The sequence below is a fragment of the Ceratotherium simum genome, chromosome 2 (assembly GCF_057802395.1).
Source record: "Ceratotherium simum simum isolate JZ-2026a chromosome 2, ASM5780239v1, whole genome shotgun sequence".
Classification (NCBI taxonomy): domain Eukaryota; kingdom Metazoa; phylum Chordata; class Mammalia; order Perissodactyla; family Rhinocerotidae; genus Ceratotherium; species Ceratotherium simum.
The window spans coordinates 77,080,969-77,153,057 of record NC_141901.1 but is presented as its reverse complement, the minus strand read 5'-3'; the positions used below and the strand labels follow the sequence as shown (position 1 = coordinate 77,153,057).

General features: G+C 36.4%; 1 protein-coding gene across 4 annotated transcripts; it reads left to right on the top strand.

Moving 5' to 3' along the window:
• The first annotated feature begins 27,474 nt into the window (after positions 1 to 27,474).
• Positions 27,475 to 64,347, top strand: SH3GLB1 (SH3 domain containing GRB2 like, endophilin B1). 4 transcript variants are annotated; one of them, XM_087448106.1, is made up of 11 exons: positions 27,475 to 27,883; positions 38,976 to 39,117; positions 42,148 to 42,276; positions 44,633 to 44,766; positions 46,750 to 46,842; positions 50,508 to 50,594; positions 52,240 to 52,263; positions 56,214 to 56,303; positions 56,692 to 56,795; positions 63,263 to 63,491; positions 63,879 to 64,347. In XM_087448106.1, the coding sequence occupies exons 1-11, from the start codon at positions 27,812 to 27,814 to the stop codon at positions 63,984 to 63,986; spliced, it is 1,212 nt and encodes a 403-aa protein (XP_087304232.1). In that variant the 5' UTR covers positions 27,475 to 27,811; the 3' UTR covers positions 63,987 to 64,347. The 4 variants fall into 4 exon arrangements, with proteins under 4 accessions (XP_087304232.1, XP_087304241.1, XP_087304218.1 ...); XM_087448115.1 differs by lacking the exon at positions 52,240 to 52,263 and having other exon boundaries at positions 27,478 to 27,883; positions 56,692 to 56,792; XM_087448092.1 differs by lacking the exons at positions 50,508 to 50,594; positions 52,240 to 52,263 and having other exon boundaries at positions 27,479 to 27,883.
• Positions 64,348 to 72,089: the final 7,742 nt, after the last annotated feature.

Below are 72,089 nucleotides of genomic sequence, written 5' to 3'. Positions count from 1 at the left end.
ATTAAAACCAATAAGAGAGTTCTGCAAAGTTACCAGACACAAGATCAATTTATAAAAATCAATAGTGCCGTTCTGACGTGCAAAGAGCTTAGAGGTCATCACTCCCATCCTCACAACGAGAAAAAAGCTGAATAACTGAAAATCAACAATTCTTCTTAGATCCATCAGAGAATTAAGGTCACACCACAACCTGCTGCCCCAAAAATTGGAGAGACAGGCAAATACAGAGAATCACAGCTTACCAGGAGCAGAAGCCCAGGATCAGACACCTGTCACTGAAGCTAGTGCCAGTAGGAATATTTAAACTATAAATGATGAACTGCCAGAGGCTCAGTGTGGTTGAGCTTGAGAGTTAAAAACTCCATGGGGCATTGGAGGAGCCTCCACACTTTCCTGAGCTTTTCCTCCAGGAGTCCCACCAGGTTCTCAGAATGAGGAATGGAGAAAAAATATCCTTCAGACTTTTAGCAGGGGAAGGGGGAAAGGTAATCATTTGAAATATGGCCAGAGCATTTTGTTCTCCTTAATAAAAGACTGTCTCAATTGAAGCTATTTTACCAGAGCCTAACCAACTTGAGTTTTACAAGAGCCGAACCAACTTTGAGGAAGAGAAATACCTAAATCCAGTCTCCCCTAGTCTTCCATGTGGAAAGAGAAAAATACTCAACTCCAGCCCCCAGTAGCCTTCCACCTGAGGGAAGGGACATACCCAGCTCCAGAGCCCTCTAGTGTTCCTGTGTTGTCAAAGGAGAAAAAAATCTGTAAAACACTTGCGAAAGTCACAGCCCAGGGTAACAATTACGCTAAAAGACTAAGACCTATCATAGGACTATAAGATGCTTCCCCTCCCCCGATGCCTTACCACCACATTAATAAGGCTGCTGTATCATAATAGGGGATTATAGATGAAAGAACTGGAAGCCTCAGACCCAATTTAAAAAGGAGTCTCTAGGGAAGCCTAAAGACAGCCAAGAAGAAAAAACAAAAGAAGAAACAAAGACGCTAGAGGAAATTTTGCCTCTGACCCCCAAAGCTATAGCAAACAGTAAATATACTCTAACTGCTAGCCAGATAACATAAAACCTCGGACTAAAGGTCTATTTACTCCAGATCCTTATACCTAATACATCATGTCTGGCTTTGAACCAAAAATTACAAGGCATGCTAAAAGCGAAAAAAAAACACAGTCTGAAGAGACAAAAAAAAGCATCAGGACTAGACTAAGATATTGCAGAATTTTTGGAATTATCAGGACAAAACTTTAAAGTAACTATGATTAATATCCTAAGGGCTCTAATATAAAAAGTGAACAAGATGCAAGAGCAGGTGGGTAATTTAAGCAGAGACATGGACATCCTAAAAAAGAATCAAAATGAAATGGTAAAAATCAAAAACACTGTAACAGAAGTGAATAATGCCTTTGATGGACTCATCAGAAGACTGGACATTGCCGAGAAAAGAATCAGTAAGCTTGAAGATATGTCAGTAAAAACTTCCCAAACTGAAAAACAAAGAGAAAAAAGAAGGAAGAGATAGAATATCCAAGAAACGTGGGACAATTATAAAAAGTGTAATATACATTCAATGGGAGTAGCAGGAGGAGAAAGAGAAAGGAAAAAAAAGAAATATTTGAATAATGGCTGAGAATTTTCCAAAATCAATAACAGACATCAGCCACAGATCCAGGAAGTTCAAAGAACACCAAGCATAATAAATTCCAAGAAATATATACCTAGGTATATCATATTCAAACTGCAGAAAATAAAGACAAAAACTCTCGGGGCTGGCCCCATGGCATAGCAATTAAGTTTGCGTGCTACACTTTGGCAGCCTGGGGTTTGCCAGTTCTGATCCTGGGCACAGACTGATACACTGCTTGTCAAGCCATGCTGTGGCAGTGTCCCATATAAAGTAGAGGAAGATGGGCACGGATGTTAGCCCAGGGCCCATCTTCCTCAGCAAAAAAAAGAGGAGGATTGGCAACGGATGTTAGGTCAGGGCTAATCTTCCTCGCACAAAAAAAAAAAAGACAAAAATTCTCAAAAGAAGCCAGAAATTTACAAAACCTTAGCTATGGAGAAACAAGGATAAGAATTACATCAGAGTCCTCTTCAGAAACTATGCAAGCCAGAAGAGGGTGGAGTGACACATTTAAAGTGTTGAAAGAACAACCATTAACCTAGAATTCTGTACCCAGAAAAATTATCCTTCAAAAGTGAAGGAGAAATACTTCCTCAGACAAATAAAAACTGAAAGAATTTTCCCCCAATAGACCTGCCTTTCAAAAATGTTAAATGAAATTTTGTGGTAGCCATCCTTTAAGATTGGCCCCCAATGATTCTTGCCTCCTGGTATACATGGCATCGAGTGGCCCCCTCTCTTAAGTCCATAGGTCTTCAGATCAAAAGAAACTGTACTCAAAGAACTGTACTTAAGAAACTATATCCAAGGACCCTCATCCAGCCCTGGACCTAATTTAGATGAGATTCTGAACTCCAAACTGACGCTGTAGTGGGATGAGATTTGAGGTAACTTTGTGAGAAGGGTGAGTGTATTTTGCATGTGGGAGGGACATTAATTATTGGCAGCCAGAGGGTGGACTGAGGTAGTTAGTCTCCAAGATGACCTTCAATGATACTCACTTCCTGGTGTAGTCCCCTCCCACACTGAGGAAAGCTGACTTGTGCAATCAAAAGGATATTGCAGGAATGTTGGAGTGTGACTCCTAAGATTAGGTCATAAATAACATTGCAGCTTCTGCCTTGCAGTCTCCTGGATCACTTGCTCTAGCAGATACCAGCCTCCATGTTGTGAGGATATTCAAGAATCTCTACCATGCGATTCATATGGCAGGAGCTGATGCTGCCAAATGCTAGCATCAACTTGCTAGCCATGTGAGTGAACCACGTCAGAGAAAAATTCCCCAGCCCTAGTTAAACCTTTAGATGACTGTGACACCAGCTGACATCTTGACTACAACATCATGAGAGACCCCAATCCAGAACCACTCAACTAAGCTGCTTCTGAATTCCTGATCCACAGAAGCTGAGGGATAATAAATGTTTACTGTTGTTTTAAGCCATTAAGTTATGGACTAATTAGTTATACAGCAATAGATAACTAATTCAGATTTCAATAAAAACTCCAGAAAATTTAACAAGCATATCATCCACATTATATTACATAAAGATTCATGAAAAACTAATCTAATTTAGAAAAAGATAAGTAAAGTGGAAGAACTTCCTTCCCAGATATTAATACAATCTACAAAGCTATAGTAAGAAATGTAGTGTGCAATTGCACATAAACAAATACACAATACAACAGAATACAAAGCTCAGAAACAGAAATTGCTGTCTGACAAAGGTAGCACCATAAATCAATAGAGAAAAGATAGACTACTTTCCAGATCATGTTAGGAAAACTAGCTCAATACATCCAGAAGAATAAAATAGTATTCCCTTGTTCACACCACATACATAAGGGAATTCCATCGGAATAAAGTCTCAAATGTAAAAGGAAAATTTTAAAAGCTAATAGAAGAAAATGGATGAAAATATCTGGGTAACCTTAGGGTTGGAAGGACTTCTTAAGCAAGACCTAAAAGCACAAAACATTAAGAAAAAATATATATATGGGTTTATATACATTAAAATTGAGAACTTCTGTTCACAAAGGACATCATAGGCAAAAACAGTTGACAGATCAGAGAAGATATTTGCAATGTAAAACCTGCTAAGGAATTAAAATATGGCATGTATAAGGAACAGCTGCAAATGAATAAGAAAAAGACAGGAAACCTCAATAGAAAAATAGGCAAATAATGTAAGTAGGCAAATCATTTAAAGGGAAGCCCAGTGGCAAATAAGGCTAGAAATCAGAGAAATGCACTAGAATCAGAGAAACGCCAATTGCAATAACATTGAGATGGAGCTTACCATCCATCAGATGAATAAAAATTAAAAATCAGATAACACCAACTGTAGGTAAGAAAGTAGAGAAATAAGATTTCTCATTCTTTACTGGCAAGAGCCTAACTGAAGCAGTATTATGGAAAATAATCTGATAGTACATAATGAATTCAACATACACATTATCTGACCCTCCAACAATCACACACCTGGGTATAAACATCAAAGAAACTGGCACACAAATCAAAATGCAATTTACATGAGGATATTTATGACAGTGTTATTTTGTAGTTGCAGAAAGTTGAAAGTTACTTTAGGTATCTATCCTTTAAAGATAAGTAAATGCAGTGGGTACATAACCTGAAATACTATACCACACTTAGAAACAATACAGTAGATACATGTACAGCAACAAAATAGATCTTTAACATATAGTGTTGAGTGAAAAAAGTTGAAACAAAGTAAGACCTATAAGACAATGCCATTTATATAAATTAACACAAAGACACACACACAAAAATAACACTTTATTTTACTGGGATATATAACAAATACATTAAAGTACAAGCCTTTGGGGGTAGGAGAAATGGAATATGGTTGTGGATAGTGAACATAAAAATAAGTAAAATGAGACAAACAATAGAGGAGCCATGGACCAATGATGATAGTGTATTACCAATTGAGGAAAATTACTAATTGAATTCTATACCTGAGTTCCAAGTGAAATGAACAAACTAATAATAATAAACTAAAATAAAAAGAAACTATCGATGCAATTCCTCATTTTAACAGATTAAAGGAAAAAAATCACGAGTATCTCAATAGATACAGAAAAGGCATTTGACATATTCAACTACCTATTCATGATTTTTTAAAAAGAAAAACTTGGAGAACTGGAATTTGAAAGGAACTTTAACGAGTATGTAGACAATTGTATACAAAGCATCATAATTTATAGGAAACATTAGAAGCATTCCCATTATAGTCAGGAATGCACCAAGATACCTGCTAGCATTGCTACTAGTCAATATTATGCTGGAGGCCCTAACCAATGCAAAAAGACAAAATAATGAATAAGTATGAGTATTATAAAGTGACAAAATTGTCATTATCTGAAAACCATAATCATTTTATAGAAAATCCTAAGAGATGCAACCACAACTATATGAATATGAAAATTCAATGTGTGAAATTCAATAATGTTCCTATTTATAAACAAATCAATTAGAAATTGTAATTTTTTAAATTCTTATTCACAATAGGAATAAAACCATAAAATATCTGAGAAAAAAATCTAACCCAAAATGCAGAACTTTATGCAGAAAACTGTAAACTATTACTGAACAACATCTTAAAAGATCCGAATAAATGAAGAAAATACATGACATTCATGTATTAAAATACTCCATATTAAGATTTCAATTCTTTGAATTTGGATTACATATAAATTTAAGATAGCTTAATGAAAAAAACAATTTAAAGACACTAAAAGTTTATGACAAATTGGAAGCAGATATTTTCAGACAATAAAAAAGATGGGGAAAAAAGAAAGAAAAATATCAACAACTCAACAGAAAAAAATGGGCAAAAGTCATGAACAGTCAATTTACAGGGAAGGACAATTAAAAGGCCAATCACCTTAGGAAAAGAGTTCAATCTCAAAGGTAACCAGAAAAATGCACGTTTAAAACAAAAACCAAAAAGATACTATTTCCACTCAATAATAATATCCATCAAGTTTTGGGGAAAATGGGAGAAATTGAGACTTTCTGTTGAAGGCAGTTTGGTTGTATTTAGTAAAATAAAAAATATGCACACACTGATAGGTAGATCCCTTATAGAAACTCTCATATTTGATATTTGTGTTCCAGAATACATGAAGACATTCACTACAGCATGGTTTTTAAGAGTGAAAACAGGAATCAATCTCAGTGTCCAGCAGTAGGGGACTAGACAAATAAAATGTGGTGTATTCATGATATGAGCCTATACAACAGCTAAAAGAAATAGATTATATCTATCTATCTCTAATCTATATTAAACAGATTTCAAATATATAATATTAAGGAAAACTAGAGAATGATAGGTACAGTATGATATCATGTACATAAATTAAAACCACCCAAAACATACTAATTTGTTTGTAAGCATAGATAAGCAAAAGTATTTTAAAAATTGTTTGGGCAAGAGACACTTTTCATAGAGGAAGCTTCAGCAGGGCTAGAAAGATAAATGGGACTAGGGGTGTTGGTTTAGTTCCCTAGGGCTTAAGCATAAACAGTAAGGTTTTAGCCCTTTAAAAATAAATCTAAGATATGATAAAAAATTTAACAATGGTTAATTCTATATCAGAGGAATAAGAGTGTTGTTATACTATTCTTTGTATTTTTCTGAATTTTAAAAATTTCTTAAAGTATAAAAGAAAAATCAATTTCACTCCAGCCCCATTAAACAAATTTACAAATATTTTTAATACATAAACTTGCATTAGGGACATTAGTTTGTGTACCTACATATCTTGATCCAGCTCTGGATGCATACAGGGGCATACCATATAGTAAAAATAGGGAAAATAGTCTACAACATGACTCTAATCAAGATCAGTATACTTACTTTGGTAGGCAATGGAAAGTGAAGATGCTTGAGCAAGTTGTGATACGGTTTGAGCTGTACTTTTAGCAGTATTCATCTTTCAAACTGGTGTAAAGGAGACTGAAATGGGGAGACGATTTTGGAGGCTATTAAAGGAATCTAAGCAAGAGGCAATAATGTGTTAGTATGTGTTAGTATTAACACATTATTGGTAAGTAGTAATAAACATCGAAAGAAGATAGTGAATCTTATTTCTCTATCCCCTTTATTATCACACCCAAGCACCAAAGGTACTTGAAAAATGTTGACTGAGTATAAAATATATGATCTTAATTCTTAAATCCTCAATGGAAATATTCTTAATAATTTTGAAAGTTAAATAATTAATCTTTGTATGTAAGCTGTCCACAGATCAATTTTAAGTCATTCAGGTATGAACTTGACATTGCAATTCTGCATATTCATCTACCATGACCAAAATATGAGGGTTTTTTTTTTTTTTACCCACAGTATCCACAAAATTAATATCTGTTGGTCTCAGATTGAGACATTTCTAACAAAAGTAATAAAAACTGTGATTTATTGAACTATAACTTATTACATGCCAGTCACCGGGGTAAGCAGTTTCCATATATTTTCCTATTTAACCTTTACTTCAGCACTGTAAGGCAGGCATTATATTGTATCCCCACTTAACTGATAAGGGACCTGAGGCTCAAAGATATGAAATAATTTGCCCAAAATCAGACTAAAGCTAGTAAATGGTGATACTGAGATGCAAACCAAGGTATGTCTAATTCTAAATCTATGCTCTTTCCACTAGTATCCTAATTTCTTCCACTAAACAGCATCATTTATTTAGCTGTCACATAAACAAAATCCTGAGTTCCAAGTGGCAATGAATTTTGATAAGTACCCCGTTAATAAAACATCTTTAACTTATTTTTTATAAATAAGTAATTATGATATGTTATGCTATCTCTTTCAGAGTTTTTAAGAACAACTATTTAACTTCTTTAAACTACAGTTTTTGAAATGGGGTTAGTAACACTATTTATCTCACAGAATTATTTTATTAATTGAGATGCTTCTAGTTACTGTCCTAATTCATTAATTAATTGAGATTAAATGAGATAAAACACTTAGTAAAGTGTCTGGCATGTAGTTAGTGCTAAAAAATATTAGCAGCTATTATCTTATTATTATATCTCATAAATATTCTATTATTGATTGAGTTCAATTCTTCTAAAAAGAACCCAAAATCTCTATAACCTTTTACAGCACAAGAGAATTATATCCTTGGTACTCAATATACAATCATGGACCATCCACAATCATAATTTCAAAGGTATCTACAAAATCATTATCTCTTCATTAAATTAAAAATATGAGAATCATCTAACAGCTCAGCTGGACAGTGAAATCATACACTACTTTAATTTTATAGCAGTTAATTTTTTAGGTTAGTCTGACATCTAGTGGAATGACCGTAGCCATCCAAAAGATTTCAAATACATACTTTTTTTTTAAAACCTAATAACATTCCATTAAATAAAAGACCAATATCTAATGTAAATGTTTAAAATAAAAAAGGAAAATCAACTTGAGTACTGTCTATGTTTCAGGCGCTGTATGAAATGCTTCCACATACCTTGTATCACTCATTCATTTGTTCAAAATAAGTATTTAGTGCCTGCTATGCGCTAGGCACTTATTATACAGCATTTTTAAAAAGCAGATATGATCCCTGTCCTTTGGGAGTTCATAAGTTAGTTGAGAATAAGTTATTAAACAAATCATTATATAAATTAATAAAATTATAAATTGTGTTTAAAGCAATGAAGGACTTTAGAAGAGAATCCTTAATTTAATAGGGAGTTCAGAAAGGGCCTTTCTGAGGAAGTGGTGTGTAAGCCAACTTCTAAATAAGTAGCAATGGGAATTTAAGACAGAGGGAATAGCATGTGTGAAGGTCCTGGACTGGGAAAAGGTTTGCTGCCAAAAGAATTGAAAGAAGGGCAGTGTGGCTATAGTTGTAAGGAAGACAGTAGTACCAGACGAGCTCAGAAAAGTTAATGGGGGTCAGATCATGCAGGGCCTTGTGAAAGAGTAGGCCATGTTAAGGATTCAGGATTTATCATTTTATCATAGGTACAATGGAAGCCATTTGAAGTATTTAAACAGGGACAGATATATAATGAAATATATGATTTTAAAAGAACACTCTGGCTACTAGTGGGAAATGAAATGGAAGGAGATGAATGTGAATGTAGGAAGAACAATTAGGACCAATTGGGAGAGTATTTCAATAGTCCAAACAATAAATGGTTCTGGCTCAGATTATAGTGGTTGCTGTTAAGACATATTTTGAAAGTAGATTCAGATCTTGGTGATGAATTGGATATTGGAAGCGAGCTAGGGGTGAGGGACAAGAAAGCACTGAAAATACTCCCAGATTTCCATCTTCAACAACTGAGCAGGTGGAGGTATTAAGGTGAGAAAGAGTGGAGAAAGAACAGATTGGAGCGTAAGACCAAGCTTTTATTATCAAAGAATAACTCAGAGACATTTAGTTATTTATCTGCAAACAATATGTTTCGCTCATAGGGAAACAGTCATTAGACTGTTGTCAGGGAACAAGGGCAAAAACTGCACTTATGAGAAAAAGAAAACTGCAGGTAGTCTGGGAAGACTGAGTCTTGGTTGCATATCTTTAGAGGTAAACTAATGAGCTGACAGCAAAAAGATCAGTCTAGGCGGTCTATCCTTGTCAAGGTTGTCCAGGAATAACAAAGAAAACAATTTCAATTGTATTGGATTATCCGCAAACCTGAGAGTTTGCTGTAGAGCATTCATCTGGGGCTGACCAAGGGTAATGTCTTTCAAGACTCTTCCATTAGCACCTCCTCCTTAGCTGAGCCAGGCCTACACCATTTTCTTCATCATTATTTCTCACTCCCTCCTTCTGGTCAAAACAAACTCCAAAAGATGCAAATTTCACCATGAGGGTTTCAGTTCCTTTTTTGATTTATTATCAGTTCGATGTCAATTCAAGATAATGGATGTGAAACATTTTAGATCTCTATATTTGATTCTATTGATCTGGTTGACTAGATAAGCCAGGACAAATCTTGCAAAGTCTGTAGGACAGGTTACAGAATTTGTTCTTTATTCTAAGACTAGTGAGAAACCACTAAAGGTTTGAAACCAAGAGAGTAACTTGATTAGAATCTGAATTTTTAAAATTTAGAAAATTTTGTGATATTTACAAGACAATTCAAAAGTTACTCACTGACTAGATATTTGCCAATATTAAGGAATTATTGTTAATTTTGTTTTAGGTGTGAGAATGGTATTGTGATTATGTTTAACCAAAAAAAGAGTTCTTATCTTTTAAAGATTTACACGCTGAAATACTAATGGATGAAATGAAAATAACATTGGGAGTCTCTGTGTATAGATAGATGTATATGAATGAAGGCAATTATCTGTGGTATAAAGTGAGATGGGTAGAGGAATAAGGATTATGCCTTGAGGAACTTCATCTACTAAAGGCCAGAGACACGAGGAAGAGCAAAGAAACCAAAGAGTATCTACTTGAGAAGTAGCAGGAAAATCAGAGGAGTGTTATGTCATGGAAGCCAAAGGAAGAGAGGTTTCAAGAAGGAAATAATGCTCATAAAGTACTTAACACAGTGCCTGGCATACAGTAAATGTTCAATAAATAGTGCATTTATTATGACTTATTAGGATGAGAAGGAAGTGGTGCTGAATACCAAGTAATGGTAAGAGGTCAAGACAGAGAAATCACTGGTGACCTTAAGGAGGATAATTTTTCTGGAGTCAGGGGGAAGGAGCTACGTTAGAGTGGTTTCAGAGGTAAATGGGAGGTATAGACATTGAGACTGTAATTGGAGATAATCCTTTTAAGATGTTTGACTGACACGAGAAGGAGAGAAATAAGGCATAATAAGGTTGTGAGAATGAATAGAGGCAGTATTTGGTTTTTTAGCAATTGGGGAAGAGGAGTTTAAAAATAGGAGAGACTTAAGCATGTTTAAATGACAGTAAGGAACTTGTAGAAAGGAAGAAAATGAAAATATAGGATATAAAAGGGATATAAATATATAGGTCCTAAAAAGGTGGGAGAGGTAGGATCCAGAACACAAGGGGAAAGGACTGATCTTTGATAGGCAGAAAGACATCTCTTTTATTGTAACATGAGAGAAGGAGAAATGATAGGAACAGTTGTAGGCAAGCTGGAAAGGATGTTTCTACTCTCCCTTCTCTAGGAAAACAATTCTCTGGAATATATTCAGTGGCCTTTTAGTATCCAAATCTGTGGAATTTCTTGTTCTCATTTTCTGGTGCAATATTTGATATTGCAGATCAATCTTTTCTTAAAACTGTCTCCTCCCTTTTTAAATATATTTCAAGTAGACAAAAAAGTCTAAAAAACAATATATGAATGCCCTTGTACACTAGCTTAAGAAATACAAAGAAAGCTGCAGTTTCATTCTCTTCCCTTCTCCCACAGATTATCACCATTTTGAATTTGGTGTTTCTCAATCCCATGCTTGTTTTTATACTTTTTTTTTTAATTTTTTTTCTGAGGCACTAGCAGGACTTTATTATTTCCAGTTCTCACACTGCAATAGTTACATGATGGAAATATGTACTTCCCTTAATAATGCCAGACAATATTTCACTGAGATTGCACTTTTAAAACCCTTGATTTGCTAGAGGGTTCTAAATATCTGATCCATGGTATGGAAAAATTGTTCTGTCTTTTCTTTTTTTTTTTTTTTTTTTAATTTTTTGTTTATTGCAGTAACATACCAGCTCAATACACGGCTGACATAAGGAAAGCCATATTGTAGAGGGGAAACCATATTGTGACTTGGAATGACATCCAACTAACTCTGGACTTTGTGGCCCCTCCCAGCCACGATAAGTTGATAACTTTGTTCTTGTGAGACCCTTAGGAACGTGATGACCCCCAGGCAGAGAGTCTATGCTGATAGCCATCATTAAAAACAACTGAAAGATCAGGGTATAGGGCAGTTGCTCCAGTCTCTGATGCATATCAAGTAAAACAAAAGACTGCCAGGAACTAAAACCAGATGGATGCCCCCACCCTGAGACCAGATGCCTCCACCCAGTAATCAGATGGATGCCTTCCCCACTTGGAGACCAGCCCCCCCAATATAACTGTCCTGTGATCTTTGTTCTGTAAGATGGTTTTTTTCAGACATTAGTCAGTCATCTTCCCTCTTGCCAGCAAGCTGTAATAAAAAGTCCTTTTTCTCCTACCACCTTGCCTCTTGACTATTGGCATGTCTTGCAGCAGGCAGATAAACCCCCTTTTTGGGCAGTAACAATTTTACCACTTACATTTACCACATATGTATCATATGTATATAATATATATGAATACACGCATAATACACATGAATATATCTTTAAACAATGTATAGATAATATTGATGTGAATATTTTAGTCTTTCAGTGACAGTCTGTGAGAGGTAAACTTTCTCAGTCTTTGTCTGAAAAGTGTCATTATTTGGCACTCTTGGTAGTTTAGTTGCATATTAAATTCTAATTTGATGGTTTTTCCTCAGCTTTTTGAAGATATTGTTTAATTAACTTCTGGCTTCTACTATTGTTCTTGAGAAATCTTTTGCTGCTCTGTTGCTGATCTAATAGTCTAATCTGTCTTTTATGTCTGATTCCTTTCTAGATTTTATCTTTGTCTTTGCAGTACTTCAATTTCACTGTGATATGCCTAGGGTGTACTTTTTATTTGTTCTGCTTTAGACTCCTGATTATTGACTTTGACACATTATTTCATCAATTCTGGGAAATTATCATCTATTATCTCATCAAATTTTTCTCTCTTTCTTATCTTGCTTTCTGGATAATATATTGTTGGATATTACTGAACTATTGCCCAACTCTTGTTGGATAATATATTGAACTTTCTCACTCTATCCTCATTTTTCTTAATTCATACTTTTCATTGTCTATTTCTTCATGCTGCCTTCCATATAATTTCCTCAGAACTATTATCCATTTACTAATATCTCTTCATCTGTAGCTAATAAGCTATTAATCAGTCCATTAGATTTTTATTTTAATGACTATATTTTAAATTGTGGATGTTCTTTTTTATTTATTTATTTATTTTTTTTTGGTCTGTTATTTTCACAGTGTCTTACTATTTTCTTCAAGATTTAATCTTCTTTTCCTTCTCACTCTGTATATCTGCTAATGGAAATCTTATCTATTGCATCTATGCAAATGACTCCAAAGTCTGTATCTTTAACCCAGTGTTCTCTCCCAAGTCTTAATTGCCTATTTCTACTTGCCTTCTACACATTATTAAGTGCCTCATATCTCACACTGTGAGGTTTACCTGACTACCTGTGTAGTGGAGTAATAACGTGTCCTTTCTGTGACTTTCTATAGCACTTATCTGTTCTGCTCAATTAATACTTGGCAATACACAGCCTCACAGTGTAGGCTTTCTTTGCATGTGAATAAAACTAGATATGCCCTCAGAGCACAAGGATCATGTTTTGTGCTTCTTAGCAAGAATTCTGGATACCCTTAACTCCACCACAACCACTTGACTTCAAAACTAGACTTTCTTAGATTTGTCTTTTCACTATATCTTGTGTGACTGTCCTTTGACAGAAAAGGACAATCTTATATAGGTTGGTGGCCTCCATCGAGTTTATCATAGGGATTGCTTATCATAGGTGTTTGTTAGTTGCTCTGATTGGTAACCAATAAATAAGTGAGTCCTTGTGAAATTTTCCTTGAGAACATAAGAGTATAAACTTATACCACTTTGATGATATTGTCTCCTTACTCCCATCCCTCAAAGTATCAGTAAATAACTGATATGTACCTTTGAGTATAGAAGGCTTATTGCTAGTATGAATCATATTAACCTAAATTACAACAATGTAGGCCAACCCATTCTTTTACTCTTCCTTTTAGTCTTCATCTCAAGTCACAAAGTAATATCACTAACTAAAGTATAAAGCTCTGAAAAGGGAAAAAAAAAATGGCCTCCCAAGAGAATTTGTAATCGTGATTTGTGCTCCTGCTGACTATGGTTTCAAATTTACAATACCTGAATGATCTTGGTACTTCCAAGCCCAGAAAGAAATTCACATAAAAATTGGTCACTGGTCAGTGATAACCTTACAGATCTCTGATAGAAGCAACATTCTTTTAAAATCACTAAAACTGAGTTCATTTAAAAAAAAAAAAAAGCTACAAAATACAAAATGAATCAATCCACAATGAGAGAGGAGACACAACAAACAAAAGCATTAGACTCCTAACCACAAAAGGATACATTGTACAATACCCTCTATGTAGTTTAAAAATATAAAATAGTGTCATTTATAGATACATATATAATCAGTGAAAGTACAAAAATATATTAGAAATTGATCATACCAACTTAAGAATAGTGGTTAACTCTCAGAAAGCAAGAGAAAGGAATAGAGTGTCAAAAAAGAATGAAGAACTGATCCTGATTCAAGGAGGACTGCGCAACATGACAATTGGGTGCAACATTTGATCTTGGCTTTGTTACTTTCGCTATAAAGAGATTATTGAAATAATCGGCACAGCTTGAATGAAGTTTCTAGGCAAAGGATATACAGAAGTTGTGTAATATTCTTGCAATTTTTTGTTAGTTTGAAATTGTTTCAATATAAAAATATTGTTTTTAAAAAGAAGAGGATGGGGGCCAGCCCGGTGGCGCAAGTGGTTAAGTGCGCACGCTCCGCTGCTGCGGCCCGGGGTTCACCAGTTCGGATCCCAGGCGCACACCTTACTGCTTGGCAAGCCATGCTGTGGCGGCGTCCCATATAAAGTGGAGGAAGATGGACACAGATATTAGCCCAGGGCCAGTCTTCCTCAGCAGAAAAAGAGGAGGATTGGCTGATGTTAGCACAGGGCTGATCTCCTCACAAAAAAAAATAAAAAATAAATAAATAAATAAAAAGAAGAGGATGGATTTTGGTTCAAGATGGTGACATAGGAAGATCTTAACCTTACCTCCTCCCCGAGACACACCAAGTCTACAGCTACAGATGGAAAAACTACCTCTGAAAAAAACCTAAACGCTGGCTGAGCAACAACTATACATCGAGCAAACAAGAAGAAAACCACATCAAAGAGGGTAGGAGAGGCTTGACACAATCTCACTATAAACCCCACCCCCAGGGCAGTGACCCGCAATCAAGAAGGAACTCAAAACCTTGAGCTTCACCCTGAGGAGCAAAGGTTGAACCCCACATTGGGCATCCCAACTTTTAAGACCTGCACCTGAGAGACAAGCCCCCAAAATATCTAGCTTTGGAAACCAACAGGCTCATGTCCACAAGACCCACAACACTGTAGCAATCTGAGAAATAGCTCTTAAAGGGCTCACGTACTTGGACTCGCCCACCCCAGGGCCCAGCTCAGAGGCAGCCCATAGCACTCAGAGACTTTAAGTGAAAGAAGCTCATTTGTGTATATTAAAGCATTGGACTGATGGGCAGACATCTAATTTAACACACACATCTAAGAGCCTGCTGGAACACTCTCTGGGGACAGAGACCGGTGGGCACCATCGTCACACTCTCTCTCTGTCTTGCTCTAGCCAGCAGGTACCTTCTTTTATTTTCCTATGGGAGCCATCTTTACACTCCAACTCTGCCTCACTTGAGCTGGCAGGTGCCACCTTCACGCTCTCCTTCTGCCTTGCTCTAGTCAGCAGGTGCAATCTGTTTTTTTTTTTTTCTTTTCCCACTGGGCACCATCTTTATCCTCCCCCTCTGCCTCACTACAGCCAGCAGGCACCATCTACATGCTGTCCCTCTGCCACACTCCAGAGCACCAGTATCTCCTGGAAGGGAGTTTCTACACATGTCTGGTGCCCTGATTTGTGCAGCTACCACCCAGGGAACACCCCTTGATTGTCTGGCTCTGCAGGCCAGGGAAGCTTGCATTCCTGGGTCCCATGGGACAGTAACAATTGGAGATACAGTTCTTAGCAGGCTACCACCCCCAGGGCACTGCACAGACAGCAGACTGAAACACACCCCCAGTCTATCTGCGAAAGAGGCCTATTTGCTGGCCCAGGAGCTTTGGTCTGAGGGACAGGCTTTTGGTTTAGCACATTTATAGGGGCCTATGGAGGTGCTCTCAGGGAAAAAAGGGCCAGTGGATGCCATCTTTGCACTCTCCCTCTGCCTCATTCCAGCTTGCCAGTATCTTCCAAAAAGGAGCTTAACCTGTCTGGTGCCTTGATTTTTGTGGCTGCCACCAGGGGACACCTCTACATGGCCTGATTCTGGTGGCCAGTGGGGCTTACACTCAGAGGTCCCACAAGACTATAACCAACAAAGAAAAAGTTCTTAAACAGCTACCACTCCCAGCACACAGCAAGAGGCAATAGACTCAGGAGCTCAGTCTCTCTGTGAAATAGGCCATTACCTTATCATCACAGATGTAGTCCAAGAGGCAGGCTTCTAATTAAACACACATCTGAGGCTAACTGTAAACCTTTCCACAGATCTCAGAGGGCAGGTGCTATCTTAGCTCTCCAGACTGCCAGTATCTCCTGGAGGGAAACTCTTACACACGTATGGTGCCCTGGTTTTTACATCTGATACCCTGGTTTTTGCAGCTGCTGTCTAGGGGACACCTCTTGACCACCTGGCTCTGGTGGCCAGGGGGGCTTGCATTCCTGGGTCCCACAGAACTATAACAACCAGAGAGACAGTTCTTGGCAGGCTACCACCCCCAAGGCACTGCACAGACAACAGACTGAAACACTCCCCCAGCCCTTCTGTGAAAGAGGCCTATTTGCTTATTCCAGAGCTTCAGCCGGAGGGGCAGGCTTCAGGTTTGGCACATACCTAAAGGGCCTATGGAGTTCCTCTCAGGGCACATAGGCCAGTGGAAGCCATCTTTATGCTCTCCCTCTGCCTTGCTACAGCTTGCTGGTATCTCCCAGAAAAGAACTTATACACTTGTCTGAAGCCCCAATTTTTGTGACTGCCACCCAGGGGACACCTCCAGATCACCTGGCTCTGATGCCAACAGGGCTGATGCTTGCAGTCTCACAGAACTGTACATATTTGCCTGCTTTAAAAGTTTCTGCCTGGAAGTCTAGCTTTCAATCAGCCCAAATCCAGCTGCTGATGAGATCCTCCTCTTTGGGACACTGACAGGTGTTGGCACACCCTCAACTACTAGGAGGTATTAAAAATATAATAGGCTGCTTGGACAATCACAAAGGTTTGAGAGACACCCAAGAGCTAGGACAGGGTTGAATGACAAGGTTCATCTCCTACACAAGGCAACTACTTCAAGACTAGGAGAGATGGTTGTTTCATTGAATACACAGAAACCAACACATAGAGTCAAGCAAAATGAAAAAACAAAGAAGTATGTTCCAAATGAAAGAACAAGATAAAACCTCAGAAAAAAAAACTTTAATGAAACAGAAATAAGTAATTTACCTGATAAGGAGTTCAAAGTAATGGTCATAAAGATGCTCACCAAACTTAGGAGAAGAATGGATGAACACAGGGAGAACTTCAACAAACAGATAGAAAATATAAGAAAGCACCAAACAGACGTCACAGAGGTGAAAAATACAATAACTAAACTGAAAAAAATACACCAAAGGGATTCAACAGCAGACTAGATGAAGCAGAAGAAAGGATCAGTGAACTCAAAGACAAGGCAGTGAACTCACCCAATCAGAGCAGCAAAAAGAAAAAAGAATTTGAAAAAGTAAAGATAGCTTGAGGGACTTATGGGAAAACAGCAAGCAGGCTAAATTTGCATTATAGGGGCCTCAAAAAAAGAAAAGAGAGATAAAAAGGCAGAAAAATTATTTGAAGAAATAATGGCTGAAAATTTCCCTAACCTGGGGAAGGAGACAGACATCAAGATGCAGGAATCCCAGAGAGTTCCAAATAAGGTGAACCCAAAGAGACCCATACCAAGATACATTATAATTAAAATGTTAAAAGTTAAAGATAAGGAGAGAATCTTAAAAGCAGCAGGAGAAAAACAACTTGTTACATACAAGGAAATCCCCATAAGACCATCAGCAGATTTTTCAATAGAAACTTTGCAGGCTAGAAGAGAGTGGCATGATCTATTCAAAGTGCTCAAAGAAAAAACTTCCAACCAAGAACACTTGACACAGCAAAGTTATCATTCAGAATTGAAGGAGAGATAAAAGAATTTTCCAGACAAGCAAAAGCTAAAGGACTTCATCATCACTAAACCAGCTTTACATGAAATGTTAAAGGGACTTCTTTAAGCTGAAAAGAAAGGGCACTAATTAGTGACTAGAAAATATATTCTTTTATAAAAGGATAAATCTCACTGGAAAGGTAAACATATAGCAAAGGTAGTGGATTAATCACTTATAACACTAGTATGAAGGTTAAAGACAAAAGTAGTAAATATAACTATAACTATAATAATTACTTAAGGGATACACAAAATAAAAAGATGCAACATGTGACATCAAAAACATAAAACTTTGGGAGGGGGAGTGAAAATGTAGAGCTTTAGAATGTGATCAAATTTAAGTTGTTATTGACTTAAAATAGACAGTTATAGACATAAGTTGTTATATGTAAACCTCATGGTAACCACAAAGCAAAATCCTATAGTAGGTACACAAAAGAGAAAAAGAAAGGAATCTAAGCATACTAATAAAGAAAGTCATCAAACCACAACAGAAGAGAGCCAGAGAAGAAGAAAGAAACAGAGAGGAACTACAAAACAGCCAGAAAACAATTAACAAAATGGCAATAAGTATATACATATCAATAATCACTTTAAATGTAAATGGACTAAATTCTCCAATCAAAAGACAGAGTGGCTAAATTGATTTAAAAAAAACACAAGACCTATCTATATGCTGCCTACAAGAGACTCATTTCTGATGTAAGGAAACACAGACTAAAAGTGAAGGGATGGAAAAATATATTCTATGCAAACGGAAAACAAAAGAAAGCTGGGGTAGCTAGACTTATATCAGAGAAAATAGACTTTAAAACAAAGATGATAATAAGAGACAAAGAAGGAAATTACATAACGATAAAGGGGTGAATCCAATAAGAGGATATAACATTCCTAAATATTTATGCACCCACCACAGGAGCACCTAAATATATAAAGAAAATGTTAATGGACCAACAGGGGAAAATAGACAGCAATACAATAATAGCAGGGGACTTTAATACCCTACTTACATCAATGGATAGATCATTTACACAGAAAATCAATAAGGAAACATTGGCCTTAAACAACACATTAAACCAGATGGACTTAACAGATATATACAGAACATTCCATTCAGAAGCAACAGAATACACATTCTTCTCAGGTGCACATGGAGCATTCTCCAGGACAGATCATATGTTAGGCCACAAAACAAGTCTTAGTAAATTTAGGGGGACTGATATCATATCAAGCATCTTTTCCGACCACAATGGTATGAAACTAGAAATCAATTACAACAAGAAAATTGGAAAATTCACAAATATGTGGAGACTAAACAACATGGTACTGAACAACAAATGGGTCAAAGAAGAAATAAAAAGAGAAATAAAAAATACTTTGAGACAAACAAAAATGGAAATACAACATGCCAAAATTTATGGGACGCATCAAAAGCAGTCCTAAGAGGGAAGTTTATAGCAATAAATACCTACCTCAAGAAACAAGAAACATCTCAAATAGACAATCTAACTTTATACCTCTAGGAACTAGAAAAAGAAGAACAAGTGAAGCCCAAAGTCAGTAGAAGGAAAAACAAAGATAAGAGCAGAAAGAAATGAAATAGAAACTAAAATGATAACAGAAAAGATCAATGAAACTAAGAGCTGGTTCTTTCAAAAGATAAACAAAATAGACAAACCTTTAGCTAGACTCACCAAGAAAAAAAGAGAACATTCAAATAACAAAAATCAGAAATGAAAGAGGAGACATTATAGCTGATACCACAGAAATACAAAAGATCATAAGAGACTACTATGAACAATTATACACCAAAAAATTGGACAAATTAGAAGAAATGATAAATTCCTAGAAACATACAACCTACCAAGACCTAATCATGAAGAAACAGAAAATCTAAACAGATAGATTACTAGTAAGGAGATTGAATCAGTAATCAAAAACTTCCCAACAAACAAAAGTCCAGGATGAGATGGCTTCCCTAGTGAATTCTACCAAATATTCAACGAAGAATTAATATCAATCCTTCTCAAATTCTTCCAAAAAATAGAAGAGGGAACACTTCCAAATTCATTTTACAAGGACAGCATTACCCTGATACCAAAACCAGACAAGAATGCCAAAGAAAAGAAAACTGCAGTCCAAAATCCCTAATGAACATAGATGAAAAATCCTCAACAAAATACTAGCAAACCAAAAGGATCATACACCACAATCAAGTGGGATTCATTCCAGGGATGCAAAGATGGTTCAACATCTGCAAATCAATCAACATGATACATCAAATTAACAAAATGAAGGATAAAAATCATATGATCATCTCAACAGATGCAGAAAAAGCATTTGACAAAATTCAACATCCATTTATGATAAAAACTCTCAACAAAGTGGGTATAGAGAAACTGTACATAATAAAGCTCATTTATGACAAGTGCACAGCAAACATCATACTCAATAGTGAAAAGCTGAAAGCTTTTCCTTTAAGATTACGAACAAGACAAGAATGCCCAATCTTGCCACTTTTATTCAACATAGTATTAGAAGTCCTAGCCAGAGCGATTAAGCAAGAAAAAGAAATAAAAATCATCCAAATTGGAAAGAAAGACGTAAAACTGTCACTATTTGCAGATGACATGATATTTTATATAGAAAACCCTGAAGACCACACAAAAAACTATTAGAACTAATAAAAGAATTCAGTAAAGTTGCAGGATCCAAAATCAATACACAAAAATCTGTTGCATTCCTATACACTAATAACAAACTATCAGAAAGAGAAATTAAGGAAACAATCCCATTTATAATTGCATCAAAAAGAACAAAATACTTAGGAATAAATTTAACCAAGGAGGTGAAAGACCTATACACTGAAAACTACAAGACATCAATGAAAGAAACTGAAGACGACACAAATAAATGTAAAGATATTCTGTGCTCATAGATTGAAAGAATTAATATTTTTAAAATGTCCATACTACCCAAAGAAATCTACAGATTCAATGCAATCCCTGTCAAAATTCCAATGGCATTTTTCACAGAAATAGAACAAACAATTCTAAAATCTATATAGAAACACAAAAGACCCTGAACAGACAAAGCAACTTTGAGAAAGAAGAACAAAGCTGGAGGTATCACGTTTGCTGATTTCAAACTATGGTAATCAAAACAGTATGGTATTGGAATAAAAACAGACACATAGATCAATAGAACAAAATAGAGACCAGAAATAAACCCACACATATATGATCAATTACTTTATGACAAAGAAGCCAAGAATATACAATGGGGAAAAGATAATCTCTTCAACAAATGATGTTGAGAAAACTGGACAACCACATGCAAAAGAATGAAACTGAATCACTATCTTGCACCAAACAGAAAAATTAACTCAAAATGGATTAAAGACTTGAACATGAGACCTGAAACCATAAAACTCCCAGAAGAAAACATAAACATAAGCTCCTTGACACAGGTCTTGGCGATGACTTTTTGAATCTGACACCAAGAACAAAAGCAACAAAAGCAAAAATAAACAAGTGAGACTACACCAAACTAAAAAGCTTCTGCACAGCAAAGGAAACCATCAGCAAAATGAAAAGGCAACCTACTGAATGGGAGACATTTGCAAGTCATATATCCGATAAGCAGTTAATATCCAAAACACATAAAGGACTCATGCAACTCAATAGCAAAAAAAGAAAACCCTGATTTAAAAAATGGGAATAAGATCTGAATGGACATTTTTTCCAAAGAAAACATACAGGTACATGAAAAGATGCTCAACATCACTAATCATCAGAGAAATACAAGTCAAAACCACAATGAGAAATTACCTCACACCTGTTAGAATGACTATTGTCCAAAAGACAAGAAATAAGCAGTGTTGGAGAGGATGTGGAAAAAAGGGAACACTTGTGCACTGTTGGTGGGTGTGTAAATTGGTGTAGCCACTATGGAAAACAGGATGGAGATTCCTCAAAAAATTAAAAACAGAACTACCGTATGATCCAGCAATTCCACTTTTGGGTATTTATCTGAAAAAACGAAAACACTAACTCAAAAAGATATATGCACTCCCCCGTGTTCATTGCAGCACTATTTACAATAGCCAAGATATGGAAACAACTTAAGTGTCCATCAATGGATGAATGGATAAAGAAAATGTGATATATATACACAATGGAATATCATTCAGCCATAAAAAGAATGAAATCTTGCCATTTGTGCAACATGGATGGACCTTAAGGACATTATGCTAAATGAAATAAATCAGACAGAGAAAGACAAATGCCATACAATCTCACTTACATGTGAAATCTAAAACAAACAAACAAAACCAAGGTCATAGATACAGAGAACCAACTGGTGGTTGCCAGAGGTGAGGGGGGATAGTGGAAGAAATGGTGAAGGGAGTCAAAAGGTATAAACTTCCAGTTATAAAATAAATAAGTCATGGGGATGCAGGATACAACATGGTAACTATAGTTAATAATACTGTATTGCATATTTGAAAGTTGCTAAGAAAGTAGATCTTAAAATCATCACAACGAAAAAACATTTTTTGTAACTATTTAAGGTGATGGATGTTAACTAGACTTATTGTGGTGATCATTTCGCAATGTATACAAATAGCGAATCACTATGTTGTATGCTTGAAACTAATGTTATATGTCAGATATACCTCAATTTTTTAAAAAAGAGGATGAAGGTGAGAAACAGTTCAGAGAAAAAAACTGCCAGGACTTGATCAATTAACATGGAAAATAAGAGGACATAATCAAAGGATTCAGATTTGTAGCTTAGGTGACTTTTTGCATATAATTAAATTAACCATTACAGGAAACACAAGAAGAAAAGCAACTTTCAGGAAAAGCAAACTACAACAGGCTTAGCATTGGAAATACTGAATCTGTAGTTGGAAATTTAGATTGGGAGGAAGGGTCACAAAAGAACTGTACATATCTTGATTTGATTATTTTATTCATTTAGCAAATTATTTGAGGATCCACTATGTTGCCAGGAACGTAGACCACAAAAATATAAAAATGAATAAGAAACGGTGCTGCCCCTGAGGGTCTCAATCCAGTAAAAGAAATGGAATCTATATGTGGGCAGAGCATAGAGACTAGTGGAGCAAGTTCTCAGAGGATGATGGGTTCACTCTCAACCTTGGCCACATATTAGAATCATCCGGGGGCGCTCCTAAACATCCCAATGCCCAATCCACACTCTGGGGGTGGGGTCTAGGCATCAGCGGTTGCTTAAACTCTCCAGGTGATGCCTATGTGCAGCCAAGATTAAGAAAGCAGTAGCTTGACTCAGAAGAGAACAGCTGGGACACTTGTTCCTTTAAAATATTTGGCAATAATGGGGGTAGGAGTGTGGAGAAAGATAAGAAGTAGAAATAAGGGAATTTGATTGAAGGAGTTCCTGCCAAATAGCTTGATGATTTATAGTTTATCTGTAAAGAAAAAGTATCAAAGGCTAAGAATAAGGGTATATAAGAATAAGGTAGGCATCTTAAGTAGAGTAGCAAAGTTTTGCAGAAGACTCTGCAGAGAGTGTGAAAAAGAGTAGATTAAGAAGAAGTAAAAGTATTTCTAGGCAGTTATAAGGCTCCAATGTGAAGTAGGCGATCACGCATTGGTAGCAGCATCCATTTACAAAGTTCTTCAATTTTCCCTAACAATGCTTGGCAGTTCAAGAGCGTGAATAGAGAAAACATTCATCCCAGAATGTAGATTGATAGGTCAGAAGGATGGAGGGAACTGAGCGCTGGTGAGAGTTAAAAATAGGGAGAATAAGAATGAGGCATGGGTTTGCAGGCCTTGATGATGATGAGAACACACTAAATGCATAAAGGAGTCAGAGAGATCAGAGGAGAGGGGATTTCGGTCAAAATGCGATTTCCAAATTTAAGATTTCAAGATAGCAGAATACACGGTGAGTTATGGCAACAGACTCCTAATTGGTCTTCCTAATCTGTTTTTGCCCTTCTCCAATCCATTAACCACACTGCCCAAAACGTGGTCTTTCTAAATTAAAAGTCTGACCATCTCTCCTCACTCTCAAACCTCAATCTGCCAGATGAATTCAATCAAAAGCCAGCTCAAGAAGCCTTAATTATCACTTTCCCAATCCTGAAAGTTAACACCCTGTTCCTCTACACTCTGTCACTCTCCCCCAATCTTATACAAGCCTTTCTACTTATAGTTCTCATACTGTGTTTACTTTACGAGTCTGTTTACTCCACTAGATTCTGAGTTCCTTGAAGGCTAGAACCAAGTTCTAATCATCTTTTAACCCATATTTCAACCATCTTCCTGAAAATTCAACAAGTAGAAATATCAGCTCCGGCATTTCTTGCTCTCTTATGCTTGTATTACCACCTTTAATGATGATTTCTTTGGGGGAAACTCTTTAGGCCACTTGTCCATTTTTGTGAAGGTGTATTTAGTTAAAACTAGATAGAAAATATAATCTACAAATACACTCAACCAGTCACTGTATTATGTGACCACATGCTGAAGCAAATAATCAAAGGAAAGTACTAATTTCAACTCTTCCAAGTAGTGGAATTCCCACTCCTCCCTTAGGATACCTCATTTACTGTCTGTGACATGTGTCCATCTGAGAAATGAAAAGTGAGGACACCAGTATCAATCCATATTTTTTAAAAAATTAATGAAACACAGGGGGCCGGCCCCATGGCATAGCGGTTAAGTGCACATGCTCCGCTGCTGGTGGCCCGGGTTCGGATCTCGATGCACTGCTTGTCAGGCCATGCTGTGGCAGCGTCCCATATAAAAAAGTGGAGGAAGATGGGCACAGATGTTAGCCCAGGGCCAGTCTTCCTCAGCAAAAACAAAGAGGAGGATTGGCATGGATGTTAGCTCAGGGCTGATCTTCCTCACAAAAAAAATTAATGAAACAAAATTTCTTTTCTATTTATTAGATAAAAATAAATACAAACCAAACTTCTAATATTTCTTTCTACACCCCAGTGGATCATCTGGCACACTCCATGATGTATATACACCTCCACTTTAGAAGTCATTGGTCTAGACATGAGGTTATGACTACCTTGTCAGCCACTATGAAAAAAAATAACAATAATAATTAAAATACATATCATACTACCTAAAATGTCATTTTTATTAAGGTTTTATATTTTTTAAGCTAAAAACTTTTTGGAGGATTTCAGATATTCAGCACTTTGTATGAGCTTAAAAAGATTGCTTTCCTAATACCTTGTACTATTGGAATAAGAAGTTAGTATAGGGGACAGAAAAAGAAAGCATTAAAAGGTAATTTGGGGGCCAGCCCCGTGGCTTAGCGGTTAAGTGCGCGCACTCCGCTGCTGGCGGCTGGGGTTCGGAACCCCCGGCGCACACTGACGCACTGCTTCTCCCGCCATGCTGAGGCCGTGTCCCACACACAGCAACTAGAAGGATGTGCAGCTATGACATACAACTATCTACTGGGGCTTTGGGGGGAAAAAAGAAATTAATTAATTAATTTTTTTAAAAAAGGTAATTTGGAACCCTTACAGAAATACTGAGCCTCCAAATTAGAATTCAGGTTACTAGGTACAGGCTGGTGGTGAACATTTAGGAGTTCTCTGGATTCCTCCTTGGCATCTCACCACACTTGAACTACTTATTCAATTTCTGTCTTATGGACTAGTTATGAGCTCCCATGAGAGGAAGGGCTGGCTGTCTTGTTGCCTGCTGTATTCCTAGCCACAAGAACATTGCCATGTGGCACACAGTAGATGCTCAAAAAATATTTACTAAACGAATGAATTAAAGAATGAAGTGGTTTCATTGAAGTAGTGATTAAGAAACTAATCAAAGAAAAGAGAACAAAAAACATGCTAAACGTTGAGTCTTTGAGGAATACCTACAATAAAGCCATCAGAAGTGCCAGCAGAGTAGAATGAGACAGTCCAGGAGGCAGCTGGAAAACCAGGAAAAATGAGGTCCTGGAAAGGGGTGTGCTGTTGGGAAGGGGCTGAGTAGAGTCACTGTGGAAGTTGGGGAAACGGCTGTTTGACTTACCAAGAAGATAACTGGCAACCTCAAGAATGCTGTTTAGGTATAGTTATAGAAACAGAAGTCAACTGCATGGAAGCAGGCAGGAAATGGGTGGTACCGAAACAAGGCAATACACTAGTCTTATGATTTTGTCAGTGAAACAAGAGAAACAGTATTACAGCTACAGACGCTCAACAGGAAGAAGTGAAGATTCTTTTCAAGTCAGGAAGATCTACATGTTAGAGGAAGAGGATCCAGAGTTTTTTCCTCTAATGGTGGACACAGTGGTGTGATCCTTTTGTAGAAATGGACGTAAATTATGGCAAATATACTTATTTGCTTTTCCACATAGAAATCTAAAATGGACAATAAATGAAAAACAAGATTCCTTATTATATATTTCCTTTCCCATATTTCTGGAAAAATAGGTTGATATGCAAGATACATGGAGTAATTTGGGTCTGGGAGATTCATTCCACTGGAGTTACCTTGGAAAGAAGTGGTTGTTTCTGTCACCACCACAAAGAATAAAAGAACACAAATATTTATGTTATCTGGTGTTTCTTATTATGCTTTTCCTAACTAATCTTTCAGCCTTTAACAGCAGCCACTGCTTCTGTGACTGCTGTTTCAGTAAAATACCGAAGCCTGAATGTGAGCTCATTTCATTGCCTGCTGGGCCTGCATTTTCTCAGCCCTAATGTAACAAAAGGGCACAGCGACACCAAAAATACATAGCGAGTTTTCTTATTCTTGAAATAGTATTGTCTCTCCCTCCGTGCTTGTACCTGTTTTAACTTACTTCAAGCATAGTGCATCTTGAAGAGCGCTAAAGAAGTTACTCGGAATTACGTATAGGTCTTGGAACAGATTTCACATCATATGCTCATTTTTTGTTATTAAAATTCGCCACGCTGACTCTTAAGGGTTATTCTATGTAGCTCATCATCTTATACTTCTGTGCGTCCTCCACCTGGCGCTTTGCGTCCCCGGCACCGTGCTTTGCACCCAATAGGCACCTAGTGTTGATCCTGTAATCCAGTGTGCGCATGCTGTCTTAAGGCCGTCACAAGTCCTTGTGGCAGCAGTTACAGAGCTTTTGGTGGGGGTGGCCAGGTCCCCAAAGGTTGTCAAGTAATCGAACTGAGAGCTTCCTGAGGGCAGGCACAGTTTGTTCAGCATGGTAGCTCCAGCGCCTAATTCAGTCGTGGTACACAGCAGATACTCACTAATACTGAATGAAGGAAGAACACGCTTGGTGGGGACATTAAATTCAACCCTACTCTGCAAACGTTCGCCGAGTGCCATCCAGGCGTCAGGGACCAACCCGGCGCGGGTGCTACAAGATACCGGGAGCTGTTGGCTCTATTTTCTCAGATATTGTAATTCTATGCTATAACTTCCATATTTTCTCTTAAAACACAAAGAGGCATTTGGGTTGTCTCTGTTCTTGGTTCTCAAGGGCTTAAGGGCAAACGTGCTGCGAGTCCTCAGCGGGCCGCTCGCTGCGAACGCCACCCTCTCTCGGGAGCAGGGGGCCGAGCTCCCGGCGCGCCCCGCGGCTGAGCCGCCGCGATCCTGAAGGGGTCGCTGTTCCCGCGATAACCTCTATAAAGGCTCCGCCCCGCGGCCGACGCTCGCTTCCTCCGTTGGGGACCCGGCTTCACACGGCCTGAACGCCCAGTCGTTTGTGTTCTGCTCGCCCACAGCGGCCAGAGCCGACGTTAGCGGCCGCAGTCCCGGCCGGACAGGCCCTGCGTCTCGGCCGCCGCCGCCGCCGCCTGGCCGCGCGGCCCGCTCCGAGGCGCTCGTTCTCGCCCCACCCTCCCTCTCCCCCTTCACGGAAACGACAGCTGCGGCGGCGGGGCTGGCGCCGCCTCCCTCCACCTACCACGTCTGCCCCCGCCACTGTCGCCCGGCGCCCCAGCCCGGCCGCGGCGCCCCCGCCTCCCCGCTAGGTCAGCCGGCAGCTCCGCCCGGCGGCAGCCCAGGATGAACATCATGGACTTCAACGTCAAGAAGCTGGCGGCCGACGCGGGCACCTTCCTCAGTCGTGCCGTGCAGGTACCGCGGTGGGGGAAGGGGTGGCGGCGCCCGGGAGGACCAGGGAGGGGCCGCCGGAGCGCCCGGCCGGAGGCGGCTGCGCTCTCCGCCCCTGGCCTCGCCTCCCGCCGGGCGGGCCTGCGGCGGCCGGAGGCCCGGTGATGGGCGCGGCCTGGTGCCCCTCCGGACCCGGCGGCCGTTTTCCTGCCCAACCGCCGCTCCCCGGCAAGCGAGGCGGGGTAGGGACGGGGCCCGGCGCCTCCTCCCGCCGCTGGAGGACACCTTGAGTTCGGCCTCGGGTTTCTGCCCTCACGACGCCGTGCTCGTGTGTGACCTCCCTCCGCGGGCGGGCGGAGGCCTTGTGAGTCCCGCGGGGTAACAGAGACGCAGACCATTCTTGCACCACCCCCACCCTTTCCTTTCGTCTCTCACCCTCCCCAACGAGTCCAAGAAGGAAGTTTCCTTTTCCTGCCCCTCAACCCAAAGAGCTGCCAACACAGTTCCCTCCAGCCCTCCCTCTCCCTGGAAGGACGGTCCCTGGGCTTGGCAGTCCGCGGGAGAAATGGAGATCGCCAGTTGGTGTCCAAACTTTGCCAAGGCCATGGGAAACCTGGCGTTTGGGGGTTCCCACTCATTCTCAAAATGGGAAGCACCGGCAGTAGGGCGAGGCGAGAGATTCGTGTTGTGCCTATAGTCAGTGTTATGTTTCAAATACACTTTAAGGGGAAAAGTTAGCTATCTCGCGGTATTCCGCAATCAGGGAAGTGTCAGTACTAGGCAACTTGGACAGTTTTCTACGGTCATCACCCACATTATGCCAACTCAGTTAAATCTATGAACAGATGTAAATTTCAGCACAACATGGGTTATAAACAATCTGGTGTCTAAGTTAATGACATAGTCACAGTAGCAACAATATTCTCTTTTGTAAAGAGAAAACAAAAATAGTTTCCTAGTATGCGTAGCAAATTGATACAGAAATGTAAATCAGTTGTTTTGCTTTACTACTTTGCTTGTCTCTTTCACCCCAATTTTATTGGCATAGTTGATCTTACCTTGCACTATTCTTGGCGAAAGAATGGTAGAGCTAGAGCAAGGTAATAGCTGCCTATTGTGAAAAAACTGTGTCAAACATTTTGTTAGGCATTTGACAGATTATCTCCAGTCCCTTCTGTAACTTTGCCAGATAGATGTTATTAACTCCCTTTGATATATAAGAAAGCAGCCTCAGAGAGGTTTAAGCTACTTGCTTAATTTGCAGGCTAGTAAAGAGCCAAGTGCTGTTGGACCTACTCTGCAAGCTGCTTTTCTCTTCCTGGATAAGCATTGCAGGTGTAGGATACACTATAGAATAATAGAATGTTACAGCCTAGAGAGACCTTCTAGTACAATCTGAGCATTTCAGTAACACTTAGGCAATTTACACTTAAGAGATGGGAAATTCCTTCTAGGTCTTGATTTCGAAGTTCCAAAATCTACGTGGTGAGTAATAAGCAAGCTGCCTTAACCCTCTTCTCCCCCTCCTCCACTAAAATATAAGATATATTGTAAAGACATTGAACTTTATAGTTAAAATAATTTCTTGATTTATTAGCCTACTTTTTTTTTTGCTGAGGAAGATTAGCCCTGAGCTAACATCTGTGCCAGTCTTCCTCTATTTTGTATGTGGGTTGCTGCCAGAGTGTGGCTGATGAGTGGTGTAGGTCCGCCTGGGGTCGGAACCAGGCCCCAAAGCGGAGCACAGGAGCTTAACCACTCAACGCAGCGCCAGCCCCCTAGCCTACTTCTAATAGTTCAAAGACAAGGTGCAAGAAGAATAAGTGATTTAGGGTCTGAAATGATTTATGATTTATGAGACTTTGTTGACTGCAAACGAGGCAGAGTCTTTGGTATTATTTGTTTTAGTGCTGATTCCCTGTGATTCTAGATGCTGAATGCAGATTTGACACTTTATAATGCCACTCTTTGAAATACAGTTAGATATGTTTTCAGGTACATAATCCTCACTGCTTAATTAGGACATGTATACTAGAATTTGATTTAAATTGTCTGTAGACTAGATTTAAAAAATCTGGTAAAACTCTCAAAAGATGTACAGGTACTTCCCAAATGAATTTTAATTCCTAATTGTTTCATATTCTTTAGGAAGAAGTTCTTAAATTCAGTCCTAACCTGTTATCTATCAAATAATTTTCAGTCTTAAATACTTAAGTGCCTACTCCATGTCTGCATTTCACTACTACAGTCGTCCCTCGGTATAAGTAGGGTGTTGGTTCCAGGCCCTCTGGGGGATGTGGATACCAAAATCTGTGGATGTTCAAGTCCCTTATATAAAATGCCATACAATTTGCATATAACCTACACACATCCTCCCATTACTTTAAATCATCTCTAGATTACTTATAATACCTAATGCAATGTAAATGCTGTGGAAGTAGTTATTATACTTGTATTGGTTAGGGAATAATGACAAGAAAAAAAAGTCTGTACGCGTTCAGTACAAATGCTACCATCATAGACTTTTTGATCTGCAGTTGGTTGAGTCTGCACATTCAGAACCCACGGATATGGAGGACCCACTGTATTTTGGACACTAGATATAGCAATGAATAAAATCAACAAAACCAGTGAATTATATCAACAAAATGTCTGCCCCCCTGAAGCTTACAATCTAGAAGGAGAAAACAAACTGGTAAATACATCAGATGGTAATGGAGAAAAAGGCCAGAGGGGATAGGTTAATGGCAGGGGTGGTGGTGGTTGCCATATTGTATAGATATGATGGTCAGTGCCAGCCTTTCTAATAGGATCAAATTCAAAGAGACCTCAAGGAAGTAACAGATTCCCAATTTTTTGGAGGAAAAGCATTTCAGGCAGAGGGAACAAGTGCAAAGACTCTGTGGTTGCCGGGGTACTAGGGAGACCAGTTAAGGAGCTGTGGTTATAGGACGGGCAAAAAGTGATGTGACTTAGATAAGAGTTACAGCAGGGGAGGTTCAGAATCTATCCATTATTGCTTGTCAGATTGGCTGGGGTATGAGAGAGAGGTGAGTCAAGGATGACTCTGAGGTTTTGCCTTGAATCGTTTACTAAGAAGGGAAAAATTTCATGAGGAACAGCCTCCTTTAATGTGTCTTTTTATATTGTCTGTTAGAAATATGTTCTGAAATATTTATGTATAAACTATAGCATGTCTGCAGATTGCTTTAAAATATTTCAGAAGAAGAATGGGATGTAGTTGAAACAATATTGGCAGAATGTTGGTAGTTATTGAAGCTGGGTTATGGGTTCGTGAGGTTTCATTATACTATTATACTTTTGTATATGTTTGACATTTTCCACAATACTTTTTTTAAAATAAAATATCTTAGAAAAAAAGATGGTTCCAAAATGTAACATGTGAAATTTGGAATGCTGTATGATAATTTTCAACAAAAGACTACTTTCTCGTTTCAGTATTTAGTCAGTAACTGAGTTCCTACTCTAAATTGAGTTGACATCAGTATGGTGCCAAGTGTCATGCTAAGAATAGCTTAAGAGCTGTGCCAATTACTCATTATAAGCAATAAGAACAGTAGGAAAGGAATTCATCTTCCACATTTCTAAATAATTTCTATTCAAATTATACTTTAAAGAATAGGCTATTCTCTGGTTGGCCAACTTCCATACATTTTTTTCATTTTACTTAAAAATTTTTCAGTTAAAAATTAAACATATTCTCTGTTTTAAAAAAGTGAAATCAAACTATTAAAGCATATAAATGGGTCTCATCACTCCACTTTCACCCTTCAAAAATTAGTTTATATGCCTTGATAGTTAAAAAGAATAAGGTAAAATGTATAAATGAATAGGAATATTCATTCCTTAGCAGTCCATTTGGTGCTTTGTTGTGCTTAACTCCCTCAAAACAATGGAATACAAAAGCATCAGGTAATTTATCCTTGATAAATTGTTACTTTATTAGTGTTTTAAAAGACATTTATTAGTTCTTAGAATCTATCTTTTCCATCCAAAACTCCTTAGTTGAAGTTTAAATGCTCCCTTCTGGCCTTGTCTTTTCTCTCATTCATATATAAACACTGTATTCTTACTAAATTATTTTTTTAATTTCCAAAATGTCTTATACTTTTCTAACTCCAGACTTTTGTTCACACAGTTAAACTCATCTTGAATGCTCTTGGCCCCCTCTGAATATAGTCTTTCCTTCCCTCAAGATACAACTTCAAGTCCATCTTAGACCACAGGAGCTTGATGTGAAATCTTGTGTCATTTTTCAATTCTGTATGATCATGTAGCGTTTTTCTTCTAATGAACCTTTTGTAAGGTCCCTTGGAGCTCTAAAATTCTTGTTATTCTATGGCTTTCACATCTTTAATAAGATCGTTATGTCCTAAAGAATCAACTCTGTTTCTTATTCCCCTCTCACAACATCCAACAAGGTTCTTTTTAATTTTTTATATCATTTTAGGCAAGCAAGGTAGTATGCACGTGCAAAGTTTACTGTTTGAATCGTTTAGCCTGTTAAGTAATTTTATGTTACTTTTTTTCTGACATTATAGCGGCTGACCTTGAAGTTGATTAATGCCAGTCTAAAATATTAAACTATTTAGTTCAACCTATATTTATTGAGTACCTCCTAGGTGCTTACATTGAAGGAAACAGAGATGAATAAGACCCAGTTGCTGCCCTCAAGGACTTCATAGTCTAATCTCAATTTGTCATAATTAGATATTTTACTCTTTGTAGTAAATATCCATTTTGTGAATTGCTATTCTCATACTTCATTTGATAAATCTTTCAAGTGAGCACAATTTTAATTCAGAATTGATATCGAAGCAAAATTTTGCTATCTTTAAAATAAGAGCATATACTTTCTAAAAAAAATATTTTCAAACTAAATTACTTAGGGAAGGGGTTCATTTTAATTTTCTGACGTTTCCTTTGAACTGACTACTAATGTTACACTACAGACTTCATGAATGCCAGCTATTTTCTGAGGGGGAAAAAGTCTTTAAAAATTAGTTGCAAGCTTGGCCTCGATCTCCCGTTTAATTCAGCAAACATAATGGTGCGTCTGAGCTGGAGAGGTAAAGATGAATATGATGCTGCCCTCAACTAGCTCCTGTCAGATCCTGTCTGGATGGAAATCTAACTTAGCCAAACAGTCTCTCTCAAGCCCTTCTCAAATCTCATTTCCTTTGTAGAATTTAAATTGCAATAACTTCCATGTCTCTCAAATTCTAATAAAACATATCGCATTCAAAGTCCGGACGTTTTCTCATTACGTAAAAACTCTGCATATTTAGTGTTACCTAAAACTGCATTTGCATGCTTTGGTGCTCTTGGCATTAATTTAGTAAACTACTAGATAGAAGATGGTTTGTTAACCTAATGTTAAAATAATTATATATGAGCTTAGAACAGTGATTCTCAGTCTTAGGAGAAATCTTTACAGGCTGCACCCCAGTCCAATTGAATTAGAATCCTTGGGGTTGGATTTGGCATCATTGCTTTTAAAAGCTCCCCCAAGTAATTCCAAAGAGCAGCCAAAATTGAGAATCAGTTGAGAAGGATCTGCGTTTACTAATACATTATATTCAGAATTTGTTATACATTTTCCCCCTAGAAGTTTAGATTACTTTTTTTTTTTTTTTGAGGAAGATTAGTCCTGAGCTAACATCCATTGCCAACCCTCCTCTTTTTTGCTGAAGAAGACTGGCCCTGCACTAATATCTGTGCCCATCTTCCTCTACTTTATATAGGACACCACCACAGCATGGCTTGGCAAGTGGTGCATAGGTCTGACCCCAGGATCGGAACCCGAAAACCGTGGGCCACCAAAGCAGAGTGTGTGAAATTAACTGCTACGCCACCAGGCCGGCCCCCAGATTACTTTTAAAATATTGCTCTTACCCAGTCAAAGAACTGATGGTTCGAGTTTATATTAAATAGATATCTTTGATCACCCAACCTTTTCACGTATAGTTCTTTTTTCTTTCTAGTAAAGCAGGGTATGGAATCCAGGCTCTGTATTTTATACTGTAGGCTACATGCCTGTCCTGTAGTAAAGGAAGGATTACAGTGCCTGGCGTAATGTGGCTGACTCAAAAACAATCCTTCCCTTAAAGCAATGTTTAGAGAAAATATATAAAGAGAGGGGATTAAACTTTCTATTCTCATGTTATTTTACTGTATTGCTAATGAAATATTATGAAAGAATTGTACATCATATTACATTTTACAGAACAGTGGGTTTGGAATTCTATGACTTATTTACATCCTGACTTTTATAGTAGGTTGTTTTCACAAAAATTTTTAATTATTAAATAGTACTGCTGTACATTCGTTAAAATACATGCTTAAAATCAAATGTAGTTTCTAATTAACAGCTGTTATCATCACGAGACTACAGAGTCAGTAATGATTTTGAACTTAAAGATGTTAAAAAGCAAATTTTTTAAGGATAAAATATAAAATTTTTGGTAATTAGGAAGGGATCTTTTTTTTTTTTTTTTAAAGATTTTATTTATTTTATTTTTTCCCCCCAAAGCCCCAGTGGATAGTTGTATGTCGTAGCTGCACATCCTTCTAGTTGCTGTATGCGGGACTCGGCCTCAGGATGAACGGAGAAGTGGTGCCTCGATGCGCACCCGGGATCCGAACCCGGGCCACCAGCATCGCAGCGCGCGCACTTAAGCACCAAGCCACAGGGCCGGCCCGGGATCTTTTTTTTAAAGAAAATTAATACATCTTTTTGTCTTGCTGAAAAGGGTACCATTATTATAATTTTATGTCTGTGTTTAGGCAGTGTTATTCAGATCATAAAATCTTTGAGGGCAAGAACCATGTCATATACAGATTATGCATACAGTAGAAGAAAATATATATATATGATCCATAAATATTTTTGATTAGTAATTTAAACCTCCTTAATTTAGTTGTATAATGAATCATTTTCAGTAGTAGATGCATTCCTAAAAATATTTTAGAGAAAAGTGTATGTATTACATATTGTACTATTTTATCTTAATATATAGTGCCTTCTGAATAACAATGGAAAAAAAATTAAGCCTCCACAATGATAAAATGTGAGAAATAGTGTATCTTTCACAATTATACGTTTAAGTAATAAAATTTCAATTTATAATTTCAACTTAAGTATATGATAACATTAACAATGTTCTTATGTTCCCCACTTTTTTTGTTCATTCTAGATAGGATTAAGATTACCCTTAATTTGGTGATTATTGAATATTTTGTAAGAAGCAGAGGTGGGCTCTAGGATACAGCTGACCAGAGTGCTATGAACAAAGACACAAAGGCAAGGAAGCACAGCATATGTTTGGATAACAGTGCTAGAAAATATTAATTTACTGGAGGGGTAGTATAGTGTAATAAGACTATGATTCAAACAGATGTGAGATTGAATCCCAGCATGGACACCTTGGGCAAAATGTTTAACCACTCTGAGCCTCAACTTCATCACTAAAATTATGTTTCTTACCTATATAACAAGATTTTTTTGGGGTATTTTATATAAAATGCAAAGCTTAGTATATGGCATTTTCTAGCATATACTAAGCCCTGACACTGTTAAGAATACAGAAGTATAAAAAAGGTCTTGTAAATGATCTTAATTGATAAAAGAAAACATTGAAAAAGCAGAATATAAAATAAGACCATACCTAATGTACTGAAATGTGAAACACAGATGTAGTCAGAGTGAGAAAAAATAATAACTGTTTTCACTCTCAGAAAATTCAAGTAAACATCAGATAGAGTTTATTACTGGTACTTAAATACATTGCTCTTGTGGGCCTTCCTGCAGAACTGCTCTTTTCTAAACAGGTTTTCTATAATCAGACTCTTTATCTCACCCATACTTAGTGTTCCTTATATTGATTTTGTTTTTGTTTTTTATCCTTCTGAACTAAAATAGTAAAAAACCTACTCACTGTGTTTGTAGAATCTTACTTTGTAAATCAGTTTACATATTTTCTTTGTTGCTTGCTCAGGCTTATACAAAAAAATGATTTGTTGCAAATACTCATCTTTGCTCTATTACACTTTCATGCTCTTTTTTCACTGAAAAATGTTTAGTGAGAGATAACTGTCAGGTAGTGTCATGAGAATCAGAAAATATTAAATAATGTAGTGAACAGGCCTTTTGATGTGACACAGATTGAAATGTTTTATTTTCCAAATAATTAACTTTTTAATTGTTGGTTCTCTGAAATATTATTGGCAGAAAACTTGCCCTGAAACCTAATTTTTATCAGATAAACTCAGTGACTATTTATTAAATTGCTATTTATAAATATTTTTTAGTAATGTCTAGCCCATGCCTTTAATTCCAGTGTGTTTCTAAAACATCTAAATCATTAACATGATTTTATGTGCTGAAAAAAATAGACCCATAGGTTTCTATTGTCTAGATAATATTTTTCATTTAGCTCTCCTATAACAGAGACCATGTCTTCTAGTTCTTAGCAGAGTGCCTTGCACAAAGACTGACCTAATAAATACTGACTTTTAAATTGTGAATCTGTTGATTGTTGTATTAATCTGTTCTTGGTCATTAAATATGAATTAAGGGCTTATACCAAAAAGTAATACTTAATATGCATAAAGTATTGCATACTTAATATGCATAAATGATTCTCTAGCAGTGCCCTAGAGGATAAATCATTGGAGGACTCCACACCTTTTCCTTAGATCTTTACATAGCTCATTTCTTACCATTCGGTCTCAGGTTAGTTGTTACCTGCTCAGAGAGGCTATTTCTCTAACCAGCGCCATCTCATACTCCTCAAACTCCTGCTCCCCCTTCCAGTCCCAGGTTGCATATCCGTCCCCCTTTGAAGTCTTCCTGATTTTTCTACTCCCCCATCCCCTTGTGGAATGAATTCTTCCTTCCTCTACACTTGGATTCATTAATTCACTCAGTAACATTCACTCACTCAAGAAACAATAGGACCACCTATATTGGTCTTTTCTCTACCATCTTTTTATCTTTGTATCCTTATTATCAAATTATTTATTTACTTGTTTATTGTCTGTCTTTCCTATTAAAATATAAGCTTCCTAAGAGCAGAAACCTTGTCTGTTTTTTGGCTGCTGAAACCCGTGTGCTTAGAATAGTGCCTAGCACATATGTAGGTGCTTAATAATATTAGTTGAAAGAATGAATGGAATGAACAAACAAATAGATATACTTGCTTATTAAGGTTCTAAGTGAAGAATTTTTCTCTATTGGTACCATGTTCACCTGGGTGTATTCCCTTTCTTTCCCTCCTATTGGTTGTTTTATCTGGGAAATAATCTATTTAACCATTGTAGACTTTGAACATGTAAAATTCTAATCTATACCTCAGTAGGAGGTCTGTTGCTAGAATCTTCAGGGATCTGTAGAGAATACCAGAGTTCTCTCTTAGGAATGAGATTATGTAGTTACCCAACTGACCTTGGGATTAGGGTTTTGATTTTTTGTCCAATGCCTCTCCTATCCTCAGTTACAATACACTGCAAGTTTTCGGGCTTAGGCAATAGCTTTGGAACTGCTATTCTTAGTTCCACCCGTTGGGTCAAGGCTTGGCTACAGGTCAGCCTCAAAAAGATGTAAGGCTTTACAGAAGCTGTAGAGCTGTTATTTCTAGCCCCTGAACAAGGTCTTCAGTGGGGTTTGTAACCTGAAGTCTAAGAATAACATTCTAGAGGACCTTTCAGCTAAAAGTGCTAACTGGTAATCAGTTGAAAGTATTAGCCCAAGAAGAAGGATGCTGAAAGATACATGATAAAAGTAAGAAAAATGGAGCAGCAGAAGATATTTTAAGAAATGAGAGGGGGAAAAAAGCAGGGTGAACACAATATTTTGTTAGGCAAAAATGGGTTATGACTAATAAGCATAGAATTAGTGCTAGTGATATACCTGTGTTTTGATGGAGGAAAGCCACATATTCTAGAGGAAAATTATACATGATAAATAACCTGAGTCATCACTTTTAGTGTTTAATTAAAAGTATCCACAAGTCTCTATAAGATCTACCTGGAAATCTTTTTTACCTCTTTGTTATTGTATGGGTAATGCTGCCTTTCCTCAAAAACCCACACACTCAAGATAATAAAAAATTGATATGTTGAGTATATTTAACTACATTTTGTGATCTTTAAAAGATACCTCCATAGTGTGAATAGGATATTTTCCAAAAGTTAGTCTATAAATCAATTGCTGGAACATAATCTGAAGAAACAATTTAAATGATAGTTTGCCAGAGCATCCCATAAAAGCGTGTCTAACTCAGTGTGATTAAAGTGCCAATAATACAAAGCCACATTAAACATAAACAGTCCTTTTTAAATTCAAAATAATAATTACCAGGCACTGAACAAAGTGATTAACATACATACTCTTACTTAATTCTCAAAGCACTGTAAGATGTGTATTGTCTCTCTTTTACAATAGAGGACACCTAAGAAAAAAATATTCAAAAGCTTGCTCAGGTCACACAGTTAACAGTGCAGCCAGGATTTGAATTCAGATCCAACTGACTCAAAGCTCTTACTCCTTACCACTATACTATCCTACCTTTCCTTTTTTTTTTTTTTTTTTGTTCTGAGGAAGATTCGCCCTGAGCTAACATCTGTGCCAATCTTCCTCTGTTTTGTATGTGGGTTGCCTGACACAGCATGGCCACCAACGAGTGGTATAGGTCCGTGCCCAGGAACCAAACCCAGGCCACTGAAGCAGAGCGCACCAAACTTAACCACTAGGCCATGGGGCCAGCCCCTATTGTCCTACTTTTATATGTAAGAAATAGTTACATACTTTATATACCGGGCAATATGTTAGATTTTCTATAGAATACACACCATACATTTTAGCAGAACTAAGGATATGTGTTACCTGTAAGATAGGGTCATCATAAGTGCCACAAAAGAGGTATGGATAAACTACCACAGGGGCAAAAAAAGTAGTATTCATATGTGATGGTTTACAAACAATTATTTTGTGTGTTCGGGATTATTTGGATTTGAATTTTCTTCTTAATTATTGATATGGGTTTCTAAAATGTATTTGAGGTATATTTAATTTTTTTTTAATAATCAATAACAGTTCACAGAAGAAAAGCTTGGCCAGGCAGAGAAGACAGAATTGGATGCTCACTTAGAGAACCTCCTTAGCAAAGCTGAATGTACCAAAATATGGACAGAAAAAATAATGAAACAGACTGAAGTGTTATTGCAGCCAAATCCAAGTAAGACACTTTTTACCTTTTGTCTACCTTATTGACTAATATTATTAAAAGGTACTGTTAGTAGGTTTTTTAATGTTAAAAAAAGTTTTAATGGCTATTGAAAAACACAATTTTTTTGTTTGTGACTTTGGAGTCTATGGTTACTTTTTGTATGTGCTTTTGGTGAAGAAGAGGGTGATAAAACTTCTTCGTGTACCCTCTAACAAGTTGACAAATAATATTTCTTAGGCCTTTGTGTAACCGTCGTAGAAACTCAATTTCATGCAATGACTTTGAATTCTAAGTTATGAAAGACTGTGAAGATAATCTTCCTTTTTCATCTAGGGGACAATTGTCCCTAAATAAGGGAAAATTATATAGAAACTTAAATAGTTACCAATTCTTTATGTTTAAGTTTTATATTTCTATGTTAATTATTTTATTTGATTTTCAGACAACTCTGTAAGGTTTTTCAGATCGCCCAACTCAATAACCTTGCAAATAAGGTGCACAATAATTGTTTATTAATTCAAACTGACAAGTTAGCATTTTGTCCAATGTAGCATAGCTCATTAGAATTGGAACTTGAACTAGAACCAGGTGTATTGGCACCCTCTATTTTCACTGTGAGCTTTACATATCAAAATTGAAGGAAAAAGGCAGCAATGCATACTTTCCTTCCCCTTTTCCCCAGTGTTGTTGTGACCATGTTGTAAAATGCCATAAACTTATTTTTAGATACTAACTTAAAGTTCCAAGCTTTAAACTTTGTTTCTGTTACATAAACCTCAAGTACTATGCAAAATATTAGTAATTCTGTGTCATTTTAAGTTGTGGTGACCTTTTATAATAGGCCTTTTATGCTATGAGTGAGATCTGTTGTCTTTGGACACCATGTGGTATTTCTTATTCCTTTAAGGTTACTTAAGTTATATACCATGGCACCTAAAAAAAAGTAGTAGACATTTTTCCTCTTGTTCTTTCCTCTTTCCAGAGTTCCTCACATACATAGTCTGTTATATGACATGTTTTTCTGGGTGGCAAATAAGCTCCTATACAACTGGTAAACAAGGGAGTGGTGTCAGTGTAAAGAAGTTATAATGGCTTATGTAATACAATTATACATTAGTGTTTTAAGTCTGAAGTAGTAACAGAATTGTTCTTGTTTTTTGTATGTGCTCTGGTTATAAAGTTACGTAGATTTTGAGTGGTCAGACCCAATCCTCTTTTCCCCGTAAGACCTGTTATTTTTAGTGTATGATTTTCCAGAACCTGGGGTTTTTCAGAAATATATGTTGCATTATAGCAGAATTGCCTGCATATTTTGTTAAGATTTTATTATGACTGGGGCCAGCCCCGTGGCTTAGTGGTTAAGTGCGCACGCTCCGCTACTGGTGGCCTGGGTTCACATCCCGGGCGCGCACTGACACACCACTTCTCTGGCCATGCTGAGGCCGCGTCCCACATACAGCAACTAGAAGGATGTGCAACTATGACATACAACTATCTACTGGGGCTTTGGGGGAAAAAATAGGAGGAGGATTGGCAATGGATGTTAGCTCAGAGCCGGTCTTCCTTGGCAAAAAGAGGAGGATTAGCATGGATGTTAGCTCAGGGCTGATCTTCCTCGCAAAAAAATAAATACATAAAATAAATAAATAAAAAAATAAAATTTAAAAAAAAAAAAGAAAGATTTTATTATGACTTATTGATGCCTTACTGAAATGAAACATTTATTTATTAATATACCAAATGTTTTATTAAACTGAATGAAGTCAACATAGGATTCAACTTTTGACCAGCTAGGTAAAAAAGCAACAAAGCTAAGAATCACTCTCACACTCAGAAAATGAAATTCTGAAATTTAGTTAACATCTTCTAAATGGTTATGTTTCCAACTGACTCATTTTGGTTTTAACTAATTTAAAGGTTTTAAAGTTCCTACTTAAAAACTCACCTAGCGCTACAACAGAGTCTACCACAAAAGCGAATATTACTCCAACAGCCTATTTTATTTATTATAATTAATGCTGTTGTCAGCTCCTGAAGTGTTTCTGGTACTGGTTCAGCTCATTTTTGAAATTTTCAGTGCACTGTGTGAAACTTTCACTTGTGGAGGAATTATGTGAGATGCTTAAAAGGAACCTATTTAACTTAGCTTCTTTTTGGATTGTAATTTTAATTTATATTTAGTCACTGTTTCTGGAGACTTTGACTTTTTTCTCATTTGTCTCTGAAATACCTCACTGTTAGGCAGCAGTGTAAATATGAATTTCCTAAATGTTATGCTAACCAAATGTTTATTCAGATTTTACTGGTCTTTTTTCCTTTCCATTTATGCTACTGTTCTATTATTGTTTTTAACCTTTTGTCTTGTATTTTAAACTTATTTTTAATGGTGAAATCTTTTGAGTGAATACATGGTCTGAGATATCTATATACATATATGCTTTAAACATAGTTAAATAAAATTAAGCCAAGGCCTCACATTGCTGATCTCTGTCAGTAGACTATTCCAAACCTGGATTGTTCTGTTCCTTAAACTCCTGTGCCTATATTTAGACTCTAGGAAAGAGGGAGAGCATGCAAGCAAGCAAAAGCACATTAAAAGTGTCAGAAGTCGGTAACTCTGGTTCTTCTAGGTACCTTATATCTATATTTTCATAGCTGGAAATCCCTGATTTTGAAATTATGAACATATATTCAAAGTTAAAAGCTAGACACTATATGAATGGGGCAAAGACAGCTTCCCTAGATATTAAGTGAATACCAACCTTTTTCTGCAACGTAAAATCCCATAAAATACTCATAAAATAATTTACTTTAAAATATTTTGGTGCCAAATATTTTGTCATATTTCTTAAATATAAATTTCTTAGAGCTATAGAATACTCTAACATATAAATTAAAAATTATATATTAAGGTACATACTTGAAAGCATGTAATATCATATTTATTTTAAAGGATGATAAGTGGCTAGTAGGCTAACAAAACAATCTTAAATAGTTTTGGTTTTTTGAAATTCTTGGTAATTTAAACCTTTCTCCTAGATGCCAGGATAGAAGAATTTGTTTATGAGAAACTGGATAGAAAAGCTCCAACTCGTATAAACAACCCAGAACTTTTGGGACAATATATGATTGATGCAGGGACTGAGTTTGGCCCAGGAACAGCTTATGGTAAGCAAAAGGCAAAAAGGTCTGATATCCTTCTAGATTTTTACTACTGAGAGATGTCATTAACATTTACATAATATTAGTAAAATAAATTTTAACTTCAAATTTTTTATGTTTAAATTTTGGATGAAGTGAGAAATATAGATGACCAATAAATATGTACAGTTCAATTTAGTATATTTAAGCACATATTATTCTGAAAATTCACATTCTTTTTAGTTCTAAAAAGTTAAGTGAATTCTTCACTTGTACTCCCATTGAATCTTGCAACATCTCTGTTGTAATACTTCTTGTGATATATTGCAATTTTTGTTTACATATGTCTCTTGTACTTGATTTTTTTAAGCTTTGTTGAGAGCTTATTTATTTCTGTATTAAAGTACTTGGCACATAGTAAGTGTTTGAACAAATCAGTAGTGCTGTCATTACACAGTATGTCAGTACCAAAAAATCGTTAACCGTAAGTTATCTCTGGATGTTTGGATTACATTTTATTTTTGTTTTGCTTTTATATATCTTCAGATTTTCTTTAATCGTGTTTTACAGTTATGCCAGCTTGGTTAGTTGCTTACAAACTTTTATAATGTATAACTTGGAGCTTCAAAGTTATACATCTTTATTATTCCTCAAATTTTTTCTAAGCATGAGACTATTTCAGATTTCTATAGCTTCTTTTCCTATTGTTCATAGCTAATAATTCTCTTTATTAAGACTTCTGCAAGAATTGGTTATTTGGATATGAAATGGTAGGTATGGTAGGTAAATTAAATGATTTTATACAGATAGTCCTGATTTATGAAATACCTCATAAATTCTGGGGCTAAATGAACTTAGTAATTAGCTTTATGTCAGATGGAAATAACCTAAATAATTTACTGTGTAATGAATGCCATTAATATAAATTAAAAATTATATATTAAGGTACATACTTGAAAGCATGCTAATATCATATTTATTTTAAAAGATGATAAATGGCTATTAGGGGAACAAAACAATCTTAAGTAGTTTTGGTTTTTTGAAATCGTTGTTAATTTTAAACCTTTCTCCTAGATGCCAGGATAGAAGAATTTGTTTATGAGAAACTGGATAGAAAACTTTGAAACTTGTACATTGTGTTCTTCAAAATATAATTCTTTCAGAAGTCTGAAAATGGTTAAAATTTCTATAGGTTTATTTCTAAATTTTAATTATTAATTTTAGAAAAACTTGATACATTAAACAGATTTTTTATTACCTGCTGGTGACAGATACAGTTAGATGCTGAGGTCATAAAGGTATGTGAAGGAGACTCAGCCCTTTTCTTCACCAAGCTGAAGGCCTAGTGGAGCGTGAATATTAGAAGGGCTTCTAAAATTTTTTTCCTTCTTTAATCTGTTTCCACCTCTAGTAATTCCAGTGAGTATACCCTGATCATTGGAATTGGGCTTTGTGAATCTATTTATTAGTAATTGATAATAGTTAACAATTGAGTATTCCAAGCATTGAGCTAAGCAGTATACAATGTGTGTATTATTTCAGTAAATCCTCACTCATAACCTACTTATAATGTAAATTCTATTATCTCCATTTTAAAGACAAGGAAACTGAGTTTTAGAGAGGTTACTAATTCATCCATGATCACACAGTTAGTAATTCAAATGTAGATCTGTATCCAGAAACTGAGCTTTTAACTACTATTTCATATTATTACCTTCCTTACTGATCAGATCTCATCTCATCCTAACGTCAAGGGATTAAGACCCACAGAACTAAAGCTTATTAGAGGTAGAACTGGGAATAGAACCTTGGTCCTGTGGTTCCCTTTCTTTCATTGTTTTCCACTGTACTTGTTCTATTTAAATATTAGGGTTTGTGTGTTGCAAAACATGGATTTTTTTTAACTTAAGATATAAATATATATTATTTATAGATACTTGAGATAAGTGAATAAATGTAGAAACAGAAGACAAATTTTGACTTGATCTACTTATTAAAATATTTTAAGCATTATACTTTTGTAAACATCTCTACACTATTTGACCATAAATAGTGTCCATACACAGTGTAGTGTCCATACTACACTGTGACCATAAATACTTATTAGTACTTATTAGTATATCTGTCCTCTTTTTTCCCATTGGTAGAATTGGTACAATTAACTATGACGTGATAAGAAGTTCATTTTTGTCATTTTCATTTAGATAATTATAATCTTAAATTTACTCTTAAAATAAAACTACCTTAATTACAGTTAATTCTATTTGATTTTTTACTTAAGTAAACAAGTGACAACTAACTTGAGAGCAGATCAAATTGCTGATTTAAGATGATTTTCTGACAGTACCAGACAATGGTAAAAAGAAGCTTTTTTCCTTTGCAGGTAATGCACTTATTAAATGTGGAGAAACACAAAAACGAATTGGAACAGCAGACAGAGAGCTGATTCAAACATCAGCCTTAAATTTTCTCACTCCATTAAGAAACTTTATAGAAGGAGATTACAAAACAATTGCTGTGAGTTGGAAAATATTCCCCTTTTTTAGTAAAATAATTTAGATATGTTACTTACAAGGTTTTTTTGTTTTGTTTTGTTTTTAATTATTTTATTGAGGTCATATTGGCTTATATAACATTGTGTAAGTTTCAGGTGTACATCACTATGTTTCAGTTTCTGTATAGACTGCATTGTCTTCACCACCAATAGTCCAATATACTTACAGTTATAATGAATAATTTGCCCTCTTAATGACTGTGTAGATGTAGCAGATTAGAATATTTAAATAATCTAGCTAGGTACATATTTAACAGAACACAAAACTAAACCAAAATAAAGGAGTATTGATGATATGGACTCTGTTTTTGTGTCCCTATAGTATTATTGAGATGACTTTACATCCATCTTGTTCATTACCAGCACATTTAAAATCTATAGAGAGGTTCCTGGAATGATTATAAAAATATGGTACAAAATATCACCATAGTATAGCCATGTGACTGTTTGAACTGGGAGCCAGAAACCTAATTACTGGAAGCTATATTTCTGGCTATTATACTTCCTGTGTTTTTGCATCCCTAGAAGTCTTTTATCTTCTTTTCATACAGCTGTGTTTTATTGACGAAGTATGAGAGATAAGTATTATATCTTTTTCTCAAACCTAATCTATTAAGTCTATTTTTTTTTAGTTTAATTTGTTTTTTAAGTGATGGAGAGTGGAGATCTCGGTGGATTTTTTCCCTAAGATTTTTGCAAGACTGCTCTTTATTGTAAATACTACTTCAAACTTTAATTTACAGGTTTCTTATTACAAAATATTTTAGAACCTCAATATGTTTACAACGAATTTGTCTCTGGGCAAACAAATATTTGGCCTGAGATAGAGGAAGTGCCACCAAGTTGAAATATGATATAAAAGATATTAGATTGTCAATAGGATGAAATTTGGTATATGAAATCTGAGAATTGGTAAAGCAAACAGTGGATTCCTGTAAATTTACCTGTTACAGAAGCTTGAAGTTCCCATGAGGAATTCTAAGATACCATGTTAATGTTTATTCATTATTCATTCTATGAATTTGAAATTCCATTTTGGAGTAGTAGAGTTGCTTTTGGTGCTATGGCACATTAATAGCAGCCTGCCCAATCCTTGAGGTAGATCACATAGGGCATCAAGGAGCTTTGCCCTAAGCCCATACCTCCTTTACCATAGGCACTTCCTAGATAATCTGTAACAGTTTGAAACAGTTTCTCAACCTGGGCAGTACTGAGATTTTGGGCAGAATAATTCTCTGTTGTGGGAGCTATACTGCATTGTAGGATGTTTACAGCATCCCTGGCTTCTATCCAGTAGATGCCAGTAATATCCATCTCCAAATTGTGACAACCAAGAAGATATTGCTAAATGTTTCCTGGGGGACAAAAAGGCAAAATAATAAAACTAATCTTTCTTTGAGCCAGCCCTGGTGGCCTAATGGTTAAAGTTCAGGGCTCTCACCACTTTGGCAGCCCGGGTTCGTTTCCCTGTCGCAGAACCACACCACCTGTCTGTCAGTTGCCATGCTGTGGCAGTGGCTCACACAGAAGAACTAGAAGGACTTACAACTCGGATATACAGCTATGCACTGGAGCTTTGGGGAGGGGAAAAAAAAAAGATTGGCAACAGATGTTAGCTCAGGGTCAATCTCCCTGCAAAAAAAAAAAAAAAAGAAGAACTATCAGTTTAAAAAATAATAATAATAATATTTGTTTGTTTCTACCATCACTTGCTATTTTTCGCAGATTTCTCAGACATCTAGAATGTCTTGATCATTTTAGAATTGAAAACAGTTACAAAAGGGGGTCAGATACCTGAATGGTCACTTTATAGCCAATTTTGTAATCATAGAACTTTGTTTTTCAGATGATGCATATATTCAATGGAGAATAATACTTTAAATGTGTATGCTTTTACTGGATTTTAGCATCATTAGCCTTTATTTTTTTCTTTCCTGTGTTTATAGAAAGAAAGGAAACTATTACAAAATAAGAGACTGGACTTGGATGCTGCAAAAACCAGACTAAAAAAGGCAAAAGCTGCAGAAACTAGAGCTTCAGTAAGTAGTCTTTTTTAATAGAAAAACATTTTAGGTTAATAATTTTTTGTAGAATATTTTATTCATATACCATGCAAGCTACAGTCTATTATTAAGACTAGAATAGGACTTTGGGGTACTGTTTTTGTGTTTTTTACAACAAACTTACCAGAACTTAATACATCTAAATCAGTGCAAAGTAATCATATCAAGAGGCAATATTATTTTACTAATACACTTGTTGCTAAAAAAACAAAAATTATGAGAGCTCCTAAAGCTATGTCATGTTCTTCAGATATCCTCAGTGGTGATGGCAAATGTGTCTTTTGGAGATTTACTATATTTGAAGTAGAAAAACAGATAGTAATTAAGAAGAGAATGAATCTAGTTTGAAGATGCTTGTGTGTGGCTTAAAAATTAGATGTGACTCCCTTTCCACATGTGACTCAAACTGAAAGTTATCACCCAGAATAGTTCCAAAATCATTCAAACAATGACAGCGTGGACTTCCCAGTGGCTATTTTGAAAAAGAGGAAACCCATTTGAATAAATAAGTTCTGGTATATTTTTCATATAATCAACCTCACAATAGTCTTTTAAAACTGAGTGGTTATATATTAACTTTCTTAAAAGGTTTTATTTATAATATTGTTTAATCTAATATTTATACTGTTTATATCACCATTCCAAAGTTTGAAGAGATTAATCACATTTGAATTGAAACACCTTTAAGATAGTACAATATGAACAAATATGAATTTATTAGAGGAAGCTAGCAAGTTAATTCTTAATTTGAGCTAGGGATATGTTTTCTTAAGAGGCATAATATTCACTGCCTTCTATTCTCAACTCACTCCCACTACCACTATCAAGAATCATTGTCTTAATGAGCATATTACCACAGTGCTGGTAGAAGTCTATTGTGGCTCTCTTGTTTTGGGAAAGAAAAGGTTGAGACTTGGTTTAGAGTGAAATTTAAAACTAGTAACTTGGTGTTGGACAGTGATGTCTTATGAGATTACCCCAACACCTTAGATGAGCAAAATAAATTATTTTCTTCTAGATGGTTCCCCTTTTGGAGATTCTGTATTAGCTACTGCTGAAGAAGAACTATCTTTGACAAAACATTAATTCCAAATTCACTGGCATTTTCACCTCAGAATTTATCATTACATCATCATCAAAAACAGCCTGACTTGTCTAAACAGGCTTTTTGCAGAATCAGAACTTGAAAATGAACACTGTAGATGGCAAGAGACTCTAAATTAGGATATTAGTTTCTAGTTGCTAATAATAAATTTATATAGTAAAATATAAATTGTTTTTTAAGATACTAATTGCTTAATCAGGAAAAAATGTTATTAAGATAAATAAGGATCATTTGGAAATAAAAGTTTGAACTGGAACAAAATCTCTATTCAAAATGCCTACATGTGCTCAGCGATGATTGTGGAAGAAGAATACTATTGTCAAGTGTCAGTACAAGACTTTCTTTAACAAGCACTATTACGGGATAATGATAGTCTACTTTTTTACCTGGAAAAGTGCCAGAAAGCTCATAAATTTAACAGCATACAAGGCCCTTTGATTATTCTAAATTATTTTACCACTGCTATTAAAATGTAGAAGAACTACGGAACACTCTGCTTCAGCAGCCTAGGTTCAGTTCCCAGGCACGGACCTACACCACTCATCAATGGCCATGCTGTGGTGGTGACCCACATACAAAATAAAGCAAGATTAGGGGCCGGCCCGGTGGCGCAAGCGGTTAAGTGTGCGCGCTCCGCTGCGGCGGCCCGGGGTTCGCTGGTTCGGATCCCGGGCGCGCACCGACGCACTGCTTGGCAAGCCATGCTGTGGCGGCGTCCCATATAAAGTGGAGGAAGATGGGCACAGATGTTAGCCCAGGGCCAGTCTTCCTCAGCAAAAAGAGGAGGATTGGCGGATGTTAGCACAGGGCTGATCTCCTCACAAAAAAAAAAAAAAAAAAAAAAAGCAAGATTGGCACAGATGTTAGCTGAGGGCAAATCTTCCTCAGCAAAAAAAAAAAAAAAGAGGAAGATTGGCAATGGATGTTAGCTCAGGGCAAATCTTCCTCAGCAAAAAAAAAATTGTATAAGAACTAAATATAATAGTAGACAAATTTTGAGAGATGTTTCCTTTTGCTATATCCAGAAAAGATCTTGACAATTTTTTTTGTGCCCCATATTATTAAGGACAAAATTTTTTTCTGTGAGAATTCATGTTGAAAATAAAAATGAAAGCTTATACAAATGACTTTATTCAACAATTTCATTTATACACAACTTTTCTAAAATTTATATATTGCATAACACAAAATTTAACCATAGCCAAATATTTAAAATATTAATCTAAACAAAAATTCACATTTCCTGATTTTAGTTGTATTCTTTAACCCTAGATAACTAACTCATTTTAGTTCAAACTTGTAGCAGTAAGTCTGAAATACTTCAGAAAGGAAAAGTCCTCTTAGTTTGTTACTACGTAGAGCCTTGAGGCATGCCTATGTTTTGTGATCCTTTTTTTTTTTCCTCCATTTATCTTTTGTTTACTTGAAAAATAGAAACTCCTATGAGTTTGGGTTTGCTTTTTTTTCTTCTTTGACAATTTCCTGGTTCCTAGTTGGGAGCTGAAGAGGTTACTCTAACCTCAAGAGTTTCTTTGGTTTCACTTTATAAATTTCCATGGATTAATTGTTTTGTGACTAGTTATTCTTCTGCAAGTAAGGTTGGGACCTGTACATATCAGCACTTTTTTTTTTAATTCATTTACTAGTTTCTTGTGACCTCTTTTTAAATTCTGTATTTATTGAATGCGAATTTTTTGCAAGGAGTTCATAGATAAGTAATGCAAAATCTCTGCTGCCCTCAGTTCACAATCTAGTACAGCAAATTGAACTTTTTGATGATTTAGGCGTATCAGTAAAAAATTTATGCCTGTATCCAATATTGCTACTTTACTAACTTGTATTTTATTAGTTAGCATGGTGAAGAATGGTAAAGAAACCTCAAAGGCATTTCTCAAAAATATACCAATTGAGCAGAAAAGAGAGAACCTACTTTAATGTTTCACAATGAACAAAAATACAGTTTTTAAAATAATATAGAACTTATGTCCAAGAAGCAAAGACAAATAGAACTTCTGCATTTAAATTATAAGGCACTGATGTTTATTAACCTTAGTCTTATATAAACTTAAAAAAAAAACGTTTTAGAGTTTTGTTAATGGGAAGAAGAAAATCTGGTTTCAAAGCTCTAATATTTGGAGATTTCGACCTCTGTTACTTTTAGGTATCCAAATATGATGGAAAGTACATCTTCAAGTAACATAGCGAATATGTCCCTCTGTCCACTTAAAATAAACTGTGGCAGTTACCACAGTTCTAATTGCTTCTAATTTAAAGCAAATGCTTTAAATGCTTCTAATTTAAAATCAAGCATCAACCATGTTTTTTGTCTTTGCAAATTTGAATCTTTTGGAAAAATTGAATAGGCACCAGTATATGAAATTCTGTAGAACGATATAATTGGTTTTTTTTTTAAGTAGAAAACCATGTTATCAGCTCTTTTAATACTTGTTTGTGTGTTCTTTATTGTGCAGAAGTGAATTGTTTCACTGTGTTCATTGGTATAATGTGTTCTTTGTCTCTTACCTGTGCACTTAAGCAACTAAACTCAGCTCGCCTTGAAGGAGATAACATTATGGTAAATTTCTCTTACATGCTCAACTTCCTGCATGTAAAATGGCTGAAGGTTTGTTGGCCTACTGTGTTTTCTACATCTTAAATAAAGTGCCTTCTCTTGCTATTATCTTCATGTAAAAGTCTAAAATAGTTGAAGCCATGCATTCATTATGTCTAACAAAAAATATAGGGAATACCTGCTGAAGTAATATTGGAACCTGAAGAAAGAAATTGTGTTCTAATTGCCAAATATATTAGCCATGCCAAATTCAGACTTTAGAATCTGAATTTATACATAAATACGTAGTGCCTTTTATACTCAATAAAAGATGTTAATTCAGGTGGCACTTAATTTTCTTTGCCAAAAGTGAAAATATTAACAAAATTTACCTAACTTAGAGACAAGTATAAGGTATACAAATTGATTTTGCTTCTCTGTACCTTCAACATTTACCTTATTTTCACCCGAATTCAACATAGAATTAGTTTCTTCTGCAGTTCCAGGCCAAGACAAACCCCAGTATTTAGGTATTTCTGCAGTGGTGAGGCCCATTCCCCATCCAATGCTAATTCACTTAAGAAAGTTGTAGAATAGTGATAGCCTTGGGCAAAAACTGGGAATGAGAATTGTTCTATAGTATCCAATGTATATATTGAGCTCAAATTGAGGAAATTTTTGCGATGTTAGGAATTTTTTATTTTTTTAACAAAATAGAAATTCACAAAATCTGAACATAGCCCCAAAATTCATAAATGTTATCCAATAAAGGTTTATTGAGATAGTGTTTGGTATTATACACATAGATACATTACTTTCATAGAAGTGGCATAGAATCTGCATTATAGTTAATAATGAGTTCGCGATTAATTGACTGCTTTTATTCCATTGGCTTTGAACTAAAAGCAGAGGGAAAAAATCCATGTAATAGGAAAGATTATTGTATAGAATATATAAAGTGCATTTTTGTTTTTTTACACTACTGCAATTATTGAAGCCCTGGCTAAATTAGGGCCTTCCTTAGATAGCAAGAGAATGCATTCATTTATTTCCATTGTCCTATCTGTAGGTAAATGAAAAGTGTGAGACTATTTCAGTCATTGGTAATTTAGTATATAAATCATAGGTTTTCTTTTATCTTAGGTAAAAATATCCTTCTAAACAATTACTTTGTTTCATTTATTAGGCATTTGTTTTACTACTGATATCATCTACCTGTAGTAAGATGTATTTAACGCTGGTAATTTTAAAGTCATTATATCTCAAGTTTATTGTGCCCCCTGTAATGGCTATATCAACATTCAGTGTCCGTTTATCCTTGCTTTATTTTAATTTCCTAAAATTCTAGAATTTTAGACCTAAATGAAAAATTAGAAATCACTTATTCTAAACCTTTGATTTTACAGATGAGAAAACTAGAACTAAGATGAGTTAAATATCCCCAATTTGGGAAAACTGTTATTATTATTAATGTATATAATTAGTATAAGATTCAAAACCTGATAGTATTGATATATATGAAGGCATACTTTCACAGTATATTAAGCTGTGCTAATTTAGTTACTAGTGTGTTTAATCTGTTAATGTGATTCTGGAAAAGGAGAGTATTCCCTTTAAATTAAAATATTTACATTTTTCTATACTAAGTTGTAGAAAATGTTAAATTCCGACTTTCTTTCATGCTCTATATTTTTCTCTAATTTTTAATGCTGGCTAGATTTGGGCAGAGGAAGTGACAAAAGTAAGTAAATTATTAAACTACAGAATTATGAAACAGGAATATAATTGTCATTCATTCAGTAAATATTTACTGGACAACAGCTGTGGGGCCAGTCACAGTCTTTGTTACTGAATCATGTAAAATCTGAAAATTATGGAAAGCTCAGTTCTGTTTGGCTAGTAGGAGCTCCACAGAGCACTAGAACAATGCTGCAGAGATGTGGTTTGCACACACTCTGATAAATACTAGATACGTGTTATATTAAGTGGTAATCTTTACAATGCCTTGCCAGAAGACAGTTTAAATCTTTGGTTTATTCATATGACAATTATGTAAAATATAATTAACACCATGTCCTATATCTTTAGAGAATTGGATATATCATATGTCACACAAATCGATTTTCTAAGTAACTGAAGCTTGTTCTCTCCAGCATCAAAGCTAATTTTTGTCAGTCACTTTAGTTGAAAATTTTTGTTAAAAAGTACTTTACTGCTGCATTAAATTCAGGATAGCAAATATTTCATTTTACTACAGTAAGGGTTGTTATTATGAATATCTATTATTGTACTGTGTAACAGTTGGATCATTGTTTGTTTTTGAAGTATGTCATCTCCTCCCTCATTGTCAGACTGTCACTTTTAGAGGCTGTCCATGGGACTGCTACTAGCAGTCCCTCTTCCTCTATTACCATTTCTAATCTTCTCTGGGCTGGGAAACCAAGTAACTAAGCAAGAATTCAAGGAATAAAATTATGACTTTAATGCAGATTTGTTTCAAATGCTATTTGAGGTCTTCAGAAGCATTTTTCATTTACTCCTCATGTTCAGGCCTACCAAAATCTGACCGGCAGATGAAGACAATGCTGGTGATTGAGGGCAGGTGGTAATTGTTAATAGTTTTATAAACATTTTTTTATTTCCTGACTTCATAAAATTGCTGACTATATAGTCTTTTTTCATGCATGGGTTACAGAGTTATTGATTCTTTGACGTGGAAATCCGAAGTGAAATTCTTGACTTATGCTCTCATCTCCCTTTGTGGAATCCATTCATCAGCTTAGCTGTGGTTCCACCCTGGCCTCTGATTCTTCCTGAACCTCTAGTATGAAAAGGGGGCAGAGTAACACAGAAGAGAATACAAGTTGAACAAGAAAACCATAGTTTCTTCCCTTTGGTTGGCATACAAGTACACAAAAAATTTCTGATTTGGTTCTGCAGTCTCTACAAGTTTGGGAAATATTTGATGTAATAAATGGAAAGAAACTCATGAAATAAATATTTACATTATGTATATATGAAAAGAACTTAAAGAAATATATCAAAATGGATTTGGGCAGGTTTTTTCTTCTATACTTGTCACCTCTATCATTTTTAGAATTTAAAAATGTATAGTGTTAAAACTTTATAGCCCTGGAATATTTTAAGATTTAAGCTTATAGAAAAAGTCGGTAACACTGACCAAGATTATCATAGCAAATGCCTCAGAAGCATGACCAAAATTTCTAGTTTATAGTTATACAGTCCTGATATCACAGAGCAACAAACTCTTGCCCTTTTTCCAAGTTACATCCTAAAAGAACTCTTCTTCCTTCCCTAACCCAAGTTATGCTGTCATAGACTCTAGATCAATTAGCCCAGTAACAGTAATTCTAAGCAATAGAAGGTCTTTTCCCTAGAACTCTACATCTTAATTGTAAAATTGTCAGGAAACGAGATCTTCTGGAGGACAGAATAAAAACCCTTTAAATTTATTGTCTTTCTTTAAACCTTTTTATCTATCTTTCTAATATGGATCATTTTCTTCCTAAGTAAATCGATTATGCTAAACCTCATTTCGTAACCTCAGCCTCTCAGATTAATTATTACGATCCGTTTTCCATGTCAGAAGTATAGATGGTTTGGGACATTTGACTCTTTGCAACCATCCCAGACATACGCTGAAACTTGTTCAAGAAATGAGATTTGTTTCCTTCCTGTCGTTTAGCTTTTCTAAATATAAAGTCTAGATTGTACAGAAGAATGACTTACTAGGCTTTGTAACATGGTGCCTTTCTTCACAATTAAATAATAAAATTTTGCTCAAACATAGAAGACTGATCCCTTGTCCTTAATGAGATCATTTTACATTTTTTCATTCAGTGTTCTTACCTTGAAAACATTTCCACTTTAGACTCAAGCTTCCTGGTCACTTTTAATCTGTTACCTAGCTTACTTGCTTACACCTTGTACAGACATATTGCCATTTAGTAGACTTTTCTATCATTTCTACTAAAGGCTATTAAATCAAATTGTACTTTTATAATGAAAGACATACGTGGAACTAGTCTCGTTTACTTCTGAGGTTCATTTTTGGGGGGCTTGCTGTGTTTACTTCTATTAATAAAACATTTTTTTATTCAACCAGGCAGAATAGTAAATAGTGCAAATGTAGCACTGAAGTGGTGGGTTTTCCTTACCACTTTCCTTAGGAAGAACATTGATTCTTTTCTTCTTCCGGGACATTTTTCTGCTTCATACTAGGTTCCAGATGAAGCTTAATTCAGCCCTGTTATCAAAGCACCTTCTCTTCTGGTTTCAGTCAAGTAAATTTAATTTTAACTCTTGACTTCTTGAGTAATTCAAGCTTGTTTCCATAAATCCAATCCCGTGGTCAATTCTTCGTCCCCTCTGTGAGGTCTCTTGCCCATGGAATGAGAATGATTATAGCAACTGATTATCTATTTTGCTGCTACTTCCTTGTTGACTGGTTCACTGGTTTTAACTGTTGCCACCAAAGTGTGAAAGAGAGGGAGACGGGGTATGAAAGGAAAAAGTTCAGACCTTGTTTTTATGTTTACTACAGTCTTGGAAATATTGTAATTATTTGGATGAGGGAAAAAGCTATTTATCCTAGAGAGGTAGTAGAAATATCATTATAATGAAGTTATCACCAATGATGATTCCCAATGGGGGATAAACTATTTTGAGTGAAATTTTATTTTCTCCTCCTCACTTACGACCAGCCAACTCTGGCTAGAAGTTTGAGAAGAGTTTGAGAAGATATTTTTGCCAGTATTTACTATTTTTAGATCATGTTAATATTTTAGTGAACTATTTTGTCCCAACACTAAACCTGTATCAGATGGTTGAAGCCAGTAGTGGTATGCTATTATACACACCTCTTCCCAACTCCAAGGTCAATTACTTCACCTGGGTAGCCTGAAATCAGCTGTACTGGGAGTAATTATACCATTAAAATCAGCACATTAGAGCTTCTTTTCCCTGGAGAGCCAGTTTACCAGCACACTACTGATTGCAGGTCACCCATAACATGCAGAAAAATCCTAGCATATCTTAGAGGTAACATTTCTACTTAAGGCACATTTTGTGCAAAGTTTGGAAAGAAAACTAGAAAGAAAGACATTTATGTGAGACAGAGAATCCTTGTAATGAACCTAACAACTATGTTTCTAGAAACAACTATATGTTTGGTAACTAAACACAAGAGTTTAAAATCCTGTGGCTTCACAAATCTGAAGTTTTTTCATTTGAGATTGAAGGCTATCTTTAACTTCAAAGTAAAGTAACTATAGTAATAATGGAGAATTTTTTGAATGTTATTTTATACATATAAACTAGTAATCTTAAGATTTTGTAAAATGTTAAAATTTAGCAAAATTGATACTATAAAATATATGAAAATATGTTGACTGTCCCATAGTAGATTTTCTAGATTTTTCTGTGTATGTCTTTAAGCTTTGGCATTAATAGATTCTTTTGAGTCAAGTACTGGTAATGAATCAGTTCTCTGTAGCTTGAGTAATATAGAAAAGCCAAGGTCTAGAAACCAGGGACCAGTTTAGATACAAAGCAGAGAAAGGGAATTGCCAGATTATCATTTGGGGTTTGGGGGATTTTTTAACTGAAAGAATGTACATAAAATGGATTAAGTCTTCTAATGAGATTCTAAAATCTATGTTCCAATTTAAGTCTGAACAGGAATTAAGAATAACTCAGAGTGAATTTGATCGTCAAGCAGAGATTACCAGACTTCTGCTGGAGGGAATCAGCAGTACACATGTGAGTGTTTATTCATTGGAGATTCATTTGGAACAAAGACTTTGATAGTCCTAAGGCAATTTTGGGAGGAAAAACTGAACTTCCTTTTCAGTCATTTATCAAGGAAATTTAAACTGTGGCACTTTGCAAGATATATGAAGAAATATTTTAAGTTTTTGCTTATACCTCATCACCTAGTTCTCCCACCGTCATCAAATCCAGTTGTTGATTTTTGTTGACTGAACATTTTGTTACTATACTGCTGACGAAGGTCAATCTTAATAAGCCTTGTAGTAAAATACTAGGTACTGCCAATTCTCCCTGAGTACAGTGTTGTGCTCTGTCTCCCTTCAGCATTTGCCACTTGAAGTAGATTATAGAGCTAAGTGACTATAACTTTCCTTTACAGGCCCATCACCTCCGCTGTCTGAATGACTTTGTAGAAGCCCAGATGACTTACTATGCACAGTGTTACCAGTACATGTTAGACCTCCAGAAACAGCTGGGAAGGTGGTAATTTTCTTTTCACACTTGAAACTCCTGATAAGAGAAGAAACTCAGATTTTTGCATATGAACTAAGAATTAGAGGTGAAGATTAGAAGATTTAAAGGCTTTTTTAGCCTGCTTAAAATCAGATTTTTTTTTCAAGGAAAATAATCAGACTTCTGAGGTAACAAACGTTTTGAGCTCTTCTGGCACAGAAGACTGTTAACAGGAATAAGAAGATAATTTAAGTGAATACCTTTTTAGTACTATATAAATAAAGTTTAAAAGTGAAGTTCAGTTTTCTCTTGAATATCTTTGCAGTTGGTTGAGGAAGATGTAGTTACATTAACACTTAGTTGCCCATAGAGATAAACTAATTGATATTTATTCATTACTCCCTTGTTAACTATTTTAAAAAAAGATTTTAGAATATTCTATAAGATCTCAAGCCCATTGATGTTATTATTTTGAGTGCAGTAATATACTTGAAAGCAAAATGATAGCATGTAAAGCACAAAGCTCAATCATTCATTCATCAAATATTTATTGAACACTTGCCAAATGTCAAGTACTCCTCTACTCTGGGATTACAGCAGTGAACAGACTAGGCAAAAATGCTTACCCGTATGGAGCTCACATTGTAAGAAATAAAATGATGCACAGGACAAACCTATTCTCTTTTCCCACTACACTTAAAGTCTAGGTAGAAATACAGGCCATAGGTGAACAGGCCATGTGATGAGTGGAAAGGTAGAATAGTGCAGGTTACTGTGAGGGACATCTAACTATGACTCAAGTGGGGCTAGCATAGTTTCATAGATGAAATTATTTTAGTAGGAATAATCTAGATGAAAGGGGCAGAGACGAATATTCTAGGCAGAGGAATATCATGTATATGAAAGGTCCAGAGGAAAGAGAGAGTGTGGTAGTTTCAGGGAACTGACAGTAGTTCATTCTGGTTGGAACATAGTGTTCAAGTTAAGAGTGGGATGGTAGATGAGGCTAGAAGAGTGAAGCAGGGTCATGTCATGAATACCCTTTAAAGTAAATAATAGTAAGGAGTTTGGGATTTATATAGTGAGGAACCATTTTAAAGCAGGGGAGTGATATGTGACATTTGAAGGAGGAATATCAAGAGAAGTTATTTCAAGGAATAAGGTAAAAAAAAAAAAAGTCACTCTGGTGTTCCTTTCTGCATATTAATCCTTCCGAACTAGACCTAGAACAAAATTAGACATATCCACAAAACCAATTTTAGACCTTAAAAATTAGATGTGGCCTAATACCATTGGTTATCCTAATAGGATTTACAGAAGGATTTACACTTCCATATATTTGATGTTTTGTTAGTGATATTAGTATCTGAAAGCAGATCCCTACATGATTACAACCATTTTAAGCACAGGAAGCCTTAGTACTTCCTTTTCACTTTGTCTGACACTCTGGGAGTGCAGCAGGGGGGCTGCTGTTACCATTCATATTTGCATTCTGCTTAAAGCCACACAAATGCTTGGAACTCAGCCATTCAAACACAGTCTACTTATTGCTGCGGTTTAGAATAAGCTCAGACATTACAAAGTGAACCAGTGCTATTATTTTAGGAAAGAGGGTCTAGCTTGTCTCTCTGCCCTCAAAGAATTATATTACTGGTAAGGACCAATGATAGAGAGTAGGGGAAATTTTAGGCCTTTAATTTGTTGCAGGTTATGCTTTTCAAGACAGTATATAGAAATATTCAAATACAGAACTTGAAAAATCATTCAGGTCCACACTAACAAATTCAAAGCTATTTCTAAAGAGTAGAACCAGGTGGTAATGTTAATGCTTGTAATAGCAGTGTTGGCAGTAGTAGTAACTAACTCATAGCAATCACTTAGGGCCCCCAGCCACTCTTCTAGACAGACGCCTCATATGTAATAATGTTATAATCCTCACACCAAGTGAGTTAGGTACTATTATTATCCACATTTTACAGGAATAGAAGCACTAGTCACAGGGTTAGTAAATGTATTTTATTTTATTTTATTTTATTTTTTTGTGAAGATGATCAGCCCTGAGCTAACATGCATGCCAATCCTACTCTTTTTTTTTCTGCTGAGGAAGACTGGCCCTGGGCTAACATCTGTGCCCATCTTCCTCCACTTTATATGGGACGCAGCCACAGCATGACCTGACAAGCAGTGCATCAGTGCCTGCCCAGGATCCGAACCCGGGCTGCCAAGCAGCAGAGCACACGCACTTAACTGCTACGCCACGGAGCCAGCCCCAAAATGTATTTTATTTTTAAATAATTGGAAGGTTTTAACATATCAAGCTATGGTAGCAAGAAGTCTACAGTTTTTATCTTCAAAAATGTATATATTTAATCACTGCTGAGGAGCTGTGTTCACTGAGGAGGGTATGCTAGGGAACGTGCTCTTAACCTTAGAGTGAAACCTGCATTAGGAATAAGTACTTTTTATCATTAGAATCCTTTTTATTTATCAGAGAAACATTTACTTTTAATTTTTAAAAATGCACTATTCTAGGCACATGGAATACAATGTAAACAAAACAGACCAAATCCCTGCCTTCATGGAACCTACATTCTGTTAGGGGGTGGTGGGGAGTAGAAAATCAATATGTATGTAAATCATATATTAGAAAGTGATAAATGCTGTGGAGAAAAATACAGCAGGGAAGTTTAGGGTAGAGGTTTGCAGTAGTCAGGGAAGACAGAGACTTGAAAGATGTGAGAAAGTGAAGCATGCAGGCATCTGAGAGAAGATGCCCCAGGAGAGGGTACAGCAAGTACAAAAACCCTGAAGCAAGAACATAGCTGTTATGTTCAAGCTACAGCAAGGAGGGCTTGGCTAGAGGTGAATCAAGGAAACAGGGAGCTGGAACATGTAGGACTTTGGAAGCCACTGTTCAGACTTGGGCCTTTACTCAGAGATGAAGAGCCTTTGGAGGGTTTTGAGCTAAGGAGTGATGTGATTTGATTTTAGGCTTTAACAGGATCATTCTTGCTGCTCTGTTGAGGATAGATGTTAGAGGGCATGGGTGGAAGCTGACAGACCTATTTGGAACCTATTGCAAAATTTAGTCAATCCAGTCAGGGGAGGGTGGTAAGTTGGATCAGGGGGATTGCAGTAGGTGTGGTTGGAGTGGTCAAACCCTGGGTATATATATATACTTTTTTTGTGTGAGGAAGATCAGCCCTGAGCTAACATCCATGCTAATCCTCCTCTTTTTGCTGAAGAAGACTGGCTCTGAGCTAACATCTATTGCCAATCCTCCTCCATTTTTTTTTTTCCCCCAAAGCCCCAATAGATAGTTGTATGTCATAGCCGCACATCCTTCTAGTTGCTGTATGTGGGACACGGCCTCAGCATGGCCGGAGAAGCGGTGCGTTGGTGCACGCCCAGGATCCGAACCCCGGGCCGCCAGTAGCGGAGCGCACGCACTTAACCACTAAGCCACGGGGCCGGGTATATTTTAAAGGTAGAGCAAGCAGGATTTGCTGACAGACTTTCTGTATATGAGGCTTAGAGGAGTCAAGAATTACTACAAGTTTTTGGCCTGAGCAACTGAAAGAATAGAGTGGCATTAATTAAAATGGGGAATGCCACAGGAGGAAGAGGTTGGGGTGGGGAGGGCATGTCAGGTATATCAGAAGCCCAGTTTTAGACATATTAAATTTGAGATGTCAATTAAACATCTAAGCGGACATATCCAATTTTAGGATATGCAAATCTGGAGTTTGGAAGATGAATTAGAGATAGAAATTAGAGAGTCATCAGCATATCAAGATGAAATCACCAAGGGAGTAAGTATAGGTAGAGAAAACAAGGGAAGTAAATGCTGAGCCCTGAAGCACTTCAACATGGAGAGCTGAGAAACCAGCTAAGGAGGATGGTAAAGAGTGACCAGTGAGGTAAGATGCAAACTAAGTGTGTGGCCTGGAAGTCAAGTGAAGATGATGTAGGAAGGTGGAGGGGAGTGATCCACTGTGCCCACTAGATAGGTTAAGTGAAATGAGAACTGTTAATGGACCACTGGATTTAGAACATTGAAGTCATTGCTAACCCAACAAGAGTAGTTTTGATGGAACAGTAGGGGCAGAAGTTTGTTTGTAATGTAAGAGAATGGAAGGAGAGGAATTGCGATGGTAAGTTTAGTTAAGTGTTTCAACGAGTTCTAGTTTAAAGAGGAGCAGAGAAATGAAGCACAGTAGCCAGAGGAGAAAATGGGGTCTAGTAGATTTGTGTTTGTTTTTTGAGATAGGAGAAATAAGAGCATGTTTGTAAGCTGACGAGAATGGTACAGTAAATGGAGAAAATATGATAACGTGGGAAAGAAAGGGAAAAATTTCTAGTGTGATATTCTTGAGAGGTGAAAGGGGATGATATTTTGTGCACATGTGGAGAAATTAGCCTTAGGAGCATAGACAGCTCATCTGTAGTAAGAAGAGAGATGACCAAAAGTAGGGAAGTTTGCCAGTTGTTCTTTTTTCCTCTCAGTTAAAGAGGAAGCGACTTATCAGCTGAGTATGAGTGTTAGAGAGGAATTGCTACAATTCTGAGCATTGATGAAAGAGTTTAAAAACAGTCATCAGGAGAATGAAAAGTGAATGGACTAGAGAAATGTAGTGTAATTGCCAGGCAGCATTGTGGACCCATTTGAAGTTCCTACTCATAAATTGAATATAAGGCCAAACAACATGTTTTTTTTATTTTTCTCCTGTCACAGTAGATACATGGATACTGAGTAGGTAAATAGGGAGATTTTTACCAGATGAATACAATGAAGTGAGAGGCATAGGAGATAAAGGCATATGCAAGGGGGTGATTATAATAACCATGGACATGAAGGGAGTGTTGGTAGGATCATAAAGGGTAGGTCTGTGGTAGGACCATAGGTCCAAGATAGGGTTGTTGAAGTGACAGTACTAGAAAAAAAAAAAGATGATGGTCAGAGAATGGGATGTTGGAAATTATGATTATTAGAAGGGTTATCATTATTGAAATTGATAAGGTCTAGCTGAGACAGAATGGGTGGTTGAACTAGGGCCCACAGAATCGCTAGAAGAGTTCATGGATCTGAGAGGCCAAAGTGTTGGAAAAATTGTCTATATAGATATTAAAATCACCAAGAATTAAGATATAGTGTCAGTGAGCCAGGAGCTAAAATCTTCTAGAAATGAAGAGAATGGAACAAGGCATCTGTAGATGATTGCAGCAAGACAGTGGGTATTATACAGTCAAACATCTTGAAATGCAAAGATTGGGTAGGATGGGTTAGAGAGAAGAGTCTAGAAATGGTAATGAGGAACATAAAACTTCTACTCCATCCACCTGTAGGCTTAATGATAAAAGGAGTGTGGGAGATAAAAAACACAAGCATTAAGGGAGTGAAGGGGAGATTTAGAGAAGAGGTTAAGGATAAAGGGAATTTTGCTGCTGGCTGTGATTTCCAAGTGGCACAATAGTCATAAAGAGAAGAAGGAAATTGTATTTTTTGTAGAGATGAATTTCACCCACCCTACTAGATGGGGCCTTAACTAATGGATTTATTAAAATTTAAATATGACTTTTCATAGATAGTTTTCAACCTTAGAAATGGTTGGATTAGAATGATGATAGGCCAGCCGTTTTATACTGTTTTCCACTTAGTAGTAGTATTAGAGAAACAGTAGCCTTACAATAAGTTTAAAATTCTAGTTATCTTTAAATTATTTATAAATTATATTTATTATTTAATTATTATTCACTGATTTCTAAGAAAAGTTTTGTTGTTTTTCCCTAAAAAATAGACAAAATAAACTTGTGAAATCTGTCCTATTCTCCCATTGAAGTCTACATTATGATAATTATAGTCATAACATATTATTTGAATGTCCATCTCTTCACTTGTCTATATGTCATAAAGGAATCTCATCTTTGTGTCTTCAGCTTGTGGTAGTGATGCCAGACATGTAGATACTCAATAAATATTTGTCATTTGACTGAATAGGAAAATGGGATTAGATTAGTTTTATAAAAAAGAGCTCAGTTATTCAAATATTTCTTAAAGAATTAACTTGAGAAAGCTTCACTCTTATGGTGTATCTAATATTTCAGTAGTTTTTCATTGACATTTTTATTTAACAATTAATAAAGGGAGGAAAAGATTAATAAAATATAGTAATAGGAGTTTTGTGTGTTTTAAGGATAAACTCATTTTTTCTGGAAAAAAGAAGAGCCATTGTGTTTTTTACAAACTTTTTATAATTGTAACAACAGCTTTGAAACAAACTTTCAAGGATTTATATTGGAAAGCCACCAGAATTTTCTCTAGTATAATTGGCCCAAGAGAGAGAAGCTAGACAGCACACTTTTTCATTAAAATATTAACATCTGTAAGTCTTTATCCAAAGTGGAGGTTGGTAGAAAGTAAACAGTGCCACCAAGTGGTGATATTCAGGAGCTTTGGTCACTTGGAAATAAATAATTGGCTGTTTTCTTTTCAACAGTTTTCCATCCAGTTATCACTGTAACAACAATCAGACTCCTGTGGCACCTATACCATCTGCTTCATCAAATGTGATTGGTTCTTCTGCCTTGACTTCCACAAGTGGCCTAGTAATCGCCTCTCCTTCCAACCTCATTGACCTTAAGGAGTGCAGTGGCAGCAGGAAGGCCAGGGTGCTGTATGATTATGATGCTGCAAACAGTAGTGAATTATCACTTCTGGCAGATGAGGTGAGTAACGTGGGTATAAGAAGAAAACTATGTCATGGATTGACATACCTTCTAGTATTATAACAAGATGCAAAATTCCTCATTACTTATTTGGAAATAGTTTGTCATGAAAGCTTTCATAGATTTCAAATTGTTATATTAACATTTTATAAAATTTTGACTACTATTCTTTAACAAAATAGTATATCACAGAAATATTTAAAACTTTTAACTGCTAAATAACTGGAAGATTTCTAAAACTACCTCTAATAAAATTCTTTATCTTTCAACAAAATTGATAATAATGTTTAAAGTCTTTTGATAGTGAATAGTTTAAACAAATTAAATACAAATCTGATTAGTTTTCTATGTTTATTTTTTAATAACTGGAAATATTTTATTTTGTAGGTGATCACTGTGTTCAGTGTCGTTGGAATGGATTCAGACTGGCTTATGGGGGAAAGGGGAAATCAGAAGGGCAGGGTGCCAATTACCTACTTAGAACTGCTCAATTAAATAGGTGGACTATGGAAAGATTACCCAACATGATACCATATTTATATACAATTAACTCTAAATAAAGCAGGTTTAAGTATCTTCCATGTTAATGTCTTAAGAGACTGAGAAGAAAATACCAGCCTTCAGAAACTGGCCTTTCTGCCAATAAAGTTGCATGGTAAATATTTCATTACAAAATTTATGTTAGAGCTTTCATGCCAAGAATGTTTTCTTATAAAATTCTCTTTCTACTGAGGTTTCACTAATAAGCAGCTTCTACTTTTGAGCCCCAACTTAAAGCAGAAGAACTGTTTTCTACTGAATTTTTCATTAATGGCAAGCTTTTTCTTTTATGTAAAATAAATTTATTGTGACTTGATGTCAGTGACTCATTTATTAGGTATAATTAATAGCCAAAGAATAAAATTAAAATTTGTTTTAAACTTTTGGTTTAAAAAGAGCTCTAGGATATAAATCTCTTTTGTGAAGAATATAATGCTTCCAAATGTTTCCATAAACAGAAATGCAATTATACCATGTTTACCTTGTTTTCCAACAGAAATTGAATGATTTCAGTACAGTCATGCATTGCTTAATGACAGGGATACGTCCTGAAAAACGCGTCGTTAGGCAGTTTCATCATGCGAACGTCAGTGTGTGCTTATACAAACCTAGATGGTGTGGCTGCAACACGCGTAGGCTATATGGTACTAATCTCTTGGGACCACTGTGGTATACGCGGTCCATCATTGACCGAAATGTCATTATGTGGTGCATGATTGTACTATATTTTGATGGGTTATTTTTTGGGTTTTTTGTTTTATTAAACACTACTGAATGCTTTCTTTTAAATTTAGGAACACCTAGTCCTTGAAAAGCATTACCATATTTTTCTGGTACATTTACAGTTAAGGTTCTAAAACATCTGGGACAAGTTCAACTAAACAGTGTTTTTAAGATTGTTCAGTTGGCATAATTTAATGCATAATCAGAATTGGGTCTATTAAGAACATACTGCAGTACAGTAAGGAGAATTTGTTCTTATTGAACAAGAAATTCTTATAAAAGTATAGATTAGTTCAACTAACTACATTCATCATAGAGTAAATTTAAAGAAACAATAAACTTTTGGTTACTCTGAGCCTACTAATAAAATTTTGAAAATTTATTAATGAATTTAGATTATCTTGATCAGGGTCTCTAGCTATGAAACACACTAATGAAATGATTAGTGACACACTTGAGTCAGATAATTGCTATTTGGACCATTGCTATGAATCAGCTAATTATTTCCATGTTAGGACTAATGCTCTCATTTTCATTCATTCATCAAACATTTGTTGAGGGCCAGGCACTATGCTGATCAACCGGGGATACTACCCTGAACAAGATGCACAAAGTCCTTCCCCGTGCAGACCTTACAGACCAGTGGAGGATACAGAAAAATAAATAAGCAATTGTCATGTAAGAGAGTCAGTGTCATGATAGAAAAAATATAGGGTACCGTGTTTGGGAGCTTTGGGAGTCACCTAACTCAGATCTGGGGAGCAGGAGATGGCTTGGAGAGGAAGTGCTCCAGGCAGAGAGAAAAAAATGTGCCAGGCTTGGAGAGTGTGGCACATTCTGACAACTAAAAGTAGTTCAGTCTGGCTTAAGCATGAAGTACAAAGATGTAGTTCACTTCTTCAGGGAATGTTAATGTATCAAAATGATATTAGTACTTTAAAAAATGATGAATATTCAGGGCCGGCCCCGTGGTTTAGCAGTTAAGTGCACACGCTCTGCTACTGGCAGCCCAGGTTCAGATCCTGGGCACGCACCAACGCACCGCTTCTCCAGCCATCCTGAGGCCACGTCCCACATACAGCAACTAGAAGGATGTGCAGCTATGACATACAACTATCTACTGGGGCTTTGGGGGGAAAAAACAAAAGGAGGAGGATTGGCAATAGATGTTAGCTCAGAGCCAGTCTTCCTCAGCAAAAAGAGGAGGATTAGCACGGATGTTAGCTCCGGGCTGATCTTCCTCACACACACAAAAAAGTGATGAATACTTAAACACCATTTTAAAATATCCTTTTGTGTCAAGAGCTCCTAATCAGAGCTTAGTAAACATTGATAATTTAGTTCCCAGTCCAAATTTTAACAGTAGTCGTTACCCTTTTATTTCTGTGCTATGAGAGAAATTCCTCTGCAATTTTATGATTGTACAAGAATTGCCATACTCCAAAAGCCGCTCAAGCTGATGAGTTAGCTGTAGAACCAAGTGAGTGAAGCTTTTTTTCCCCCAGAAAGGAAGTTCTACAGCCAGGCTAGAGTACCATGTATTATGTATAAGTCCAGATTTGGGCTTTAAAAGAGCATACAAAAAATTCAGGTTGTTAAACAGCAACTGTAAATTAGGTTTATGGGAAGTAGAATAGTAAAGGGGAAAGAGTGGGGGTAATAGAGTGAACTGGTCCTGGGTTCAAGTCCAGGCTTCCTCACATACTGTGCTTTTTGCACTTCAACTCAGATGTTATGTAAACTGCCGTTTCCTTTTTAGTAAAATGGAGATAATAATTATGCCGCCTTAGGTTTATTGTGAGGATTACATAGCAAATGTTATCTTGTATTTAGGTAGTTTTTAGGGAAAGTCTTGGCACATAGTAGAAATGTTCTGTAAATACCAGTTTCCACTTGATAACCCCTGTAGCTTCCTGACTTACCCAGTCTGTAGGCCTTGTTTATGACTCTGTACCAGAGATTCCTCTTTTGTATCCATGCTTCATTCTACTCCTTCTCAATCCTATCCTCCACCCTCTTTAAATCAGACCCAGATCGAGGTTTAACCTCACCAGAGTCAGTGTCAATTTTTATCAGAACTTTCTGCTTTTCATCAAATGAATGTTGATTATAGTAACCAAGTAATGTACAGAAGCCTTCAATAATGTTAAGGTTCAAAGGCTTCTTGTGCCTTTGTCTACCACAGATCCACCACAATATGTGGGCTTGTTCTTGTGTTTATTGCTTTTTACTTTAATGGGGTTTTGTTTGATTCCTTGGTTGTGGTGGGGTTTTTTTGTTTATTTTATTTTGGTTTGGGCTTATTTTATAAAGTCATACGTTTAATTTTTACTCAGGTAAAGGCCCATAAAGCTTCTTAGGCATGGAAGAAAAGCTTGAGAAGCCTACTAATTTGTGGTGCAATTCAGAGTTATTTAAATGAGCCCTATGCTCATGAGCTTCATCTAAAGGTGTAGTAACATGTGAAGAATGCACATATGAATGAAATAATACACTTGGAAATAATTGTAGGTTCTTACAGAAAAAAGTGATTAGATTTTATCTGCATTTGTCCTCAAAGTAATCTAACCTAAAAGGTCATAGTGTTAAATCTTTTTTATGGTGCTAATCAGAAAAATTCATACTGTAGGAGATTAAGTCCCCTGCCTCACTCTGAGTAACATGAGAAATAAGAAATCTGAGGCCAGGGTCACCAGTGGGTTAGAGTCCATCCTCGTATTCTGCTGTTATCCTCCACCAGAACAAAGGAACAGAATGTGAGTGGAGGAGCTGGTATGGGGAGGACATTTGTGAGATAAACTGTGGGGAAGATGATGGAATGCAGGACAAAAAGCAACAGCTTTGTTTACCCGGAGAGGCCCCCCCAGCTTAACCTCCATGCTTCGCTGACAAGATTCCTCAAAAATCTCTACCTCCCAAATGTCTGAAATTTTGAAATATGTTGCCCTAGTATGTAGCATTTCAAGCCTGCGTGAGGAGCCATAATAGATAAGATGGCTTTGCAATTTGACCTACAGCCAACTTTGCCTCAACGCGTTCTCCAGATGATTAAGTGGCTCTTACCTCATGATGAGACTCTAAAGGGGAGGAGGGAGTTCCACGAGCACACCTGCCCTTTCTCCCACGTTATCCTAATTAGAAAGTCTACTCAGAGGGCAGTGGTTCTCAGTGTGAAACCTCAAGATAGGCAATATCAGCATCAGCTGGGAACTTGTTAAAAATGCTACTTCATATTTCCAAGTACTTTGTACCTTTATTTGTACTTATTTTTGGCCTTCAAGGGGTTATAAAATTGGTCTTAGTTCTTCCGTATAACATTTTTTAAAATATTTTAAGACAAAAACTGTCTTCTGATTTTCTTTAATGTGTTCTAGCACTAATCATAATTATGTAATTTTATGTAACTTTTACAATTTTTTATTTTATAATTTATTTGTTTTGTTTAGTATATAACTGTCACTCTAGAATGTGGGCTCCTTGAGGGAGAGACTGTAATTCTTTTGATCACATTTAAATTCCCAACTCTCAACACAAGACCCAGCACATAGCATATACTCAATAAAATAAATATTTGTCAAATGAAAGAAAAAAGTGCTATTCCTAAGCCTTACTGAAGGCCTACTGAATCAAACTCTGGGGTTGGGCCCAGCAATCTGTTTTTACAAGCCATTTGGGTGATTCTGTTGTGTCAAGTTTGAGAATCACTTAAGTAGAACAAAGAAAATTTGCCGTACACCTTTAGGCTTACTATCTGACATCACTTGAGAAATTCTTCCTGCCTTCTGTACGGTCAAGAACAACACTGGTCTCCTAAGTTGGGCTTACTGAGCTGTATTACAAGTGGGTGTGAAGGTAGAAGGATATAGTGAGTGTAAGTAAGGGAAATATTGCTTGGAGTGCCAGTACTTGGCTGCTGTGGAGAGTCCCTTAGTCTGAGGAAGGGTAAGGACTACCACCACCCATGTTTTCGCTCAGCACAGGGACAGTTTGACATCAAAGCGCCCTGACAAACCTTTAAAGTGGTATCAGACTAACGTGTACATCCCTGTGCATCAGGTTGCTAAGCTCCATCTCATTCCTACTTCAAAGGAGACTTTTTAAGAATTTCTAATGCTTCTTTTACAATATCGGTCATAGATGTGTTGGTAAAAAGGAAAAAAAAAAGTGAAAATATAGCTTACAAGATAAAAATCACCTATAATCCCACCTTCCAGGAGACATACTGTTATTTAGGTATATACCCTTCCAGACTCTTCTGTGCATTTATAGATTTTTTTTTAATGGGATCAAGTTGTGCATACTTTTTTTCACTTGACTATACGATGATTATCCCGCTGTGTCAAATATATTTCTACATCTTTTTTTAATGGCTGCATGGTATTTCATCATATGTGCCACACTTTATTAAACTACCGTTGATTTTTAGGTTGTTTTCAATTTTTCACTAATAAACTGCTTTGAGGAACATTGTGTTGCTGAATCTTTTATGCATTCTTAATATTTCCTTAAGATGCATACTTGGAAGTGGAATGGCTAGTGGAGAGAGTATGCCAGTTTTTAAAAGCTTTTGTTACTGCCGCTTTCCCCATAGAAAACTTATCAGTTTACACTCTTAGCAGCAGTATATGAAAGAATACTGTTTCTTTTTGGAGGGCTTCCAATGGAATGTTCTTAGAGCCTTCAGTTTAAAAATAAAGGCTAAGAGCAAGATAAAAAGACCCCACAAAATTAAGACCAAGATTAGTCTTAAATTTTTCTGACATGCCATCATTCACTTTTCTCCCTTCTATTGTGTATTTTGTGATGCTTTAGGAATGTATGTAGTACTAGCTTGCCGCCTCCTTTTATTCAGTCTCCTGGAAGCACTATCACCTTTCTGACTTTTGCTGAAATGGTAGAACAATCTTAAGAGGACTGGAATCTTGTGGTAATTTTGCTGCAGGCTTACTGTTAATGGTTTTAGGGAGCATGGCCATAATAAGGAAAGTAGAAACTTTGGAAAGTAGGCAGAATGCCAGCTCTCCCACTTGGTTGGCCTGCCTTTGTGTCAGTCAACACACATCTCTAGAATGAGAATAATATAAACCTACCTTGTAGGGTTGAAAGGATTAGCCGTATTATGGACAAAGTGCCTGGTACCTAGTAGGTAATAACTTGCTAGCATTTCCAGCAGAGTATGTTAGAGCAGTTGCTATTACCAACCTCTGGAGAAAATATCACTGCCACTGCCAAATAAAATCTTCCTTGAAAGCTGTCACGATAAATGGACATTGCCTCATACATCCTACTGCACCTACAAAATCTAGTTCTTAAAGAAATCTGTCTCATTTTTCCGCAGGTATTCAAGTAACCTAACCAGATAAAGCTCCTAGGCAAGGTGTCTAATGGAAGGTTTCAACTACTATACTTTTATGGCAGTGTATCAAAGTGGTAATCGTAGTTTTCTAAAATGGTATGCTGGACGTGTCAGGCATGCCAAATCTCCCCTTCTAACTGAAACTGCCCCACCCTTGGCCCACAGCTGATCTTTGTGCATTGGGGGGCTGGTCCTCTACCTGTCAGAGCCTGACACAGAAGGCTCAGCTCCACAAAGGTAATGGTAATTAGTTAAGTCCCAATAGCATCTCCAGGAGTAAAGAACAAAGAATTCATCCAAAATGAAAGAAATTTATTTAGAGCATTATCTGAATCCTAAAAATTGCTCAGCAATATTTCCGAAAGATGTCCCAGGGTTAACAGCCACAGTAGTCAGAGCAGACAAAGTCCCGGAGACTAACCCATTTTCACATTTGGATGAACTCTGGTAGGTTTAAATTAGCGTCCAGTTTGTTGATATAACCAGAACCACTCAGGAAATAAGGAGTAGTAAGAGAGATGGAAGGAAGGAAGGCAATATAGGAGGCCTTTTGTGAGAACAAAATAGGAATAGGAATTAAATGACTGATTATGAGGTGAAAGAAGATGGGCTACTATGAGAAGAAACTTTTCCGGAAGCCTGATGCACTGTGGTGTAGGGCACACGTCCTGCCTAGTCCCATCCTCTAGTGAAGCTGTCTGAAACGAGCTATAGTAGGTAGTCCCCAACAACCACGTACTTTGATGGCTGCTTGCCTTTTGTGTAGAGTTTCCTCTGTTCGGCTCCACCTGAAGACCCTCATTTGCTAAGAGGAATCTCAAAGTCTCCCCGCTCTATGCAGATATTCTGGACTCCTTTTGGCACAATTAATTATTCATATATATACATGTAACTCAACTATGGCATTTATTGCCTTGAACTGCAATTACTTGCAACCTAGCTGAGCTCAAGGACAGGGACTTTGTCCCCTAACTCCTGGCACACCTAAAGCTCAGTTTCAGCAACCTCCATAGCTGCTTGCAGCATTCTAATTTCTACAAAAGATCTATCAATGATTCAGACTTGGTGCTATTATGAATATTTGCCCTAAGAAATTGCCGCTTTTGGCCATCAACATAGAAAATGCATGTCTACTTTGAGAGTCAACCCCAGGATCTGTCGTCATTGTTACTTCCCATTGACTCTGGTTGATTGTACACAGTGCTCATCACTGACTTGCATTTTGCAAAACAATAGTTTATTAGGGAAAGAACTTTTTTTGCTGATTACATCTATATTTCAAGTTAATTTAGGATCAGTCACCTTAAATAAGTCAGGATTGGGCTATTTACGTCATTAAACTTTTCTATGTAAATGTTCTCTGTAAAATAGGTTCAATTTCCTTCCTTTCTCTTCTCCACTCTTCCTTTTTTCCATTTCTGTACATACTCCCCCTCCCTTCTTTCAAAAAGGTTACATGGTAAGGAAAATGTATACCACATAACAGGAGAAAGGTAAATGTACAAAGGAAAAATTATAAAATAGTCAAAAAATGTATAATAGAAGAACTTGCTCAACTGTTACTCGTGAGTGGCAAATCTGACTCAGATTCTAGCAGCCAAAGCAGAGAAGGAAGAGCGGTCAGACTTCACATTGACTGTTCACAGAGAGAATCACGCTGGTGCTCAGGAGAAGGCCGCTCATAAAGAGGGCCCGGAAGACAACATCAGACACCAGAGCAGAGGTAACTTGGGAGGCCAGAGCTCTTGCTCTGATTCAGGGATTCAGCGTTACATGACTGCTGTACTGCAGTTTTCATCAACCTGGGTATATAAATGAGTACAAAATGATTCACTTGAACACCCTGAAATACTCTGAACCTTCACCTGTCAGATCATCAAGAAGAGGAAGATTCTACTTCCTACATATTTCTGAGAGTCTCCAGGGACACTGACTTATACCTACCAATCAATTCTCTTCTTCCTACCTTCTGCTGGTGA

Bases quoted from the DNA above. Each gene is read 5' to 3' on its own strand.
- SH3GLB1 (XM_087448106.1), top strand. From the start codon at position 27,812: ATGAACATCATGGACTTCAACGTCAAGAAGCTGGCGGCCGACGCGGGC. The intron at 39,118-42,147 runs GTAAGACACTTT...CCTTTCTCCTAG, and splicing joins GTTATTGCAGCCAAATCCAA to ATGCCAGGATAGAAGAATTT. The intron at 42,277-44,632 runs GTAAGCAAAAGG...TTTCCTTTGCAG, and splicing joins TGGCCCAGGAACAGCTTATG to GTAATGCACTTATTAAATGT.